This window comes from Grampus griseus (assembly GCF_964374135.1).
Source record: "Grampus griseus genome assembly, chromosome: 15".
In the NCBI taxonomy this organism is placed as follows: Eukaryota; Metazoa; Chordata; class Mammalia; order Artiodactyla; family Delphinidae; genus Grampus; species Grampus griseus.
Window position 1 is genome coordinate 87,567,845 of NC_139009.1, and position 72,089 is coordinate 87,639,933.

At 42.1% G+C, this 72,089-nt stretch overlaps 1 protein-coding gene across 1 annotated transcript; it reads left to right on the plus strand.

Annotated features, from left to right (window-relative positions):
• Positions 1-23,578: 23,578 nt before the first annotated feature.
• SLC5A7 (solute carrier family 5 member 7) lies at positions 23,579-39,582 on the plus strand (the record flags this gene model as incomplete). The annotated part of the gene is made up of 8 exons (XM_082672675.1): positions 23,579-23,747; positions 27,963-28,076; positions 28,828-28,983; positions 32,781-32,929; positions 33,760-33,903; positions 37,024-37,177; positions 37,706-37,923; positions 38,953-39,582. Exons 1-8 carry the CDS (start codon positions 23,741-23,743, stop codon positions 39,580-39,582), a joined length of 1,572 nt encoding a protein of 523 aa, XP_082528801.1. The 5' UTR covers positions 23,579-23,740.
• Between the last annotated feature and the right edge of the window lie 32,507 nt (positions 39,583-72,089).

The following is a 72,089-nucleotide window of genomic DNA, read 5'->3' on the forward strand; positions in this document are numbered from 1 at the left end:
TGGGTCCGTGAGCCATGGTCGCTGAGCCTGCGCGTCCGGAGCCTGTGCTCCGCAACGGGAGAGGCCACAGCGGTGAGAGGCCCGCGTACCGCAAACAACACAAAAACAGAAACAAACAAACAAAAACCACAATGAGACGTCACCTCATACCTGTTAGAATGTCTTTTATCAAAGAGGTAAGGGATAAATGCTGTTGAGAATGTGGAGAAAGAGAACCCTTGTGCACTATTGGTGGGAATGTAAACTGCACAGTCTGTATGGAAAGCAGTATGCTGGTTCCTCAAGAAATTAAAAATAGAGCTACCGTATGATCCAGCAACCCCACTGCTGGGTTTATATGCAAAGGAAATGAAATCATTATCTCAAAGAGATATCTGTATTACCATGTTCATTTCAGCATTACTCACAATATCCAAGGTATGTAATCAACCTAAGTGTCCACTGACCGATGAATGGATAAGGAAAATGTGATATACACATACAGTGGAACACTATTCAGCCTTAAAAAGGAAAAAAAAAAAATCCTGTCAACCTTTGTGATAAGGGGGATGCAACTGGAGGACATTATGCTAAGTGAAATAAGCCAGACAGAAAAGTTTTGATACTGTCCAGTATCACCACCATGTGGAATCTTAAAAAAAAAGTTGAACTCGTAGAAACAGAGAGTAAAATGGTGGTTGCCAGGGGCTTGGGGGTGAGGGAAATAGGAAGAGGCTAGTGAAAGGGCACAAACTTTCAGTTATAAGTTGAATAAGGTCTGAGGATCTAACGTATAACACGGTGACTATAGTTGATAACACCACATTGTATAACTGAACCTTGCTGAGAGTAGAACCTAAATGTTCTCACCAATAAATTAAAAAGGTGAGTATATGAGGTGATGGCTATATGGTAATAACTTGCTGGCGGAAATCCATGCAGTGTATAAGTATATTAAATAATCACGTTGTATACTTTAAACACATTTTAATATTGTCTATTATACGTCAATAAATCTGGAAAACAACCCGGCTATCAACCTCACTGTATTTAAGAGCTGCGTTCTCCCACCCAGTTCTGTGTTCTACCCTTCAGACCCAAAGTGCAAGCCCTCGTGTGTCTGAGTCCCGATCCTGTAATGCTTTAACAGGACTGGGTGGGGAGGGTGGAGAGCCCCAAAATATGTCATTTTATCCTTCCAAAATCTTGACTCGTTTTTATTTCTTATGTGGCCTCACCAGCAGAGGGCGCCCTGATACCATTTTTCTTCTCCCCCTGCAAACAAAACAATTTGAACAAGTGGCCAGAAAAATCAGAATCCACTTGATTACATAATATAGATCATTTATCATCCTTAAAAGCAATCAGAGGTGCTTGTAAGGTCACAGAACATATGCGTGTATCCTTCTAGATACGGAGACAGGCTGTGTGTCATGCAGGACACGCTAACGGGTGGAAGGTAGTTTGTAGCTATTCCAAGGAACCCCTAGCCTGACTTGACAAACGTTATTTAATATGAAATTCTTGCAAATGATGTTTCAGGACTAACATCAAAAAGCTTGCTTTTGGGGGCTTCCCTGGTGGCGCAGTGGTTGAGAGTCCGCCTGCCGATGCAGGGGACGCGGGTTCGTGTCCCGGTCCGGAAGGATCCCACATGCCGTGGAGCGGCTGGGCCCGTGAGCCATGGCCACTGGGCCTGCGCGTCCGGAGCCTGTGCTCCGCGACGGGAGAGGCCACAGCAGTGAGAGGCCTGCGTACCGCAGAAGAAAAAACAAAAACAACAACAACAACAACAAAAAAAAAAGCTTGCTTTTGTAAAGGGTCTGATTTCTTCGCAGGCAAAGTTAGCTGAGAATTTAGTCTTCAATCAAGTTGGAGAACCCAGGGCTATTACTTTGCTTGATTTCTCATCTAGGTTAATCAGTTAAATCATGTTATTTGCCTCCAGCCTACTTTTAATTAGTCAGTTTGAACTTTATAACTGCACAGTGTTTTCACCATGTCTCTTTGGGGGGTAAACTATTCTAAATCCATAAACTACCTTATTTCCTAAACTGGTTTTTGTTTCTCAAGGCATTTAATGAGGAATAAAGACTTTACTTACCTAACCCATTTTCCCTAGGAAAACCCTGTGGTCTGTAAACGTTAATTTACTTAAAATTAAGTTTTGTGTTCTGTCTGATACTGTGTAGAAGGACACATGACAAAACCCACAGAACCGTACAACGGAAAGAGTGAGCCCCCGCGTGAATTATGGACTTCAGTTAATGATAGCACATAAATGTTGGTTGATTGGTTCTAACAAATATACCACGATAAAGGAAGATAGTAATAGGGGAAACTGAGTGATGGGAAGAGGAGTAGTTTTTCTACAGAGCTAATCTGCTCTAAAAAATAAAATCTATGGACAGTCTTAAAGAAGAGAGAGAGGAGGGAGTAGAATAAGGCTCTAATCTTCCTTCCCGCTCCAGGGGGAGGAGAAACTCTTTGGTAAAGCCTGGCCCTGCTCCATCCTGGGCAGAGCCTCGGGGAGTGGAAGTCCCGGAGAATTTGCAGTCTGCTGACTCTTTTAGTCAGAGTTTCTGACTTCGGAGGTTACTCGGGGGGAGGGGGGTGCACCTAGAATTTGCGTTTCTAACAAGTTCTAAGGTGATGTTTCAAACGTGTCCAGGAAGAAAGACCACCTCACAGAGACTCCTGTCACATCGAAATAAGGAAGCTACAGGTATCCCGACCTTCAAGTCAGGCATTTACCGTGATTGGAAGGGCCAGGCCTGTCAGCACCAAAACCCAAAGACTGAAAACCAAACCCCAGAGTGGCCCAAGAGCATGTCAGAATCCGTGTGGGGACCAGGGATGCGAGGACCTGACCTCTCCCGCTTCTCCTCACCCCTGGTACTTCACAAATTCCCTAACCAGACACAGTCCTGAGGAAGGGGGCCGGCCTCCGCTGATAAGATTAGTGTCACTGCAGCTTAAAGTAGAAATAAAGCTCAGTTACAGAAAAAATTCCATTTGTTACACATACACACAAGATATTGAAGTTTTGGTAAACTCTTTGTTTACCAAAATTAAGATAAAAGGAAAAAAAATCCTGAAAGATCAAGAGAGAAATTCATTCTTCATCATTTGTGGTAAAACATGTATTAAAGTAAATACTTTCAATGATTTCATACCTCCCAGGTTTAAAGAAACATTCCTGTTCAAGCATAGGACTGGTACAAGTTGCTAATTATTTATAAATTTCAGTATGTTTATCAATCTGGAACAATATCATAAAATTCAGGATATAAACCAAAAGACCTTGGAAATTTTTTGATGTTCTCCCCATTTATGAATTTGTTGATGGTCTCGCCATTTATAAGAATAACCATTGATTACATCTTTACAATTAATTGTAAACAATCGTTTGTTATTCCTCAAGCAAGAATTCTAGTCTCTTCCATTCTGATACTGATGGATAACATAATTTATTAGCCACGATTGTTCGATTTTATCACTACAGCAGAGCAGGGAAAATGGCTACAATAGGAAGCAATACTGAAAGAGCAATTTTATTCAAAATTGCTGAGGAAGTTTCTGGCACCTTTCACCAGCCAAACTCATAATCCTGGCAAAACTGTGAAGGTGGGATACAGGAGAGAACTAGAGCTTGAAGGTTTATGTGAACATTTGCAGATGGATTTTACACAGTTACTTCATTTGAATGGACGTTCTCCGTTCAGTATGTTCTTACTACTGTCTATATTCTGAACGGCTAGATGCTTTTCTCTGTCAAAAGTCAACTGTCTTGTCTAGACTTTGTATTTCTCACATGGGGATTATTCTCCTGTTTGTATAGTGGCAAATTCGACAGAGGAAGTAATGAGAGAGCTTTGAAAGACCCTGCCTGTCACCCGGGAGCTCCACTGCTCTCATCCTCGGTCGTCAGAGGAAATTGGATGAACAAATGGCATCACAAGTAAGCTGCAAAGCTGTCCTGAGACTTGCCGTACACTGTTTTCTGCAGGACACCCACGTGTATAACCAGCAGGTACAGGCAGCTTCTCCCGTAGATAAATGACAGGAACCTTTGCATGAGCTTCAGCTCCGAGACCTGGGACCACCACCAGTGCAGACTGCTCTTGAACTCATGGAAAGAGATCCGACCAGGTACTGTTCAAGGGGGAAACAAACCTGCAGAGAAACGCCAAGGAATCAGCCTTTGAGTTCATATTTCTCAGTTAAAAAGACCTGACACGGCCATTTCCCGGACTCCATGCCTGTGGGGCATGTAAACTGTGGCTCTCTTGGGGTTCTCCAGGAGCTTGTTTCAACAAGGAGAAAAACCTTTCCCAAGACTACCCCAGACTGTTAAATGGGAAAGTCTTCTGCTGAAATGAACCTGCTAGGTGGTGTTTCGGGGGCTCCGAGGAGCTCCGGTTCTTTATGTCTCAGCGCAGAAAGAATCCAATGAGAGGCGGTGATAGATAAGAAGTGATTTATTAGAATAGGATGCTTGTGAGGCTTACAAGGGGCAGGTGAGAAGGTGTCGTACCCCAAGAACTTAGCCGGCTACAGTTTCATGATCAACGGAAAAGCAGGGAAGGGGTGAAGATGACTTTCTTCCTCATTCTTGAGTAGGCATCACGCTTCCATCACCAGCTCCTCCTTCAGGTTGGGTAGGGGAGTTTTCTTGTCCCTCCGTGGTCAAGCCGGGAATGTCATGGCGCAATGGAAATGAGCAAAAAGGTGGTAACATATACTAAAAATGGTAAGTCATCTCAGGTTCAGTATAATGTCACCCTTGCCTTATACTTCTGTTTTTAATGTGCCCAGAGGAGCATGTCCTAAGGGTCACTAACTTACTGAGCTCACTGGGCAGGGTGTGGGTCTCATGCCACAGTTGTTTTATCGTTTGGGGGCATGTTTCATGCTTCTGTTGCATGGTTTTGTTGCCAAGTCAGCCTGCTTGGTTTCGTGGTTAAGCAAACCTGCTTTCTTGAGTGATCATTAACTTACAGGGGTTTCCCATGCATTTTTCTTGACTTACAATCCCCTAGTGAGATTAACTATTTAATCACCTCCTTTGTCCCTTTACTCTGTCCCTATCAAAAACACTTGGGTCAGGACCTGTGGGTACCAGGAGCCCGTGACTCCATGCCCTGCTTTTTCTCGCTCCCCTCCTTCTTTTCCCCCTCTGTCAGTTCAATATTCTAGATTGTTAATTATCAAGAGTGGAAACTCTAACATCCCTTCCTCTGATTCTAACGCTGTGGTCTCCAGGGCTAACCCCTGCTGTTCTAACAACATCTGACTGATGGGCAGGAAGTACGGAAGCTCGGAGACCTGGAAACCGAGCTGCTTTCTGGGTGGATCCAGAGCTCAGATGGACGAGGGGTTTACTTTCCCAGTCGGGACTAGAGGAGACAGTTGAGGGTTAGGGGGAGTGTTCCATGGGGCCTGAATTCCATAATTTCTCAGCACCACACTCCCATTCTTCTCCATGTTTACTGAGTCTGGAAAATTGAAAACCAAAACACTATATCAATTTCCTCTGAAAACATTTCCAGACTTCATTGAAATCAGACCTCTTCTCAGAAAAGATGATTTCTGCCTTGTGCTCAGGTTAATTTTGAAAAACAAAATCCAATAATCATTACCTGTTTATGCTTCGATTGTGTTATCAACCTTCCAGCTGTTTACTCAGTGGAGCTTTTAGGAGATGTAAATTTTGTTGACTTCCAACTGTAAGCTTTTCTTCCCAAAAAATGGGTTGCAAGAAAACAGCTTTAAAGAGATAGAGAGAGGTCTCTGAAGCTCTGTGGTTTCTATAATAATAAACTTTATTTACTGAGCTCCCATTATGTACCAAGCTCTATACTAAGGGCTATACGTTTATTACCTCATTGAACCCTCAAAACATTATTTGATGCAAGGTGAAGGAAATGGGGTTCAAGGGAGTCACATAATTTATCAAGGAATTAGTAGCATGGACCAGTGAATGAGCTCTTATGTATGTAACGACCTACGTATGAGGTTCTATGTATGAATAGGGTCTTTGCATGAGATATTAAATATCATTGTTGCTGAAAAACATACTTAAGATCTTTGTACTAAAACGATGCTCGTCTGCGATCCAGGCAGTATCTTGTCTATTACACTATTAGACTGTGAATACGGAAATGTTTTGCTGCAGCTCAGGAGACAACAAAGCCTCAGCAGCAGGTGCAAACACACAGCTTTCGTGAAGTTTCCCACTTAATGCAAAACTGGGCAGACCACAGACCACAAGATATTGCTGTGGTCTGACAGGTACCCTAGCTGCTCTCCCTGGGCAGTCTTTGAGGGCCACTGCTAATTATGCCTGTTGGGGGAACAGTTACACTCCTGCTATGCTATAGATGAATCTGCTTCCTTAAGGGAACATCCTCTGTGACCTCTCCCCTTCTCTCTAGCCTATGTGTCCCTCTCCAGTTACGCTAGGGGCTGGCAAACGTTTAAAGTAAAGGGCCCGATAGCAAACATCTGAGGCCTCGTGGGCGATGCGACCTCTCTTGCAGGTTCTCACTATTCGCATCGGCCTATGAAAGCAGCTATAGATGGTACATAAATCAGTGAGCACGAGTGTTTGTGATAAAGCTGTGTTTACCAACACGGATAATCATCTGGATGTGGCTTGCAGGTTGTTAATTTGCCAACCCTAATTCTAATCATAATTAAAGGACCTTAAATGAATTAAAGCATATAAAACTCTTAGAACAAGGCCTGGCATACACTAAGTTCTATATGAATTAATAAAATAAAATCAAAACTTGAGTACGTGCAATTTCCTAAATACGTCATGCCCTGCGTGCCCCATGCGTTTGCTCCTGCATCTTCTTCCTGAAACTTTCTGTCCCCTTCTGGAGCCGGAGTCCTGAAGTGACCTTCAGGACTCGATTCTCCACCTCCAGGACACTGTCTTTGCTTCCCATCCCCAGTAGGAATAGACGTGCCTGCCCCTTTACCTTGTGCCTCGCGCCTGCCCTAATCACGGCGACACACAGCAGCCCAGCCCGGCACCGAGCCCCCGCAGACTGCAAGCTCACCACACAGGGACCCTGTCCTCCACCTGAGCGCCTCAGTTTCGAACGGGGGAGGCTTGCAAAAGTTTTAATCACTGAACAATGAAAATCTTCAAACGAATAAGCTAAAAGTTGTCCATAGGGCCCCAGTAACCAAATTCACAATCTAAACAAATAATTATAGATCTCTTCTCCCAATTTTTTCCCATTCATCACAGACATGAGGAAAAGAAGGAGGAGATGCGTCCGCTAGGGAAGGACTCTGCTCCGCCTTTAACCTCCAGTAAGCTCTACAGAAGGAAATGTTTTGAGAACAGACAGTAAAGTACCCAGGAACAACAAAGTATGAATATAATAAAGGTAAAGATTTTAAAAAGAAGAAGGAAATACCCTAGAAGGGAGTAATATGAATGTACATAAGGTGAGGAACTCAGTTAACACTTACTATGTACATTGTCTAAGACATTCTGTCTTTTAGTTTTTGTCTTAAAATAAGAAGTCTTATCTATGTATGTTTATATTTATTGAACAAATATAAGTGTGTGTGTGTATGTGTGTGCGTATGTGTGTGTGTGTGTGTGTGTCTGTGTGTGTGTGTGTGAGATTTGTGGTGGGTATGAAGAGGATCCAAACATTAATAAAATGCTGAAGGTAAGACTTCCCAATACATCTATAATAAGAGGTCAAAAGTAATCGAGTACAAAAGTGTAGTGACTATCTTCTGTTTTCTACCATCCAGCATTCCTTCCCCTTTATTTTGTTAACCAGACACCCTGTTTTCCTCATTCCCCTAGCTTTGGTGGGACTCCTAGTCATGCTGGGCCACCCACCACGAGACCTGCCCTTGACACCCAAGGGGAGGGGTTTGCTCTCAGCCAGTTCAATCACACACTCTCTCCAGAGGTTTTAAATTTTAATGAATGAACACAAGTTCAGAAAACGATTGGCCTTGAGTATCTCCAAGGAGCACCCTGCAGATGCCCACATTTTATTCTTATTCCCTAGCTACCCAGTGCGACTCTTCCTTTCCATTGATTCTATGACCTACCTTAAATCTTTCTATTTTGACCTAAGTTAGAAGCAGAGTCTGTTGCCCATAACCAAAGCATCCTAACTGACACAATCAGAGAAGTGAGATAAAAAGTTTAAGAGATAAAATGATAAAATGTTTAAGAACATGGAAGAGAGTTATTTCTGGTTAAAAGGATTAGAAAAGATTCCATGGATAAGTTGGCATTTTAGTTAATCCCTGAAAAATAGCTAGGATTTGGATATAAGAAGAAAACAGAAGGAAGAGGGTGTCTAAGTAGGATAATTGTGTGGACAAAGATATACAGGCAGGAAATTTTAGAAGATTGCAAAGGATATTTCAAATAGTTTATAAGACAGAAACTATGAAAAGGATGAAATAAGACTGAAAGATAGAGTACCACAATTGGTTAAAAGTCAACTTCTGGGCCAAAAAGGGCCTCTATTTTACAATCGGGTAAGTGATACAAATGGACAATTAGTTGGTCAAGTGTGTCTTGTGACCAGTGCCCACGCTTATTCTAATCTTGTTATAGTAGATGCCTGGAAAGAGAACAGAGCCCTTTGTAGGGGCCACTGCATTATTTAAAATATTGTTGTCCTTTTAAGACACCTTTGGAATGATATGGAGAAGACTTTGCAATCTTACTGAAGCATGGCTACTTTAGATTCAAATATTCCTGTTAAAAGAAAGGTTTTTATATGTCAGCAATGCCATAATACCAAATTAGAAGATAAAATAAAACTCTAGTCATAATAAGCGAAAATCAGAAAAACTGGGGAGAACCCTGCAAGAACCCACAAGAAGAAAGGTATTTTTAAAAAATGATAAAAAATAGTGAAAAAGAGAGAATAGAAATTATAGATATTTCAATATTTCTCTAGTTAATCTGTTCAGCAAAACCTTACCCAAATCCACAATTTTTGTCTTAAGTTGATCTTTAATGTTTCAAGATTTATCTGAAAGAGTAAGTAAAATAGTCAAGAATTTTTTTTTTTTTTTTTTTTTTTTTTCCGGTACGCGGGCCTCTCACTGCTGTGGCCTCTCCCGTTGCGGAGCACAGGCTCCGGACGCGCAGGCTCAGCGGCCACGGCTCACGGGCCCAGCCGCTCCGCGGCATGCGGGATCTTCCCGGACCGGGGCACGAACCCGTGTCCCCTGCATTGGCAGGCGGACTCTCAACCACTGCAATACCAGGGAAGCCCTGAAATAACCCTTTGGGATGCTGGATGCTTTGCACGTATCTTCATCATTTTGTGGTCAGCCCATGCTGAGAATAACACTATATTACATTCCTACCACCCCTAAGATAGGGGTGCAGGGGAAAATAGAGTCTCTTTGATTTCAACTTCCAAATGGATAATTCACCAATTTAGTGTCCACACATTAAAATATTCTTCTCCTGCATTTCTGATATGAAACTCCCATTAGATAATAACTGAATAAATTATTAACACAGTCATTTCCAAGATACTTACTTGGGGACTGATGATTGGAAGTTATCTGTATCAGGAAAATGTATGTGACTAAAAACTTTCAAAGAAAAAGTGGCTTCATGACTCTACATCATCTAGAAATGCGTCACATTTCTAAAGCATTGCAATACATAAATTTAGTTACCAACGTCATGATACAATTAATGCTATAGCATCTTTTTAAGTGGTAAAAGCTAAACATTTAGTTTAGAAATTCTATCATTTGCAATATTTCAGCTACGGTGAAGACTTTTTTCATGGAGCGCCTATTTTTGTTGGTTAGTTCATATTTTGTATTAGAATGAAATGAAATCAAGAATGCAGTTGATTCTGCAGTGTCTAAATTTGATGGAATATTTTTTTAAAGTATAGAGAATTATTTAAAAGTTTTATCCCATAAAGATAGCTTTATTGAATGGAAGGGGAAAAGTTAAATATCTAGGCTTGAAATATTTACAAATTTTAACATAAAAGAAAGCATTGAGAATATCCTTTTATTCAACAGAATTTTCTCTGTGCTTACTAGATCATTCAAACTGTAAAGAAGACATTTTCTCCATTAAAAATATTATGCTCTAAGGACTTCCCTGGTGGTGCAGTGGTTAAGAATCCGCCTGCCAATGCAGGGGACACGGGTTCGAGGCCTGGTCTGGGAAGATCCCACATGCCGCAAAGCATTTAAGCCCGTGCACCACAACTACCGAGCCTGAGCTCTAGAGCTCATGAGCCACAACTACTGAGCCCACGTGCCACAGCTACTGAAGCCCGCACACCTAGAACCCGTCCTCCACAACAAAAGCCACCACAATGAGAAGCCCACGCACCGCAATGAAGAGTAGCCCCTGCTCACCACAACTAGAGAAAGCCCGCGGGCAGCAACAAAGACCCAATGCAGCCAAAACTAACTAAATAAATAAATTTTAAAAATATATTATGTTCTATAGAGAAGAGTAAGTTGCAAATGTCAACATTTTCACAATTAGTGATCATAAAATTCAGTTTTGAAGAAGATTGTAGGCAATCTTTTTTTTATTTTAAAAATAATAAGACTATATAAAAATACATTCTTCAGATAAATACCAATGATTTGGTCTTAGAGACAGAGCTATGAAATTGGTTAAAGTATATGAATAAATAAGTATATGAGTGAATAATTATTCTGCTTATGTTTTTAATGCATCATTGAACATGGATATGATTTTATCTTTTATAATAAAACAAGTTTTACAGTCAATAAATACATACTATAAAATTACATAATTTTAATTACTTAAAATTTTCTATCTCACTTTCAATAGTGTCTGTTAATCTTTTAAAATAATTTAATTTCCTAAAAATTAGTTTCAGGGATCAGAAATAAAAGCAAGATGAATCACTCCACTAGCTCAAAAAACTATTTCAATGAACAGATCTATTTTCCCTTTCCGATTTACTTTAGTTGCGTATTCTAAATCTCAACACTCAAAAACAGACTTAAGAATTAACCTAGTTATAGATTCCCACTCTACATTTGAGGAAACTAACAGTTGGATGTATTTTCCAGGTTATCCCAGCAAGTTGGTTACACAGTCCAGTGTAGCGCACTTCCTTTTGACCTGTATTACTAATTTGGTGACTGTTTTGCTAATGGTCCTTAAAAATCAATCATAGAATTTTTCTTATCTCTTGATAAGAAACCAACATGGTCTAATACTTAGTGGATAGCAGTTGTTGGTAACCAAATTTAGAATAGCTCTATTAACAGCATTTTGTAATTTGCAAAAACAAAGAAAATGTCTCTTTTCTAAACAATATCCAGCATCTGAAAACATGTTGATAAAAACTTCAAGCCAGTGAATATAGTTTTTTGGTAAAAAGTAAAGATGAAGAGCTTGAATCTGGGTCTGTTACTGACAGTCTTCAATGTTGAACAAGTCTCTTCTGTAGACTGTTCTTATCAGTAGAAAAATGTTCCCAGCCACTGTCAGAGCGCTGTATTGGGAAGATGGTGAGATGCTACTGACAAGGCTTTGTGGTTTCCTCAATTGCTTAATTTCAATGCCATCATGCCCCAGACGATTCTTATTCAACAAGCAAGAATATTTTATCACCTGTCATGTTAGCCTGGATCATAGTTAGTCCAGATAACACAAAGCAGTCATTAGAGGGACGATGTCAACCTCTGAAGGGGAGACTTGCCTTCATTTGGTGCCTTTCCAATAAAATGAAGACTCCTGCAAGTAGTAAAAAGGCAGGTCATTAAGCAAGACTTCAGTCGATGGCCTGCCAGGTTCTTTCTTCTAAAAAATGTGAGCAAGTTTCAGAGCAAGGTCACAAATTGCACAGGAATCAAGTGAGAGATGGTAGGGAGAGGCTGTAATTTTCAGTTACTATGTTACGGTGTCTCAAAGGAAAAGATGGACAGAAGTCGATGGTTTCCCTTTTGTTAGTATAAACCAATGTTTCCCAAAGAGTCCTTGGGGAATGCCAGTTTCTTAAAATGTTCTCAAAAAAAATTAAAACATAACATTACAGGTTTAGGAAATGCCTTCTCACCATTAGCATATCAAGGGCTCTTAGATATCCTCTTAGACATCATTGGACAAGCAATTCCCAAACATACACGGCCACATATCAATTTGAGGAAAACTGGCATAAGCCTTCACTTCTCATTGTCAAATTTCAACCAATGGGCATCTACTGAACTCTATTTCTTTTTACTGTACTTATATTTATTATTATTATTACTAATTAAATATTGGTCTGTACGAGTCCTCCTCGATGTGATTACATTCTACACTCTACCTCATATTGCTTTGGGAAGGTTAAAAGAATTCATGAATATAAAGCAACTGATACGTAGTAAGTTCTCTTCTTCTCATTCCTTTTCACCTTTTGTCCTAGGCCTGTAGGAGGAGGAGTGGTCAGAACGTTGAATACATGGGCTACTTCACATCGTTTGGGAATCAGGCCATCATCTCATCCAGTGGCAATGATTTCAAAATCATACACATGGATATTCAAGAAGATATTGAGCCTTAAATGGGTTCTGTAATGTTACTCAAGAAAGAATAAATTTATTAAGGAGTGTTGTCCTTGAGCATTGCTTAAGCAGGCAGTCTTTTCTATAATATTTTATTCAGGTGGTACTTTTAGCTTATTACCCAGACGTCTAATAATAACTTAATTAATGTTACTATGAAATGAAAATAATTTATAGATGAAACTGAGTATAAATGAGAATTACTTGCAAAGATCATTGGCTTGAAGAGTAGTACAAAGAAACCAATTCCCAGCGTGGTTAGAAGCAGACTGGCCAAAAGATTTTACACAGTAAATTAGAAAATCTTGACAAATTTTTAATATTTCCAATTTCAGACATGAGAAACGATATTTCAGTGGTGTTATTTTAGGAATTATTAATGTGATCTGCATTCTAAAGAGGAAAGTGCTGTCGGTGGTAAAATGCATTCAAATACAGAGCCCAGTTCCTTCCAGAGGCACAAAGGACATCAGATTAAATGTTTGCTTTTCTCACACGATCCTAAATTATTACAACAGTTTTGCTTTAGTCATTTTTGAACAGGAACGGTTTTTTTGGTTTTATGTTTTTTATTTTTTATTGAAGTATAGTTGATTTACAATGTTGTGTTAGTTTCAGGTGTACAGCACAGTGATTCATTTATACATACATATACATCTACCTTTTTTCCAGATTCTTTTCCCGTACAGCTTATTACAAAATATCGAGTATAGTTCCCTGTGCTATACAGTAGGTCCCTGTTGGTTATCTATTTTATGTATAGCAGGTGTATGTATTCATCGCAAACTCCTAATCACTAATGAACTTATATACAAAACAGAAATAGACCCACAGACATAGGAAACAAATTTAATGGTTACCAAAGGAGAAGGGGGAGGGATAAATTACAAACAGGAATAGTTTTAAGAGAAGAAAGGAAACAAGAATACAGCTGCGTTGTAGGGAAAGCAACTTTCTGATGGTTTCCCTGGGAATTTGTCGAACTTCCACCATCGTTACCTAGCGACTAGTCTCAGAACCAAGCTGTGGGGTTTCTCTTGATCCCCACTGTGTTTCATCTTGAGCATCTCTAGCCTCACCTTCAACCCCCTCAACCTCAGTGTCGAGATGATCACGCTCTCGACAGAGCAATCACTTAGGGCTTTAACTGTAAGAGCATCGGCGGAATCCACTGCCACTGAGTCTTACGAACTGATTTCTCTCCTGTGAGCTCTTCCAGGTGGAAGGATTAAGAAATAGAAACCCATCATTCTGTGAATCCCCAGGGTGTATAATGAAAGTGTTGAAAGTTAGTGATGGTAAAGCCTGCCTGGAATTATAGATGTTTACAGTTTTTTCACTTTCTTTCCCAAACAATATGATAAATCCGTTCATGGATTTGACTGATGGTCAAGTAATGACAGATGAATTGATCAATTTTTTCTCTGATGGAGTTTTTCCTTTTCTCTGGGTATTATCTTATAATTCTTGCCAGGAATTACTTTTTACTCAATAGAAATAATCTTAACCTCCTCAATAAATCAGTTATCGGGGTTTTTTTACATACACTATCAGTAAGTTTTGGAAAATTTGTTTGCAGACTTAAATGAAGAGTACCTTTGAATAAGTGAGTTTAGATTTTGACCACCCTCTAAAGATTAGTATGTATTTGGACTAACAATTAATGACACGGGGAATTCAGCTAGTTCAGGGGGTTATCATGCAACACACAACAAAAAGAGGTACCTTTTAAAGGATGAAAAATGAATGAGGAAACAATTATCAAGGATTTCCACTGTAGTTGCCTGAACCACGAACTCCTTTATAAAAATATCACGTCTCATTCATTTCTGTGTCCTCAGGTCCTAATGGAGTGCGTGAGCTCTCATTAATTCAATGCCCACTGCACTGAATCTAGCTAATGAAACCCACAGCACACATACATACCCAAGTGCATGTTTATTCAAAATAATGTTCAGGTACAGTGGAGGTCACCACTGAAATGTGCAGATAGTACAATTAGTGAGAGGGCAAGAGCGAAACAATTGACCCTCTCTGTCTATCTTTTATTTTCCTACTTTTGGTAGATATTAATTCAATAAACAGTGCATTTTTCTCCAAACCCTCACTCTTACTCTAAAATGCAAAGTAAACATGTAGAATTAAATGCAAAGTGACGCTTGCCCTCCGTCTCGGGAAAGCAAGAGCAGTCAGCGAGGCCCGTGGCTCCACACTAAAAGGGAGCGGCGACCATTCGACCCGGCCCATCACGTCATTCCCTGGGGAAACCCACAAAGCCAGGCCAGCTTGTCAGCTCTCAGGAGAAATCCGAATCTGGGGGGAAATCTGGTTTTAAGGCGTTCAGATATGTCGGAATTCTGTGACTAAAACACAGCAGACCTGCAGACTGAACCCGGCTCATGCAACATCTCCCTGCTCCTGGGAGAGCCAGACAGCTGAGTAAGTAGGAGCTGAAAGCTCAGTGAAAACACGTCACCCATCCCAGTAACGATGGTAACAATAAACCGTTATCTCTCTACTAGTAATACAGGTTTAGGTGCACATGACTAGTATAAATTATTGGGATGCAAAGAGAAAAAGATCCTATCCACCTGCCCAAGATTTTATTCCCCAGATATAATGACCTACTTTGGTGAGGTGGAGAAAAGAAAAGAACAGACAAATGGGTCGAAATTCAAGCTCTCACCTCCTTAGCCACAGCCCAACAGCATTTAGTAAGCAAAAGAATCAAGTTACTGAATTGTTTACTTTTTTAAATAAAATACTATCCTTTCTATAATAATGCCACATTTATTTTTATTTGAAATACTTAAGTAGAAAAATTAAAAGAAGAGTGCAATTACAAGTATTAGGCCAAGGATTAGGAAAGCACGGTTAACAGGACTTTCTGCAGTCTATGTGGTACCGTACCTAAAAGAGTACGTAGGGAGCTCTGGGTCAGCAAGGAAGGAGAGAGATGAACAATAATACATCCCTTGACTTGCTTACTCACAATACCAGCACAGCGCTAACCAGTGCTTATTCCGAGAGGATCACAAGTGCATAATTACATGTGTCTTTAAATAAAATTTGACTTTTATGACTCAACTTTCATGGCATGCAAAAAAAAAAAAAGGATTAAAAAGCTATTATGGGGACTTCCCTGGTGGCACAGTGGTTAAGACTCCGTGCTCCCAATGCAGGGGGCCCATGTTCGATCCCTGGTCAAGGAACTAGATCCCACATGCATGCTGCAACTAAGAGTTCACAAGCCACAGCTAATGAGCCAGCGAGCCGCAACTAAGGTCCAGCACAACCAAATGAATAAATAATATTTAAAAAATATAAAAATAAAATATTATTTTAAAAAGTTACTCTTAAAAAAAAAGTTATGTACATAAGCCTGGCATACAGTTGGTGATCAATATATATTTGTTGAAAGAATGGATTGTTTTCTTACCATGTTCAGCACAAGAGCATATATGGGTCTTAGACATTTATAACTAAAATTAACAGGAACATACCACTGGGTCTGCTTATGTAACAATCTAAAAGCCATTAACTATAGACTTATTGCAGCTAATAAAATTCAGTTTGAATATAAACATAAAAATGTATACAATAAAGAAATACATAGAAATTATAGGTTAAATTGCTTTACTATTATTTGGACCAAAGGTGAAATATTTGCATACAGAATAAATCTTCTTTTAATTATCCAGGGTATCTCTAAAATTATTTTACATTAAGAGTATAGGTAAAATGTTTATCCTTGGGCTTCCCTGGTGGCGCAGTGGTTGGGAGTCCGCCTGCCGATGCAGGGGACACGGGTTCGTGCCCCGGTCCGGGAGGATCCCACATGTCGCGGAGCGGCTGGGCCCGTGAGCCATGGCCGCTGAGGCTGTGCGTCCGGAGCCTGTGCTCCGCAATGGGAGAGGCCACAGCAGTGAGAGGCCCGCGTACGGCAAAAAAAAAAAAAAGTTTATCCTTAATAAAATTTGGAAATCTATTTATTTATTTTAAGGAGTTAATCAGTAATATAAATAATTACAGTGTTAATTTCTGTTCATTTTTATATCAAATATCTTCTGAACATCCACATCTATTGTTGAATCATGGGTTGGATAGTGGTAAAGATAACGTTCATTTTTGTTTTCTTCCTTACTGAGCAGTAATGTCAGAAGCACTTACTTACAGAATGTGTTTACATTCAACACGAACAGAGTAAACGATCAAAATAATCAGTTACAAAGTGCAGAACATGACACCCAATGCAGACGATTCTCACTGTGACTAAGGAAAGATTAATGTCGCAGTGCTATGAATCAGAGAAGATTCACCAAATGGCCCGTCACACTCACATTCACAGACTCACTGTAAAATTGTATTAAATGCTCACAGTTCTTCATCTCTAAAATAGCAAGACAATTATTAGAAAAAAGCTAGCAAAGAGATCTATCTGTAGTTTCTAGTTTTTATGATATTTATCCCTTAAAAATCTAGGATTCCACAGTTTTAAACATAATAGTCCCCAAAAGATAGCATATGTATCTTAGATGACATCAGGCCTGCTTGGTGAACCTGGGAATAAAAGAAATTGTCTTATACAACATTGTAAATCAACAGTATTTCAATAAATTTTTTTTAAAAAAAGAAACTGTCTTCCGTGGTTAAGGAGTAGGTCTTCATGTCTGCTGGATCAAATTTCTCCTAACAGGACAGCATGATTTCTCTCTGGCAACAAGAGTGATGGATGAAGAATTGACTTATCTATTTTCCTCTTCGCTTCTAAGTAATACTAATAATACTAATAATATTAGTACTGATACTAATAATAATTCATGTGAATAGCAGGTGGAAAACTAAAGTCCATTCCCAATTATTCATCTTAACTGGGTTTCAATTTCCTTAAATGCATAAAATACTTCTTGTGAGTACTTAGTACAGAATCCTTTATGTTAAGAAAGAAAAATATACAGTGTTCAAGAATCTCCTGGGCTAACACAATTTTGTTTTGTCATTAAAATATGGTGCTGAAATTCTGAAACCTCTATACACGTGTACTGGAAGTGAACAACTAAGCAAGTGATGGAAGATGGTGGAAATCAGGTATCTCACTGTTGGAGTTGGAGGCTGCAGAAAAGTGAGGGGAAGAGGCTCAAATGACCCCTCGGGAGCTGGACTAGATTGGGGGGCGTCAGTATGAACTGGTGTTTCAAAACACATACAGATGGATGTACCGTTACAGACGGACCTATGTAGACCATTTATAGATATGTTCATAAACAGCGGTTAGTATTCATACATATTTCCAAACTCTTTTATCTGAAAGGAGCTAGAAGAAATGATATTCCAGAAACAATGAGCTCACCCACGACCATTGTCCCTAAAACAAACTAGGGTTCTTTGGCAAAAGGGCTCATTCTACAGCAGGGGAGGGAGATACACAAAATGAGTTGGGAACATCTTGTAGTTGTAGAAGGTAAAGAAATGCTAACAGACACACACACACACACACAATGCGGGACATCAAAGGGGCACAGTAGACAACTGTAAAGCTAATTCTAAAGCTGGAACAATTTAAGCAACAAGATAAATAATTCAGTTGAGCCATACTAATATAAATATGGTAAAATAGACAAATCTTCCATGCAGAAGAATTCCAAGTAATGTATGTAGCTATTGCCCCCCAAAAGAGGTAGAGTATAACTCCTCACCCCTTAAACGTAGGTTCCTATAGCAATTTTTCCAAAGAATACAGTGTGGAAAGGGGGAGAGGAGGGGAGGGGAGAGAAACTTCTCAGTGGAGATAACGTGACAACACGACCTCAACCGAGTAATTAAGGTCCACACCAGCAGTGGGTTGACAGCATGCGTTCTTGATACGATACGAGAAGAACGGTATTTTACCTCCGTGATCTTCCTCCCCCAAACCTGCAATCACAATCTGATCATGAGAAAAACATCAAACAAACGCAACTGAAGCACATTGTATAAGTTACCTGATCAGTGCCCTTTCAGATGGTTGAGGTCACCAAAAACAGGAAGAAGTCTGACACACTGTCACAGCCTAGAGGAATCTAAGGAAACATGGGGATTCGACGTCATACGGTCTCCTGGACAGAAGGGGCAGAGACTAAGGGTATCTGAATAAAGCATGGGTTTGAGTTAGCAAGAATGTATTTTAGTTCAGAGCGACAACCTTACCACTAATGTAAAATATCGACAATAGGGGAAGCAATGTGGGATATGCGGGAACTCTTTTATCTATGCACAAGTTTCCTGTCATTTAAAAATATTCTAAAATAAAAATTCATGGAAAAAACATATGACGTTGATTTTTCCCGTATTGGAATGACGGTAACTGTAGATGTTGGGTTTGGTGTCCTCCTACGTGAGAGCTCGCTTCCTCTCCGTGTTGCTGACATTTACAACCTCTGACTGACGGCAGTGCTTAAACTGGCCCGTGCTGTCAGCCATCTCCGGAATTCTTACTGACGATGCCTAGGATACGGACAGTGCATCTCTATTACGCTTTTAGTTATATTTACAATAAGAAACGTGTTAGTTATCAACGTCAACATCCAGTACCGGCACATCTCAGAGATACTGCAGGTTTGGGTCCAGACCACCTCAATAAAGCAAATATTGCAGTGAAGGCAGTCACACAATTTTTTGGGTTTCCCAGGGCATAAAAGTTATGCTCACTCCATACTGTAATACATTAGGTGTGCAAAAAACCAACTAAGCATCTAAAAAACAATATAGACACCTTATTAAAAATACTTTATTGCTCGGGGCTTCCCTGGTGGCGCAGTCGTTGAGAGTCCGCCTGCCGATGCAGGGGACACGGGTTCGTGCCCCGGTCCGGGAGGATCCCACATGCCGCGGAGCGGCTGGGCCCGTGAGCCATGGCCGCTGAGCCTGCGCGTCCAGAGCCTGTGCTCCACAACGGGAGAGGCCACAGCAGTGAGGGGCCTGCGTACCGCAAAAAAAAAAAAAAAAGAAAAGAAAAGGTGATGCTGGTGACATTGCTTTGAGGACCACGCTTTGAGTAGCAAGGCCGCAGCCTGTAAGCCCGCTGAGGACAGGGCTCTTTTCCTTCAAGTCACTTGACTATATAGCTACCACCGAGCAGAATTCCTGGTGCATGGTGGGTGCTCACCGTGTGTTTGTGGAATGAATGCTCCCCTCCTCCAGGGAGAACACCCTGTTCTGTTTAAGGCCTTTTGTTTGTGTTTTCCCTTAAATCCGTGTGTATAGATGATACATCTTTCCCAGTATTTATAAGAAAATACTGGAGGACAGCTTTTGCTTGTTTCCTTCTTTCCTTTCACTAATGATAAATTGCATAAGAGCAGAGGCTATATAACAGTCTGCATGTTTCTCTGTACTCAGGACAGTGCTTGGAACATAAAAGACACTTAGGAAATGTATTAAGTAAATGAAGGATTTGGAAAGGCAATCCCTGCTTTCCTATCCACCAAAGCTGCAACTGATCTTCCACTGACACGAATTTCTCTAACTGCATGCGTGATCACGTATTCTCTGGAGCTTGGACAGAGAGATGATGCATATTGAAGACAAAAGAGGAATGGGTGTCAGGGAGAGCACGTCCTGGAGCAGAAATTCACAAGCAGCGTCATCCTGAGGTCGGACGGAGGAGCTCAAAGGACGCGGCAAATGAGCAAACGTCTCCCCAGAAGTAGACTCAGTACAGTACGTCAGCTGCTGTTGTTTTCAACTGGTGTTCTTTGTCATAAAGGACAGCTCCTCTGCCAGGTCACAATTGGTCTGGCCACCTTCAAGGTCATCGTACCTCCCAGATCTGGCACTGAATCTGGACTCTGGCAAGTCCAGCTTCTTAAAGTGGATTAGGTAGGCCCCACGGAGAGCCCACATCCTGGCTGCATCCCGACGCTTATGCCTTAAAGCCCTGGTGATATTTCTCTGAGGCCAGCCTCCTATTTCGTCCCTCCCTGGATCTGAGTCTGCCTCCTGGCCTTAGCAGTGGACACTACTTCACACACCGCCATTGCCCACGCCGGGCCTGCTATGGTCACACACTTCCTGCCATCATCACCTCAAGTATATTCTGGTAGGAAGGACGGAAGTTAACCTGTGGCCAATGTCCAGAAGCAGAAACTGAGTTATAACTGTCAAAAACAAAACGAATGAATGAGTGAATCTCTGCGAAAAGCACTTGAGTAATTATATGAAATTCCATCTGTCTTCCCTCAATCCGTTTCTCAAAATTGCTTAAATTAATGTAAATGTAAAACTGTAAAAATGGAGTTATATCGACAGGCTATGCAACTGTTTTCCAGAAAAGCCGTGAGCTAATCATACAAACCAGACCAGGTAACCACACACAGGCCCTTCTCCTCTATCTGAGCTGTTTGACCTCCGTAGGCTTTATCTCACCCAAGGTGGTTGGATGCTCTCATTGTATATACAGAGAACAAAGAAAACGAGATAAGTGTGAAAGTTCATTTCCAAATCCAGTGTAAGAAAACGGGGGATGGTCTGAAATCTTGCGCAGAGAGAGGTGGACAGTAGTTAAGGAACACTCTTACTAATTCGATCTTTTACTAGATTTTCATATATCACTGTTTAATTCACTGACACAGCTGGTGGAATGTGGGACCGAGTGAGAGAGCGGCCAGAGGGGCTGTAGCTCTATGGCATGCTCACGCTCGCTCTCTCTCTCTCTCTCTCTCCATCCCCTACACTCACACACTTACAGAAATACACACAGATATCTGTATCTATCTATATAGATACATAGCTAGATGTAAATATAGCTACAGATAAGCAACTATACCTGTGGATACATAAGGTAGGTGTTAGAGATAGGTATCTAGGTGTAGATAGATATTTAAAACGTATACAGCAAAATTTCACAGCTCTGGAATAGCATACGTCGGTGGGCAAGCAATGTCGGCTCAACCCTGTCTGGCTTACCTGCTACCTCCATTGCTGTTTTGGACGACTCCTACAGTCTTTCATTTTGATCCCATTTTTAAGAGGAAAGGGTATGAATTTAAAAATGACTCTCGAAACCTTCCCAAAATATCTCCTTCAGAGAACACCTTGCAGGGAAGCCAGAATCAGCCTCCAGCAGAGAACCGGGAGGGAGGCAGCCCCTGAGCACCAGTGAGAGGCCCCTCAAGAAACCGTTCCCGCAGGTCTGGGCAAACAAAACCCCTCGACCCCTCCTCTCTGCTGCACCTCCAGCGGCTGCACCTGAAAACAACTTCCTGAGACCCTCCCCGTCTCCCCATTCCCTGCTTCCAACCAGAGTCGTGGGAAGTAGGCATTGGACATGACCCTGGGGAATCACGCCCTGCTTCCAGGAGGAGGGGGGCGGGAGTGGCAGCGCCGCGCCCGTGTCGTCAACCCGGGACCCCGCCGGGCCGCTGGCCGGGAGCCCAGAGCCCAGCCTGGCCTGGTGGCTCCGGCGCGTCCCCTGCGCCCTGCGCCCCACGCCCGCCGGCTCGCGGGGCACTTTCCTCTGACGTCCGCCTCCCCGGCTCTGACGATCGCCCGCCTGCCGCCCTTATAAAGGGGTCTGTGGCCAATACCGGATCGATCGCCACTTCGCCGCGCCCACACCTGTCAGCTCCGCGCGCGCCGCGTTCCGGGAGACCCGGGGTGCGGAGTCTCCGGAGCCTGACCCTCCTGGCCCTGCCGCCCTGCGCCCCTGACCACCCCTCCCGTGTCCCGCGCAGCCTCGGCCTCCACGGTTCCCGAGAGGAGCCCGGACTCGCGGAGCGCTTCCCTGCGCGGCGACCTCTCCAGGTAGGAGCGCGTCGGGGCCAGCCCTCCGACGCGGCTCTGGGCCTCCCGCGGGCACGCCCGGCGGGGCGGGTCCCGCAGTCCGGGTCCTCTGGTGCGGGTGCGAGCGCGAGCGGCTGTGAAGTCGGGGCGTAGTAGGGGCGCCGGAGACGCGGGGACACCGGGGGCGCAGGAGGGACACTGGGGCGCGGGAGAGACACCAGGGGCGCGGGAGGGGCAGCGGGGCGCAGGAGGGACACCGAGGGCGCGGGAGGGGCAGCCGTCCCTCCCGGCTCTGGCTGCAAAGGCAAAACCCACCCCACCTCCCCACCCACCGCCGGGGCTCCCTTCGCCTCCCCAGAACCCCAGGGGGGCTGGTTCTTTCGCCCTAGGTCTGTCACTCACTTGCGTGCGCAGATATCTGAGTTTTCCCCCAGAAACTTGTTTGTGTAAATTGGGGAGCATGAACAGACGCGGTCACGCGGGGAAGATAAGAGAGAACAAGAGAATTCCAGAAAGTAAAGGCGTTAGAACTTGGCATGTCTCTTCCAAGCGTCTTGTTTTTAGTGCCTCTGGCGCTCCATTATGTTTTAGGCATTTCTGTATTTTAAATCGTTTTCTTGTATGTGCCATTAAGGGGGTGGAGGACGGATCGGAGGAACGGAGGACAGTGGGTGGGGACAGTTGACCGGGAGGGAGACCCTTTAAACAACGCAACCCTTCAGTGGCTGCAGCAACTTAAACCTCGGGCAGTTCACTTGTTGAAAATTGGAGGCCGTGTGGATCTGAAATGGATGTCCCTAAATTTGTTATTTTTTCCCCCAGATATTTGCATGTCACATTACTTCTGGAACAACTCCCTGAAGTTGTTTGAAAGGAGGGGTAGGATAATGAATGAACGAATATGGGTCAATTCTCAGAGTAATCTTTTATGATACACTTACACTACTGAGCAATTCTAGATTGAATAAGTACATAGTTCCAAAAAGCAAATACGGACACACTGTTCGTTAAGTGATTTCTCGACTGTTACTGAGTTAAAACACAAGACAAGGTGAATTTTACATTGCACGGATTTATTTAACACAAAATGATTATTCCTTAAACAGCATCTCCAATTTTTTCTGTTTCTTGAAAACCCAAAACAAGGTTCAGCTGTTGAATAGAAAGAGAGTGATGGAAAGGACACCTGTTGGCAACCACAGGTGAACGTGCGATTTCAATGTACTTCTTCTTTAAGTGGCGCAGGATGTCAGGAGCCAGCACTTTCCAGGTGGAAGGGCTGATAGCCATCGTGGTGTTCTACCTCCTCATATTGCTGGTTGGAATATGGGCCGCGTGGAGAACCAAGAACAGTGGCAGCTCGGGGGAGCGCAGCGAGGCCATCATTGTGGGCGGCCGCGACATCGGGCTGCTGGTGGGCGGATTCACCATGACAGGTGGGTGCCCACGCGCCTACCCCTGCAGCCATCCACCCTAGCTGCTCCAGACACAGAGCAAATCTTGTTCTTTGTCCTTGGGGAATTCTCCGTGTTCACTACTTATATATTTAAAAAATAATTTTTTACATTTATTTAGAACAAAATTAAAACGGTTTTCACTCAGTAGCGCTGGAACTAATGATTTTATAATCAATTACTGGACAGAATATCAGTGAAACAAATCTGGGCTATCTGGGCTGTTGAGCGGGTGGAGGCAGTAAAAACAAAGGGGTGGAGGCATGTGCAGAAGTGCCTTAGCCTTACAAGTTGTGTCTCTGTTCATTAATGTGATACAAGCAGCATCCCCTCCTGTTCATGGAGACAGGCATAAAACTGTGACTTTGACTTGTCTTAATGAATACTAACTAGCCAATGAACACTAACTAGTGATTTTAACTAACTAGTTAAAACTGAATAAATCAACATGGGGGCAGCCCAATTCCAAATTGATGGATGTCCTGTTTTGAAACCTTATTCTCCCATGTAATGAAATAATTTACTCACAGGAAGACGATCACATGTTGAATCCACGGCTCTGAGAAAAACATTCCCAGGAACATTGATATGAAACGAAAAAAGCCAGGGTGTGTCCTAGTAGGAATCCCTCAGTTACAGCTGCAGCTCTTGCCCATTCAAGCCTCTCTGTGCTAGGAGCAGTCTTTCCTCCTTTGCCCAGAGGTGGTTCTGATTAAGTGGTGGCTTGTTTTTCTTTTGTGTTCTTCTCGGTTGTTGAAAATAATATGGAAAAACAACAATTTAAAATTATATCTGTCCTATCACCTGATGTGTATTCACTAACAGCACACATTTCATTTTAGACTCAGTAAGTTCTTAAATGTTAGCGACATAATCCACACTAACAGGAACTCTCAGTGGATTAATGTGAGTGGAGTGCTCAGTGGAAAAGTACCCCACTGCAAATCATATCGAGATGACGTCAAATTTCATTCCTGAAGTGCTGGTTAAAATTGATTCACCCTGTTTATCACAGAGTTCTCCAAGCCAGTCTGGGAAGACTGCATCCCTGTTTGGCCACCTGAAACCTATAATGTTGTAGAATAACTGATGGACGATCGATTCTACCTTTCAGATATTCACATCTTGTTTGTTTAACTCTTCACCATGTACATGGTTCCGTTCAATCTTCATGACGTCACTACGGAAGGGCTCTGGTTACGTCAGGACCCAGCCTCCCGTGCTTAGTAAGGGCCAGAGCCAGGGCTACACCCAGGTCTGGCAGCCATGCCGGGGCCCCTGCAGTGACCACACCCAGCCCTCCACAGGTCTCTCCCCACTTCTTTGTCAAGGTACCCAGGGTAAAAACAGCTCTCTTGTACCCTCTGTTTCTAATTTTTCTACATACACACATATGCAGAAAAGAAATGTTTTGCAAAGTATTTTCTGTGATGCACAACATACAAAGTTAGAAAAATACAGAAACATGAAGAATAAAAATCACCCACTTCCCTACCCCCTGCAGATGTTTACTGACACGTCCATGTAGATTTTCTTGTTTTTTCTCTTCGTATCCAGCTGCTGATGAATACACACCTTCATACCTTCATTTTCAGTTTTCATCAGAGCACAAACATTTCTTCTTTCCTCTAAAGATCCATATATGATACCGTATGAACCGCAGTAAAGCACTGTAATTACATGTCGTTCAGATTTCTCCTCTAAGAAAATAAGAAGAAAAGCAAAATAGGAGGACAGAAGTTTCTGATTTCACTCAAACTGTTGAAAAGAATAAATGAGCTGTTGTATACCAAAGTATTTTGTTCATTGTAAATTATGATCATGTTCTATTACTCTAATTTAATAGTACATTTATTATGTCCGTAAAGATAATATTTCAGAATTTATCTTTTATCATTTAGAGTGATTTTTAATCTAATAGGCTATTAAAATGTATAGAAAAAATTTGAATTATGATATTTCTTATAAAGTGTCATGCTCGAGCTCAGCTTTTAAAGACTTTTTTTTTCTCTCTCAGAACTGAAAAGAGCCCTGATCAATATCATAATTCAATTAAAATCTGAACCATATTATCTAAACCTTGTCAGATTCATTGATTGTATTATTCGACAAAGAATAAAGATTGAAAATAAAAATGCATATAATTTAAAAGAATTCTTGTTCTCACTCATGAATCTGACGTGAAATATACAAACATGCAAAGGACCAGATGGATAAGAATGGAGGGGCTCTAGTCATAAGTGACCGAGTCTGCACTTCTATATTATAATATTTGCAATCATTCAGGCACCAGTTTTCTTTCTGGAAATGGAGAGGAGACCTACACAATGAAAAATGATCACTAGTAAGTGTTGTGCTTGTAAGACCATCAGATATTTACTTAATGCAGCAAAACATTGCTGGTGCGGAGTCAAGGGTCCCAGGTGCCAGGCGGAAGGTGAGGTCTCAGGGGCTGTGCCTGTGAGAATCCGCTGCTCCAGGCCCTGGTTACTCGTCCAGTGAGGGGTAGGGGGAGTCTTTAAAATTTCAGCAGGGCTTAGGATGAGAAAAGCACATCATAGCATTTGTTATATATCAACACCATGGAAAAGCTACTGGTGGAGATGGGGTGGTTGCATTTGTCCACTTGAGGATTTTGTATATAAACTCCCCACTTAAATGTACTTAAATTTCCTTGGCAGGAAGGTCTTTTCACGTTGACTTTTAAAAATAAGATTAACCCTTGAACGTTCTCTCTTCTTTGCTTTGGATTTGGATTAAACGCCAGATAAATTTTGGCGAGAAACACAATAGAAACACTTGTCTTTGGCAGTCTCATGTACATGTTATTTATTTTACTTACATTCTAACCGCGAAATTTCAGGGGACTTCTCAGAGTCAAATTTTATTCCCCACTGCATGGTACAGCGCAGAGTTCAGTCTCATATTTGATAAGCTTCATGCCAGCCTCTGTTCCTCATAATTTGACACAAATCCTACGTAGGGATTATTTTAAATGTTTTGACTATACGTTTAAAAGGATACAAACTGCAAAGATCTGAGTGTTCCAGTAACTTTGGCTTTTCAGCAAGAATCAACTAGTCTAGTGTCTTCTCAGAGAAAATGACAGCGTTTACAGAGCATTCTTGGCCCAAACTTGTTTAATCAAAACGTCTTTTCTTTGGTTCCATGGCCCTCTTCACCTACGACGCTACAGAAATGTTATTAAATAACATCTGAAGAAGACATATTTCTTATCATTCTTTATGAACTATCAAGCGTCTCACTGAAAGACCCGGAGCAGAACAAAGAACTGCAGATGGGCTTGCAGCCAAGGTTGTAAATTCTCCTGAAGGCTGATCTAGCCCTAAGTGTAGGTCGGGTTCTTGGGATGACAGAGAAGGAAAAGGTAATTTAAGCTCACGTTAGGGCACCTGGCACCCACCTCCCTCCCCACTCCCTTAACAGCGTAAGGGAGTGAGGACAACTTCGTTATAATTCAGAATAGATTTGCCAGAATCCTATGCACCCAGCATGCTTACAGAGTGACTCTACTGGTGAAAAGCACACGCACACACAACCACGCATGCACACGCACACACACACACCCCTCCCACTCCTCGAAGACAACAGTCACGATCAAGAGAAAGATCAATACAATTAAAACAAAAGGCCCTTGAAATGAAGACACTTGACCCCATGTTAATGGAGGCTGGGGGGAAAGTCATAGTATTATTGAGGAGTAGTCATATAGTGTTATATATTGTATATGGTCTCAGACTTTATGATATAATAATATCATTTTAAAATGTTGATGACAATGGATTTAGAAAATATCTGGGGCAACACTGTTCAATGGAAATATGATGTAAGCCACAAATATAATCTGAAATCTTCTACATATCACTTCAAAAAAACATTAAAAAATAGGTGAATTAATGTAAATAATAGAATTGCTGAACGCAGTACATGGAAAATGTTTTTCTTTTGCCCTGTAACCATTACAAAAACAAAAATGAGAAACCTTACATTTATTTTTCCATGCTAAGTCTTTGAAATCCAATGTGCCCTTTGCATTCTTCCAACACTTCAGACAAGCCATGTCTCCGGTGGCTGTGTCACCAGCCACTCGATGTCCAGGGCCGCCATGCGGGGCTGAGCGGGTCTCAGGGATGACAGGTATGACACGTCTTCCCCTCACTTCTCACTCTGTTTCAGCCACCTGGGTCGGAGGAGGTTACATCAATGGGACAGCCGAAGCCGTGTACGTTCCAGATTACGGTCTAGCGTGGGCTCAGGCACCAGTTGGATACTCCCTTAGTCTGATCTTAGGTAAGCAGAAGTTTACACCTGAGCGACTCAGTCAGTAAAGCATATAGATCAGGAGTATAAATAACAAGCGAAATAAGTCAAACGATGTGAACAACTGTTGTGGGAAATGCTACCAGAAATCCCTAAGTAGCTGTTATCAGAAAGTGGTAACACTAACGTTTAGGTGATTGGATCTCTTGATGATGGAATATGTTTAAAAAAATTCCCTTGATTGTTTTGCTATCAAAACAGTGAATTTCTTAACGTAATGATGCTTTTTCTTTCCAAAATAGTGTGGACATATCGTTAAAAATGAATCTACTTAAATTGTACCTGCATTTCATTTTGTAAATCAAACTAATAAAAGGTCAAGAATATTATATAACAGAGGGTTCCTCAATTCCTTTTGCACTTAGAATACTTTTGTTGGATCCTGTGCTTAATCAAATATCTGAATGCCCTGCTGGGTGACACAAATACATGAAGACATTTGACGAGTGCACTGCTGGTCCGTGTGTTTCAATCCACAGCCTCTTCCATGCCACGTGTGGCCCTGGATGCACACGACAATCGTATTAAGAAATTTCCACTTTGTTGCTAAATATTTCTTGGTCCTGTACTCACTGGATTTTGCAGACAGGTTCCTCAACATGTATGAGTGTTCTAAAAAATTCATTTCCCTTCAGAAATTATACATAGTAAAAGGTTGGCAAAGACTATTGTATTAGGGATTTTTCATTTTCTCATTAACGCTTGCTTTAATTTCCTTTAGGTGGTCTGTTCTTTGCCAAGCCCATGCGTTCCAAGGGATATGTGACCATGTTAGACCCCTTTCAGCAGATCTACGGAAAGCGCATGGGAGGGCTCCTGTTCATTCCCGCGCTGATGGGGGAAATGTTCTGGGCTGCGGCCATTTTCTCTGCCTTAGGTAAGGACCAAAGAACGTCGTTCTGTGCGCATCTCTGGTTGAATGAGCATCAGATACACAGCTTTACTTTCTTCAGCCACAGGTCAGGCCACCCCCAACCTCCAGCACCTGGATTAATGCCACCACCCCCCTGCTCTTCTCCCATAAGACCGAATCTGATCATGTCCCTTTCCTGCTTAAAACCAGGCCTTTGAACCAGGCTAGGAAGGCTTCTTACAACTTGGGCTTTTCCTTCTCCCTTCCTCCAGAATGGCAGTTCTGACACTTTGCAAGCACACTGCCCTCTGCTTAGGACTCACGCCCCTCTTTCCTTTCTAGCCAACCAGGTAGTTTCTTCAGATCTGCTAGACATGTCACTTCCTCAGGGCAGTCATCTTGAACCTGCTGGATGCCTTTCCTATGGGCTTCCGGAGGCACCAGGAATTCTGTTTCCATTGAATTTACCACTTCGTATGATTACGTGCCTATTTATCTACTTCCCAGTTTCCAACCTCACAAAAGGAACTATCCATTTCCTGAAGGCAGGACCTGTGTCTTGTTAACACTTACAGTCCTATCACAAATGAATGAATGAATGCATCACCTATAGCTACATGTTCTTCAAAAGAGAAAAAGGAAAACAACAGTCCTTCCTTTCTCAGTGTAACCCCCTTACATCTTAGACTGTTGGGTTGTAGACATATTCAGGGATTTGGGAAATGGACTTAGACTCCTTGGGGTCTAACTTACTATCGAGATCCATCAGTGCTGAGGACAGCCTGTCTTTGGTCCTCGGATTCTCAGCCCACTGATACGACCTAGAAAATGAGAGCTTTCAGTGGGAGATCTTCAGGTTCAGTACCCTCCCTGTTCATCAAGGAGAAATGTACACCATCCTACTGAGTGTTGAGTTCCTTCCTGAAGACCAGCAGAGCTGGACGTTCCTTGTCCTTCCTCAGTGAGCCGTGTGTATGTGTGATACCCAGAACACGCTGTGATTCTCCATCTCCTCCTACAAATGGAAACAATGGGCTTATGTCTACAGTCAAACTTTAAGTGGACAAAACAAAAGTCAGATATGATGAATTTCCTTCTCTGTTGCATATTAGACTACAAGCTAGTCTTCTGGTCTCAGTATTATCATGAGATCTGGTCTCTGTAATATCAGATATTAGTTTACACCACTTTTCATTCCTGTCTCTCTAGACTCTTGTATAATCGTACCTTATTTTCCTGGTCTCCAACTGTAAAATGAAGGAATGACTTGGTGTAGATAGAAAAGAAGAGAACTTGATAGTTTAAAAAAAGCTGTAATAACTCAGTGAAAATGTTGCACTTTGCTGGCACTAAGTAATCATACTCCACAGCCACCACTGCCACATCCTGATGAAATTTTACATAAAAGCACAGCTCCCTTCCCACCTTGCTCTCATTAGCTAGGAAGCAATCGTAGTTTATTTGTCACTGGTTTCAACACCAGAAAACGTTGGCTTTAAGAACAAACTCCTGCTGAGATATCAAAGATGGAGGGGGCTGAATATCTAACAGAATACAAAATGTTCACTCTCACGGAATAAAGATCAACTTATATAACAGAGCCCTGAAGGGAGAACAGAATGAATAATCTATTATTTCTAAAGTATTCTGGAAATTTAATAGCTAAACTCAACCTTGCTGCAATTAGTTATTTTTGTAAATACGTGTGTCTACATCTGTGTCTGCTGTCAACACATATGTAAAATATATTAATGTCTGTCTCCACACACACATGTCAAACAACATTTATGAAATATTACTGCTATTCTTGAAATATGTGCTCTGGTAAAGAGAATGTGTGTGAATTTTAAATTAACACCTCTATTTTCTTCGAAAATAATAGTTGGACGTAACTCAAAGTTAGTGTTTATTAGAAATAACTTGGGACAAGATCTTCCACCACCTTACTGTGAATATGTATGAATGAGCATAGTTCACCACCAAAGCTTAGGAGTATCTTAAACTATCTTCTTGGTATCAACAGACAACACCCTTACAGCTGCTTAAAGAAACGTATATTTACACTTTTCACGGCTCAATTCAGATAATTTTTATAACTTTATTTGCAGTATATTTAGTTTTACGGCTGCATGAGTTAATTAATATTTCACAACAGATCTGGAAGTATAACTTTGATTTTACTCACGACAAATGATGGGGTGATTTAGAAAATATTTAGAGAAAAAATTCATCCCAACCTTAATAGTGGGACGAAAGTAGGTGACGTCTTTAAAACCACTGAGTTACAGCCAAATGGCGGCATTTACTAGGACCCTAAATCTTTCGGCTCCCCGTCTAGTGATCTTTCTTCTATAACATACAGCCTCCCTACCTTTTGGATGTGTAGGATTAATAGAAGTTTCACAAAAGGGTGGGAAATTAAACAGTATTCAAAAGAGTTCAGGTAATGATTGGACTTTTCATAATTCATGGGGTATGACTCTAAAATGTTGTTCTTAAAGTAGAGAACTAGACCAAAGATGAATGACAAAGAATTGCGACTGATGTTTCAACATGTAGTAAATCATCTCAGGAGAAAAAACAATAACTTGTTAAATATCCATACAACAGTAATTCAGTCAGTTACCCAAAGTCACTTGTAAATAACTGGCCGCTTTCCCTTGTCCTCCTCCCCAATTCCTTACTAGGCATGCCCTCTCCTCAACCGGTTTTTATGCAAGAAAGTAATTCAATTTTGATACCAAAGCCAAAGCACTAAGAAAAAATTTCTTGAAAAATATTTTGCATTGTTATCTTAGATCAAAACATACTGCTCTTTAGATAATGGATTTTTCATCTCGGGTGGGCTGCCTCTGCTATTAGCGCGCCATTGAGAAGCGATAGTAGAATGCAAGGTTGCAAGTAATGATTCAAAGAAATCACAGATTTGTTGCATGTATGTTAACGTGGCAGGAATATCTTTGCTGCGTTTAATAATACGAAGTCTGAACTATACCACTTTTGAAAAGAACAGGGAAAGGGTGTGCAGGGCAGCAAGTGAATTCTGAACTGGCCGTCCAAGAACTGCAGCGGTCCAGCTGCCCACACCATAACGTTCTATTGGAAATACAGACACCAACAAACACAGTAAACAGAGTCAGAAAGTCAGAAAAGCATAGACTGACTTCTAAGGCAGGGTTACAATTTTGACGATGAAAATTACTTTAAAACATGATGCTAAAATCTACGACTCTTCAATGCACTGGCGTCCTCGGGGCAAAACTGGAATTCTCTGGCAAACAAATAAAATAAGTCGTCTTTCCCGAAGTTGAAAAAGTTGGAAGGAACAAGTTACCAATTTTATTATTTTCTCCTACAAGTTTGTTTCAAACCCTGGTACCTTTTACCATGTGTCATCTAGTAAAAGCTGGCTGAGGTCAGAGTTAACTCAAAAGAGCAAATGAATGCTGACTGTAAAATGTGGAGATGGGTGTTATGCTTACCATAAAGGCTTATTTTTCTCATGGATGTGAGTAAATATACTGCATATGTTCAACAAAGTCAGAGTTTCAGGTAGTTGGTGGCATTACTGTAAGATCTTATAGCAGTATTTAGTGTAGTGTATGTCATGGATCTGTAATCAAATCGTGAATTTCAGGTGTCCCCACACAAATAAGTGAGCAAAGCACTAATTTCAGAAAGAAGGAAGGTTTTTAAACATATGTATGTATATATATGTGTATGTATATAAATGCAGATAGGCACGTGCATATTCAGTTTACTGAGATGGAAGAATTTGAATGTGAGACTTCACCTGGGCTGTTCTCATCCAATCCTTCCAGGAGCCACTATCAGCGTGATCATTAGCGCCGATGTGCGCGTGTCCGTCATCGTCTCCGCCCTCATCGCCACGCTGTACACCCTGGTGGGCGGGCTCTACTCCGTGGCCTACACAGATGTCGTTCAGCTCTTCTGCATTTTCGTGGGACTGGTAAGTGGGGCCGTTCACAGACTTTCCTTCTTCCTTCCTTCCCTCCTTCCTTTCCTTCTCTCTCCCTTCTTTTCTTCCTTCTTTCCTTCCTTTCTCCTTTTGTGAAAGATAATGTGGTATTTTATACTAACTCAGCAAAAATTAACAGAAATGCTATTTTCCCATCATGAGTAATACACAGTAAGTCGTATACTATTGGCAATTTTTCATTTCTCTGTGGATCAATTGGATGAAAAACCTCTAGTCACGTTGTGAGATTTTGACAGAAAATTGCCCTCAGTTAAGTCTTAGTAGGGTCTAGGGCTTCCCCTCCTTCATGCCTCCACTTGATGGAAACACATGGGGGATCTTCCTTGAATAACTTCCCTCAGAGTTAAAATTTAAATCTTGACACTAATCTGTATTTGTCTCTTAACCCTTCCTTATATTAGTTTTGGTTAATCCATGAAACTGCTCATGGGACATAGAAATTCTTTTCAATCAAATCTTCTCGGTCACTTTAAGGAATGGATATCTTCTTCCAATTCTAAGAAAACACAAAATGTTTATGTATAAACATATGTCAAGTTCTCAGATTCAGCGCTTTCTTCCCAAAGGTCTCTGGTGGCTGCTCTGTGGCTAATGTGAAATGGCATCGTTAGCACAGAAGTTATGTGCTACTCTAACTCTCCTAAGTGTTGCACGGTGTCCCACAGAGAACGTGCTCCCAGGTTCTTCCCTGAACACGAGGAACACTGAGCTGTGTCCTCTACGAGAAAAAACTAATAAACTGAATCTTGCACGTCGCAGACAGTCCCACGGCCTAACGCTCTCCCGCGCTCTGGTTGCAGTGGGTCAGCGTCCCCTTCGCGCTGTCACATTCTGCGGTTGCTGACATCGGGTTCACAGCCGTGCACACCAAGTACCAGAAGCCCTGGCTGGGGACCATTGAGCCGTTTGAAGTCTACACGTGGCTCGATAGCTTTCTGTTGTTGGTAAGTGATGCTCTTACCCGAGGAATGCACTCTCACTTGTCCTAAAGTCAAACGCACTTCCAAGACTTTAGTGTTTCTATGTAACACTAAAATGCACACTCCTGTCCATTTCTGGGTTGACTGCTTCCTGCTGGAAGAAGGATGGGGGCACTGACAAGCGTCAAAGCGATCACTTCCCTGGGGTTATGTGTGGTGTGTCCACACTTGTGCTGAACACCACGCCCTACTGCCGGATACCTCCCCCAATCTGAGAGCCACACCATCTAAAAATTCTATTTTGTATCTTGGATTAAGGCATTAAAATCCAACTTCTTCTGAAATAAGTAACTCATTCAGTCTCTAATTAAATTCGTGGTGTCATAAGGCCTTAAGTGCATGAGATACGTAGGGAAGGGAGGTGTCACTCAGGACAGATGCCCAGAAAGAAGGCTGGGAGGTCAGGCAGCTGGGAATGTGCAGAACCTGTGGGTGAAGGTGGTGGCCTTGAGGGGTGGGCATGGAAGAAATCAAGGCGGATCACAGACTGAGGGGGAGGGAGTACCCGAGAACCTCTCCCTCAGAGATTCTGTGATTTTGTGATTTTGCTAGAGGGGTTATGTATTTTTTTAAAAAAACAATGTATTTGATTTCAAAGTAAGCAATAGATTAATTGTTATCAAATTAAGGGGAAATGGTTTATGTTTGTTCCCTTTTTAGAAGATTCACAATATTTTGTGATTCCATTTTGTGTCTGTGGCAACTTTGTTAAATTTTAACACTGAAAGTAGGTGTGTCTGCCCCCATGAAGAACTTACTGGTAAGAAGACAGGAAAACATGTAAACTAATGTTTCCAGTGGCGGGGGAGGAGGGCTTTTTCCCCAACGATTGTTAAGAAATGCATTTGGCTGAAATTTTTCGGGCATGGTTTACAATTATGAATTGAATGGAGAAGGCGATTAAATATTATATGTATGTGTAATTTTACCTTCATGGCTGGTGTATTTTATGGTTATATGGGAGAGATGATGAGACTTAGAAAAACTAGGCAATTTTTGATTATCAGTCACACCACTGTCTGAGTGACAGATTGAAACAGAGAACCAAGACCCCCAAGTCCTTTCTCCTACACCACACTTTAGTCCTCGGATTCACTCATCTTCAAGATAAGGCATTATATCCAATGATTGCTACAATTTCTCCCAACTCAAAAAAATTGTATGACTAAGTCATGTTCATCCTTCAAATTGTAAGATAAATTGCAATGAAATAATAGATGCGGAATGACTGACTGAATAAATAAACTGTAGATGCGAGCCTTGAAACGTTTCACCGACGGTCTCTGATCTTCCAGTTGCCATGGAAATGACTTGTCAAGTCCTGCTCATGGTAATCTAGAGGCAACTGCCCGTCCCACCCTAAACTTCCCCCGTCCCTATATTAGCACTAGATCAAGCTCCTGGATCACCTGGCCCTATTGTGACAGCCCCTCACTGGTCTCCCTGCTGGCAGCCCACCCACATCCCACCCCTCCAAGCCCATTTCTACCTTTCCATCAGAGCTCCTGTTTGTCAGTGGAGGCCAGATTTTACCTGACTTACAAACCTGGATGACCTAAATGTCCATAGACACAGGTATGTAAATGATGATATATCAGTTCACATAGTCATTGAAATTACTGACGAAATATTCATCAGCATGGAAGAAGTCAATGATATACTGATTTACAGGTTGCAAAACAAAAGGAAAAGTTTTGGAAGCATATAGATTTGAGGCACGGGATGATGAATTTTAGAATTTCTCCTTTTGCCTTTGTTTTGTTTTGTTTGTTTGTTCTGCATTTGAGCTTGTATGGCTTTTATAAGAAGGAAATTGTTCTGAAGCCAGTATGTGATTGGCACAGATGTGACAATAATAAACAAGACAGATATCCCAGAACTCGGAGCCAGTGAGAGAGACAGACAATCAAAGAAGCAACTTCAGTACATTGTGATGTGGGAAGTTCCCTCCTCAATTCACTCACTCACATGATAAATATTTACTGAACACTGACTCTACGCCAGTGAGAGGATGCTCCAGCCTCCTCTCTCACCACCCACACACACCCTGACTCTACCCATACCAAACACACGGTGGTCTAATGGTTGCCTCTCTGTTTTTTTCTTTTTCTTTTTCATATTGGGTTCTTTCCCAAGAACTCTCCTCCCTGTCCATCTCCACCTAGTGACACCCTCTTGATACTTAAGGGGACTCAAATGCTCTTTCTGTATGGTTACCATGGTTACCATGTCTCTGTCTTCCTCCCACCTTTCCCCTCTGTTACCCCCAGATGATTGTTTCTCATTACTGTTCCCATATGTACCTCTTTATAGCATCAACAAATTACATGCAAGTTCAATGTCTCCAAACTTTTTTATTGTATATCCTCAATAAGAATGTTAAGCACACCCCCAAGGTAGGGATAGGAATTATAAACTGCTTATATGTACTGTACTAGCACATTGTGGAAATCATTTAATAAAACAACAATATTTAGGTATGAGGTAGAAATGAATATAAAGAGAAATTCTAGTATCTTCTTGATGCTCTATATTGTCTTGAGCCTCTGCACACCCCCGTCTAGAAAACACCGTAACGCATCGACCCTCCCAGTGGACAGTGGTCTCAAGAGCAGGAATTTTTCACTCATCTCTGGGCTCTGACAGCCATTACATTGCCTGGCACGTGATTGGAATCCAGAAATATTCACTGGGTGTTTTGAATCAAATGAAACTTCATGGTTTCAGAATCTTAATCTTTTGAGATAATTTTGTGGCCGTTAAAACTTCCAGATAAGAACAAATTGAAGGTTTCTGGGTAGTTGTGTATAACGCAGCTTAAAGTAGGTAAATTAAGCAAAACAAAATATTGTGCATAAATAATTATGAGAGAAAAGAACTTGAGAAATTCTGCACGATTGAACCTATGACGATGACTTAGTGACAGCAGTGCAGACAAGAGGCATGTAGGACCATTTTCTCCCCTTCAGAGCCATACATGTGACCATTCTGAATGTGATTGTTAAAAAAAATTCTCATTTTAAAAATACCTAATAGATGCTATTTGCCTCCAATTCATTGTGAGTCCCCGTGGTTCCCACGCAGATGCTGGGTGGAATCCCGTGGCAAGCCTACTTCCAGAGGGTCCTGTCTTCATCCTCAGCCACCTACGCTCAAGTGCTGTCCTTCCTGGCAGCCTTTGGGTGCATGGTGATGGCTCTGCCAGCCATACTCATTGGAGCCATTGGCGCGTCAACAGGTAAATCTCCTGCAGCTTCACTAACTGACTCACTCAGGCTTCATCCAAGTCACCAGTTACCCCTCAGCTGCCCTCCCTCCCCCACTTTCCCTCTTACCCCCACACAGTCAGTGGTTTCTCATCTGTTCATATATCTACCTTTGTAATATGTCAACCAATTGTCTTATATTTCAGACACCATTGTAACACTGAAGATGAGAAATATATATTAAATATGTATTTAATTTTATATATATATATATTTCACACCACCATATTCTGTTCAGATCTTGTGCATAAGACTAACTGTAACCCATTAGAAGCTGGAATATATGAGGCAATTTCACTGGACCAGTACATGGACTTCCCACCTAATTAAACTAACATGCCCTGTTAGACTAATTAGATTTCCCACTGATTAGACTAGTTTATAGGTTCTGATTTTATTTTGAAAGCTACCTAGCAAATAGGATGACCCCAGGTGGATGGATGGATGGAGGGATGAATGGATGGCTCTTTGGTTGTTGTGTTTGTTGTTTCTATCCACAGACTGGAGCCAGACCGGATACGGGCCTCTCGACCCCAAGGACAACCAACAGTCAGACATGATCTTGCCGATCGTCCTGAAGTATCTCTGCCCTGTGTACATTTCTTACTTTGGTCTTGGAGCCGTTTCTGCTGCTGTCATGTCATCAGCAGATTCTTCCATCTTGTCAGCAAGTTCGATGTTTGCTCGCAACATCTACCAGCTTTCCTTCAGACAAAATGTAAGAACAGTTTTTGCTTTTATCTTTTTTTTTTTTTTTTTGCGGTAGTAAGAACAGTTTTTTCAACATAACGCGATCGCTCTTGTTCTCATCCTTGCAGTTACTATGTAGGTGTTTCTCTATACTTATTAATAGTCTGCATGAAAATCTGACCCTACTTTGATTCAGCGCTTTATTTATGCTGTATGTGAGGTTTTTAATGCATGTTGTCATTCACGCTAATACTGAAGGGCACTAATCAATATAACTATTTCCCAAGAGGTACAGTCATATTGCAATAATTTAAACGTCTTCTCTTTCTAATGAACGAGCAATGAAACCTAAAATAACTTAGAAAAACTCTGAGTTTAACTAAATACGATAAGAAATTCAGGAACCCTGGCAGAGCAGAAGATAATGCGTAATTATTTCATGGGTGCTGGTCTCACACCTGTCTGCTCTTCACTTGAACCCCAAGTCCTCCTTTGTCAGAAAACAGCGTCTCAGTTTGATTTTCCTTATTGAATGCCAGGGCGCAGAGCAGCACGATCGTGCTCACGGAGGGGCCCAGAGCCCCCCTCCACCTTCTTCCTTGACTCAGGCTTGCCTTTCTCTAGGTTTTCTAGGTCATAGTTAACAAAATGGTCCCACTTGTTTTTTAAGGCAGTTACCCTCCAGGAAGAGAGGAAGACAGATAGGCCACAACCTCTCACTGCCACATGAAAAACTATTCCTTAACGTGGAAAGTAAAGAAATCCTCCCTTGCGTTATCCTTCCCCTCCGAGGACCCAGCGCGCATCTCACGTCTCCCTCTGACATTCAGCCAGTGGGCTCTGCTTCCTGCGAAGCCTCTCGCGAGGTCGCCCGGGGAGGCTGCCTAGACTGCTCGCTTCACATGCTGTGGTTTCGGCTGGTTTCACCCATAGACTGACCCTTCTGAACCAGGCGGATTCTTTAGAGCAGCTTTAAAACACAGGAAGGCATCTCATTCTCCTCCTAGAGGAGCCAGCACGTCCTGAGAAAAACTGACTCGATGTCGATTTCTTGCAGGCTTCCGACAAGGAGCTCGTCTGGGTCATGCGCATCACGGTGTTCGTGTTCGGAGCTTCCGCAATGACCATGGCCTTGCTGACGAAGACGGTGTACGGGCTCTGGTACCTCAGCTCCGACCTCGTGTACATCATCATCTTCCCGCAGCTGCTCTGCGTGCTATTCATCAAGGGGACCAACACGTATGGGGCCGTGGCAGGTTACATCTCTGGCCTTTTCCTGAGAGTAACCGGCGGGGAGCCGTACCTGAACCTGCAGCCCTTGATCTTTTACCCTGGTTATTACATTGATAAAAGTGGCATATATAATCAGAGATTCCCGTTTAAGACCCTTGCCATGGTGACCTCATTCTTATCCAACATTTGCGTCTCTTATTTAGCCAAATACCTATTTGAAAGTGGAACCCTGCCACCAAAATTAGATGTATTTGATGCTGTCGTTGCAAGGCACAGCGAAGAAAACATGGATAGGACAATTCTGGTCAGAAACGAAAATATTAAGCTAGATGAACTTGCACCTGTGAAGCCGCGGCAGAGCCTAACCGTCAGCTCGACTTTCACCAATCAGGAGGCCCTCCTCAACATGGATTCCAGCCCAGAGGGCTCTGGGACTGAAGATAATTTACAATAAACACACCCTCACTGCCTTCCTAGACGGAGCTCTATAGCAGGCTAGTCCCGGAAGGGTGGTTTGCGGCATATAAAATATATTTTAAAGATATCGTTCAGGAGGACAAAACTCCATATAATAGTGTAATTGCACATCCAAGACAAGCCAGAAGGAAGCAACCCTGAAGCAGCATCTCTCTCTCCCTCGTGGACACATCTCATCCTCATTTGATTTCGACTCTCAGTAGTTTTGTTAAGTATTCAAACATGAATAAAACCCCACTCAAAGAATGGAGAGCCAAAGAGTGTTCACCTTTCTTATGGAAAAAGGAAGTAGATGTGAGAAAGCCAAGGAGACGGGGGAGCCTTGATCGCGACCTTGTCTGTGAATGCCCTGTGAGTCTAGTTTAACTCTCACACTGAAGTTGTGAGAATAAATCCCCATCACTCCAGTGAATGGAGCAGCGAATTAATCAGATGATTCCCTAATGTGATGAGTAATTCCTTCTTTCATGGTCTTAATTATAACATTCGCTGAATATGCAGTTTGTTTTTCTTTTAGTAGTGGTATGTATTATTCTGAGTGCAGGCAAAGCAGACACACAAAAAAATATTGTGTAGTGGCATTTCTTGACATGCAAGATGATAGGAAAGTAGATTCCGTCCCGATAGAGGATCCTGGTTCCTTCGGGTGTGTCTAAAACTACCATACAACTACCATATGCATTGGGGAAAGTACCTACAGAGAGAAAGGCGTGATTATTAGGCAACCTTACAGCAATAAATCAAGAAGGCCACTAAGTAGAAAGTGACAGGAACAACAGTGAACTTTTACCTTCATCTGAAGTTTAGAAAATTTTGCTTCATGAGAAAAGAAGTAACCTGTTGAGTTGCTATGTATCAGTATTGGAAGTGAAATTGAGCCGTTTGTAAGGTGAGATAGCTACACACCTTAAATTGCTTAGTGAGAGGCAAACCACACCTCCTGATAGTAGCAAGATTAGAAAAACGAAACCACTCGATTTTGAACGTTAGTTAATGAGGATGGTTTAGTGTCAAGAGAGCTACTCTGTGGCCCTTTTTTGCAAAAACCAGTCTTAGGTACTGGACAGATCACCGCTACAAATCGTATATCGTGAATCTTAAAATGCGGAAGAAAGGAGAAAGCAAAATTAGGTCCTAAAGGGAAGAAGGACTTAATTGTAACATTTGGCGTCTACGTAACTTTCATGAGGTTGGTCATTAAATGTTATTTTACTCCTTTTCTGGAGTTAAAAAAATATGTGTATATTTATATGTAATGGTTTGTATCCATTTTCGAATTTTAAATGATTTCCTATCAGTCACATTATAGAAATAACTGGAGCTGCGTCTACAAGAGCAGAGTGAGCTGATCAGCGGAAAAATTATCTAAGCATTTGATCCAGTTAAAGAAAGGCAGCCTGAATTATTCAAACTAAAGCACTTTTTCCAAAAAATATTTCTTTTTTTGGGATTCATAGACAAAGTGAAAATTCAGTGTGCGACATTAAGTATAAAAGTTGTGTTTGGGAAGCTAGAATTCCCTTTTTTATTGCAATTGTCCCAAAGCATCCAGTAATCTCTCCTTTGTTATTAAACATGAATTAAATTTACAGGGTAATTTTTAAAATGTGGAATAATTTTATATGTTGTCAGTCCCATATTTTTAATGCTTTATCCAAGCTTGATGGTAAATGTGACATTGCATTCAGAATCTTTGTAAAACATCGTCTGCAAGCTAAATGAAAAGGGAATTTTTTCGTACCCATCTCTTTGCTCAGAATGGAGTGCTTGGAAAGGAGCACAGCTTTGGAACCAGTAAGTGTGGGAGTCCCAAGTTTCTCGGACATGGGTTGAGAGAAGAAACGGGGGCAGGAAACACACTTTTTAAAAACTACAAAGGTGGAAATTTTTGACAGGTGAAGGTAGTTAATTGATGGGGACTGCAGCTCCTGGCAAGTGTGATACTTCAGATGTGCCTCTTTCCAGCACGCTACCTGAATAATTATTTTCACCCGCTCCATCGTCATAAATTTTTGTTTCAACCCCTTTAGGCACATGCTTCCATAGAAGCACATCACCCATGTTACAGTAGAGTGACACAGGGAACTATGGTCTCTACCGATATTATAGTTTACAATTTTGTTGGGCAACAGTTGTCCAAATGACCCTATTTAAATCCACTGAAAAAGAATTAATACTAATAGTGAAAATTTCTTCCATTCCATTCATTTTGTAATAGTAGAAAGATAAAGGGGGAAAAGCATTTACCTTGTCCAAGATATTAAACACTAGAAAACTTAAATAATTTAAGCTAATAAATAATGTTCTGTGTTTATTTAACTTACTCTTTCTTTCCTACTCTCAAACTAGATATACAAAAAAAAAAACTAGGTTAGGGTAAAATACACCAGTAAATGGCTAAATATTAGCAAGATGATTCTTTTAAAAGGACAAAAAAAAGTTGAGGGTCAAAAGGAATGAAACAACAGTCGTAGGGTCTTTATTTAGGATCATTTACACACAAATCCCCCAGTTTCTAAGGAAGGAACAAAATTGTGAAACATGGTAGACGACGCTTTATGCTCATCATTTGCTCCGTCTCGACATCATGGGTAATGCGCACGGCTTTGGAGTCTTTTGTCTTTCCTCAGTGGGCCTAATTTTCAAAAACCCGTTCTCAATGAAACTAAAACAGCAACATCTCAGACACTGGGTGTATTAACCTTTGGAGGCAATACCTGTGGATAAAGCGTTAGAAGAAAACACATTTTTTTTTTTTTTTTTTTTTTTTTTTGCGGTACACAGGCCTCTCACTGCTGTGGCCTCTCCCACTGCGGAGCACAGGCTCCGGACACACAGGGTCAGCGGCCACAGCTCACGGGCCCAGCCGCTCTGCGGCATGTGGGATATTCCCGGACCGGGGCACGAACCCGCGTCCCCTGCAGCGGCAGGCGGACTCTCAACCACTGTGCCACCTGGGAAGCCCCTAAAACACATATTTTATTTTCATACTTTTACAATAAGTGTGACATGTTTCTTGTGTCATTTTAGTGTTTCTTTTCACACATGCTTTTCAAAATATCCAGCTTGTAGCCGGACTGAAGTGTTAGGAACAAACTTTCAAACACTCCATGTTAACATCCAACTTCACTGCTACTCTTATAAGTAGTGAATTTGATGTGACTATCAAATGACTGTAAGCTTGAAATAAGTGAATCTAATGTAATGGCTGTTAGCTTGTTTTATTTGGAGATAATGAAGTAGCACCTGTATTTTAAACATAAATGTGACTTTTTCTTTTTAGTCTTTAAGAAAGTTTACGCTGGTATAATGTATAATTTATTGTAAGTTTGCTACTGAACAGACAGATACATATAATAGTTCTAAACATATATTTTTGTCTGTCAAAGTATTATATAAATTGTGCTTAAGATAAGTAGATTTGCAACTGTCTGTGTAAATGTTTTCAATGTAATGGTACTGTATTAAATTGTGCTGGTGCAATTCAGGATATCATTGTCTAGGCTTGGCTTTTTGGGGCCCTCTCTTATAAGGAATATAAATGGTGCTGCAAGACAGTAATGCACCGGAACTGAAGTAAACCATCTCATTACCGGAACTTACGAAAAAGCTAAATGGAAATGCTGCACCTCCCGTAAATCTTGGGGCAATATACGATATCATAGCTCCAAAAAATGTGAATTATTTTGCTTGGAAAAGAAGTTCTATCACTGTACCCAGGTCTCTCTTTAAATCAAAGAAATCAACAGACATTATATCTATACCGTTAATATCAAGAAGATCTGCCTTTTAAAAAGGCAGTAACTGATAATTGTTGATTTAGGATATGCAGCCAACCGTTAGGCGATGAACTGGTTCTTTCTGTGCTCCAAGTATATACTTCATATCTCTTATCTAACTCCCTCAGGAGTCTACAAAAGTATAATTATATAAACTCTCAGAAGAACCTTTGCCCCTTACACCTTAGTCATAAGCATTTGTGCCTACAGATGCATACACAGGGAGTAGGGGCCTCGAGTCACCGAAAGAATGAATGAAGAAAAGAAAAAATAGTTTTGGTGGGAAACTGTTAACCAACTGAGATAACATCAGTTTGGTCTGCCGTATGGACACATTTCTGGACAGCATGTATATTTGCTTTATCACAAATCTATACTATAGGGGAAATTATTAAGAGCTAGAAAAGAGAATTTAGAATATGATACTGGAGGCTGTATCTGCCGTCTTCATTTTGACCATTGTATTAAGAGAGTTTAATTTGACCATCAGCATTCTCCTAAGACAGATATTGTGAGAGAAATCCAGGGAGCTACAGGGTGATGAAAAATGACTATTTCTACCTTTTTAATACAATCATCTAAAGAAAAACTCCAAAATAGTGAAAACAGTCATCTCACGTTACTCCTATTCCCTAAAGTCAAGGAGTGTATGGAAATTTTATGTTGATTTTTAGTTGGAAAACTATGGTTGCCTATTTAAAAGAAGTACTGCATTATGTATTTTGAAGCCAAAATACTCTGTTGGTTTAGTAATTTTTAATCTAGAAGTAGTTAAAAACTAGTTAGGACTAAAGGCCTAATGATAGAGTAGTGGGTTCTAATGAAAGGAGTAATTGGAAATACCCCCTAATAGTGCTGTGAATGCAGCTGAAGTGAGCCACAGCACAGGAACCAAACTCCTGGCTTCTGGCCTGAAATGGATGTAGCTGGGAGAATCACTGACATCTCTCAGGCTCTGTTTTGTCCTTTTAAGGCTTCTGATTCAGATCATCTTTAAGGTCTCTTAAATCTCTAAATTTTGATGACACCCTAATTTGGAAACCCGGGTAGGGACCACAGCATAACTTGGGGTCAGCAGACAGGAGGGAGACCACAGAGTAGGACACATGTGGCTTCGATAGCAGCTCTGCCTTAGACTGAGGGTCTCAACAGCTGTGCGATCAGGCCGAGCCTCTGAATCTCTGGGGCCTCAGTTTCCCAAATGAGGTTCACAGTTACCTGTCATTAGGCTGAAATTACAGGATACATAAGAGACTACACAGTAGAACACACCTTAAAAATGCAAAGATATAGAACTATGAACAGAGCTCTCCAACTGAGAAAATTGTGACAAAGCGTATCTAGCTACTTGGGGAACCATTCTGACTTTGAGTCTTGTCATATTCAACTAGTTTTAAGCATGGATTCTAAGTTAGGGATGAAGAAAGGAGAGTCATGCTTTAAAGTATATTGAGCTAGAGATCGTATTTGCTCGATTGGGCTTTTCAAGGACCTAATTTAACAGAATTTTAGCGCTGCTCTGAAAGCACTGAATTGTGGTCGCGTATGAATATGGCTGAACTAGGAGTGGCGAAGTCTATGGAAAGCTGACCTCTGTTCATACTGGGACTTTCAGGCGATACCACTTCCCAAGAGTACTTTGTACCGAGAATAAGGAGTAGAAAGTCTACGGGAGGTGTGCAGGTTTGGAAAAGTCATTTTAAAATTCTTTAATTTAGTTGCTCTCTATATTTCTGATCATTCCATTAAAAAGCATCGTGATTCAAACAATGCTTTACAAGGTAATAAAAATTATAGATTGAAAAAGCAAATTTTGTTCTTCAAATACCACCCAAAGCTGAACTTCAAAGGCCATAAATGTATATGCCTGGGTGTGAGTGGGAAAGATTGCCGATGGAAACCAATAAAAATTAACATGAAATTTAAAGACATCAAGGTCAAGAAAGTATTGCAAACCATATACTCTATATAGGTTAAAATGTCCCTGGCCTAGATGGCCAAGGGCATAAAATATAAGCTATGACTTAAGTGCAGGGAACAATCTGGGTTGAATCCATGCAAGGCAATCAGTCCCACCACCTTTGTTTGTGATCTCAGAGCTTGAAGAGATACAATGGACGCTGCAGCCTCTATTTTCTGCTAATCAACAGTAAGTTGAAATTTAGCCTTCGGGAAAAATCTGACCTACATAGGCTTTCATTTTACAACAACTTTGTTTGCGTATACTTTACTTTTTAGAGTAAAATTTCTATTAAATGATGCTACGTTTGGCAAGTATTTCCCACATTTCATTTTTCAGAAAGAACTAGAGATTTTAAAACACAGTATAAACTAAAAACATCTACGTGTGCGTCTGCTTCACGCACATTTGATTCACTCTTCTATTCCTTTTACACCCAGTATCTACAAAATAATTCTGAGATCACAGTTATTTAGAAAGATGGCTAAAAAAAACTTTAAAATTCACTTTAGTTTACTCTATCTCCTAATTTACGGAAAAAATTAGAGACTTTTAAACAATGATGTCTGAAGTAAAAGCAAGTTTCAACATTCGTTGAAAACGCATTAGGGCTTGTGCCTTCTAGCCTTTACCACCTCCTGAACCAAGGCTAGGAGACGCAGCCCTCCACTCCTGGTTCTGCTCCTGTTTGATCTTCAGTGAGCTAATTGACCTGTCTTGGCCCCAAGTCTCCTTCTTTAGGGCATCTCTCTGGCATGGAATTTAACAGCTACATGAGTCTACAGCTCCCCTCCACGTCAGTCCAGATGTACTTCATTACTCATCCTAGAACTACTCAAATTATTTGCTTTCCAATATCTCAGATTCAGTGTTTTCTGTGAACTGAAGAATTATGGAAATGGAAGAGTACCTTGTGGTGATGGATCTGTTCTGTATCTTGATTTGGGTGAAGGGAACTTAGAATGGCTGGCAGAGAAGGGGAACGATGAGCATTAGCTGTGACCCTGAAACCACATGCGGTGGTGGGGCTGTAGTTGCTACCATCTGCTTTCCTCTTCCAAGTTTCCCCCAGGAAAAGAGATCCACTGGAATCCTGAAGGACTCACGTAAAACGTCTGGACCTCTCAGTAATGCTTGCCTAACGCCTCCTTCCAAGTGGTCCTTCAGGGCACATTGAAAGATACCAGTGAAGGATCCTCACCAACTCCTGAGTCCGCCTACTCAAACATCAGAAATTCCCTACTGTTCAACAAACATTCATCTTGTTGGGCAAAATCTGCATTTCCCTTAAACCTGATCTCTGTAACAAACTGCAAAGTTAAGCTTCCTTTCCCACAGTTTTGATTGAAAACAAAACCCTCAATAGAAAAGATACATGCACCCCAACGTTCACAGCAGCACTATTTACAACAGCTAAGACATGGAAGCAACCTAAGTGTCCATGGACAGACGAATGGATAAAGAAGAGGTGGTACATTATGCAACGGAATATTACTCAGCCATAAAAAGAATGAAATAATGCCATTTGCAGCAACATGGATGGACCTAGAGATTATTATACTTAGTGAAATAAGTTAGACAGAGAAAGACGAATATCACATGATATCACTTATATGTGGAATCTAAAAAAAATGATACAAATGAACTTATTTACAAAACAGAAATAGACTAACAGACTTAGAAAACAAACTTAGGGTTACCAAAGGAAAAAGGCGGGGAAGTATAGTTAGGATTTTAGGATTAGCAGATACACACTACTAAATATAAAATAGATAAATAACAAGGACCCAATGTCTAGCACAGGGAACTATATTCAATACCTTGTAATAACCTATAATGGAAAATGATCTGAAAAATTAGATACAGATATAGGTAAAGATATATAACTGAATCACTTTGTTGTATACCTGAAACTAACACAACATTGTAAATCAACCATATTTCAATTCAAAAATAAATAAAAGCAAAAAATAAAATAATTATCATGAGAAAAAAAGATTACATGGTCAATTACCATTTGACAAATAGAAGTTGCAAGTTTCTTTTTAATTCCGTCAGCCACTTCGGTTGCGACTAGTCTTAATTTTTAGTCCTCTATCAATTTTCTACTATATTAAAATGCCACTCTTTTGTTAAATGTAATTTGCTATAAGAATCATACACAAAAGCCTTTACTACTGTAATCTCATCTAGAAACCATAGAAATATATAACTATAAATATATGAATACTTCAATATGTACAATTAAGCTGTTGTATTTTATTTTCTAAGTAATGCAAACAGATAAAGCTATAAGGATAAAGCTATCAAGATAAAACCTCTAGTTATTTGTAAGTCTTAGACTATCATCTTTTTGACAGTAAACGAAAACGTGGACGGCAACAGTATGTTTCCTTCCACAGGGTAATTTACTGAAAACCTGAAACAATCTAAAAGGAGAGAATATTCGGGATTTAGCTGCTTCTGTGGCCAGTTTTGCCGTTATGATGATACTGGATGTATTTTTTTTTTTTTTTTTTTTTGCGGTACCCGGGCCTCCCACGGTTGTGGCCTCTCCCATTGCGGAGCACAGGCTCTGGACGCGCAGGCTCAGCGGCCATGGCCCACGGGCCCAGCCGCTCCGCGGCATGTGGGATCCTCCTGGACCGGGGCACGAACCCATGTGCCCTGCATCGGCAGGTGGACTCTCAACCACTGCGCCACCAGGGAAGCCCTGGATGTATTTTTTGACACTTGACTCATTTCAAAAAATGTGATGCAATATTTCTGCTGAAACTCATATGCTTATGGCTTCGTGAGGTTCTCACAACAATATACCCACTGTGACTGCTAGAAATCTACCACAGCGCTAAGCAGTGACACTGGAGGAGACGGGATATTAACCAAAAATCCCCAAAGAGCCCCAAACTCTAACTCGAGTTGGTAAGGTTACTGTCTCTACTTCTAAGCATTTCACCGAACTGCGTTGCTTTACAATTTCTTGAATTTGCTTTTCTTCTGCTCACCCTGACGTCAGCCAGTCGCAGGAAGAAGGACCTGCCTGAATAGATGCCGGAGCAGCAGGCTCCGTCCCTAAGACTTCACCCAGCAGACCTGCTGTGTAGGCAGAAACAGAGGACACACTGAGCACAGCCAGCAGCTTGGCTGATAGGGGCTGCCTGACTGTTACATTCTGAGCACAGAAGCCAGAGACAGAGAGCTGTCCCTGGGGGGCCTTCGAAAGAGCCAACCCTTAACAAGTTCATCCCCTGCCTGGGGACAGACACTTAAATGGCAGCGCCATCACATGGACTTATCTGTCCTCCTCTGTAACTTCCCAGGATGGAGGCCAAAGCCCCTGGGTGAGCGCTGCCCACAGGAGGGCAGTGGAGCAGGACGGAGAGAAACTAGGGCTGCATGAGCCCAGAGCAGCATCTTAGCTCCAGGGAGCCCAGAGCAGAGAAGCCAAGCTGCTCGGGGAAGGAGCCCCCTGCTTCACTGGGATACATTTTGAACTCTGCTCTTCCAGAGCAGCAAAAAAAGGACTCTCTTCAAAAGGGGGTTTCTTCTGCAGGGTGTGTTTTTTAAAGACAGTCTACAGACACACACTCTCCAGAGGAAAGCTTTCGGTGAGCATGAACACCTATGCTGTGCAAACGGCTTCAAGTCGCTTTCAAAATTTGCAGGTGCAGACGATCACCTTTCAGCCTATATTAATTATCTTTGATACCTGCTGATCCCAAATGTAATAGGCAGACTGAGAGGACAGGTATTTGGTTAGGTTGCTGCTGTTGTTTTCATTTTCTACTCTACAGATTATGAAACTAGTATAAAAAACAGGAAGCGGTACTATGACACCTAAGTGTTAGCATCAGGCTGTAGGGATGGGTTTCTCTGGGAGCTACCTGTAAAACTAAGCCTATTTTGCTTATGAGAGAAGATTATGTACATCTCCAGATATAAGACGGAAGTTCATTTTGGAGATGTGACTTTAGTTCATTTAAGTTTGCACAGTGTTTGCAGCCTCCAAGAAGAAGAATGGCTCCCAGACAGGTGGCAGAAAAGGCTGGCGTTTGGGAAAACAACTGGGCTGCACACTGTTTCAATGTAAACGCCAAGGCTAAAAAGTCGTGCCAAGGTTCTGCGCTGTTAAACATGCGCAACGCGGCTCTGGAAGCGGGAGGCCTGAGTAGAGCATCAGAGGAAGGCTGGGAGTCCCTGCGCTAAGTCCTCAGGGAGTGAGGGAGCTGCAGAAAGTCCTGTCCGTTACTGATTACCCAACAAGAAGAGGGATGATGAGGGGAAGGTTTTGGCTTCAAAGAAAAAGTCTGGAAGAGGGAGAACAAGGTTTTCAAAGAAGCCGGGCTCTGCGGGTTCATAGCGAAGTTCCAATCTAGAAAACCACAAAGAAAGTCTTAAAGGAGAACCAGGGACCAAAAGTTAAACAGAGGAAGCATTTTCGGAAGGTGCAAAGGTTTCAGTGGATTACGATGGAAAATAAAAGGACTTTAAGATGCCTAGAAACTGATAGAAGGATCCTGGCTGAGGAAGCATGAAGTCCTAGGGGAAGGAGAAGTTCCCTTAAGGGGGAATTCTCATAATTTCCCCTCTGTTACTCCTCTGGTGAAAAGGTTTTCATAGGTTATACTGTCTCTGCTAAAGGGATCAGGAACTTCTGCATCCACTCCTGGCGCAAGTGTTGAAGGTACAAGCGATATCCCTCAATCTGCTCCTGCCGGGGGCCAAGTGGTGCTGGCGGTGAGCTCAGGGGACAAGAAAAGTGGGCTTCACTTAACTGTCCCTTCCTCCAGGGAGTCTCTTTCCACTGGCCAGCTCGGAGGTTTAGGGTTTTACTTCATGCAGCAAGGTAATAATCCACCGACCACAATAGCCAATAGTAGCTAGTATTTATTCCTTGTAAAAAATAACAAAAACACCAATTAAAAAATAACTACTATTTATTAAGCCATCACTCCAAGCCGGATTCGGGGCTACAGCCTTCACACATCTTTAACCTATTAAACTCCCCTGACATCCCTGTTAGAGATGGGAATCTGAGGGCCACAGAGGTTAAAGGAAAGCCCCAGGACCGCACCCCCAAACCTAAGGATGATGTTGCAGAAAGAGCAACGTGATGCTGTCCCACAGGGTGGACGGGGCAGGGGGGAGGGGGGGACGGACGGGGACGGGGGGAGGGGCGAGGTTGCTGAGTACCTGCTCAGCTGGGGGTCAGGGGGAGGGGAGTCCAGCTCTCTCCTCGCCTCCGCCTCCGCTCTGAAGCCCCAAAGGTTCGCACAGCCCTGGCTCTGTTTCTCTAACTCTCTGCCCTGGATGTTAGAATCTCATTTTTGCCCCAACACGCCATGCGAACGCCTCTCGCTGGGGTCACCAGCAGCCTCCTTTCAACCAAATCTGATCATACTGAAATTCAGGCTTTGCCTTCCTGGGGACTTCGCCTCCTCAGGGGCTGCACTTTGCCACCCACCCGCGCCCGCCCCAGTTCCCGCAGCCCCTCCCCCTTCGCGCCCCCCCGACAGCACCATTTCCTGGCTCTCTTGCTAGTTTTGTGTCCATCCTACGCCCCGCGCTGTGGGGCCTCCTTTGAAAGCCCCTTCCCCGCCCAGAGCTTCCTGAATACCGGATTCTGCCTTTGCCCTTTTTCCTTGTAACTATCCTCACTAGGTCACTGCATCCACTACAATATTCCTCGAATCCTGATTTTTAATCCAGATTTCTCAGTTCTATTCCTACTGAAAACTTCCACAGACATCTCAGATACTTCCTGTTCAAAGCAGAGCTCGTGGAGTTACCTCTCCCTGGATAGTCTTTCCTAATGTATGGCAGCCACGCCCACCCAAGCCCCCAGTCAGAGCCTTGGGTCACCACTCACCGTGCAGTCACCAAGACCCTTCGGTCTTTCTGCCCTGGGTTCCTCCCCTGTCCCTGCTTCTCCATCCCCGCCACTGACTTACTTCCACCTCACATCCACGCACCTGGGACATTCTCTCCAGCCTCAACTTTCTCAGATCTATACCCTGGGCTCTTAGCAGAGACAGCGTTCAGAAATTCGGATCTGATTATGTCACTCACTCATCAGATCAAACTGTCCAAAAGCTCCAAGTCTTGAGAATAAGTCCCCTTCAGGACCTGTGAGTGATAACATTTAGTCCTCAACGTTCCCTAACGATTTTTGCTGAATTGTGTTGTGCATTCATTATAAGAACACCAAGGGCTGGTCCAGAAACAAAACTGGCCCTGATGAGGAAAATGCCTGTAGAGGCTCGCTTGGAGAGTGACTGCCCTGGTGAGCACACCAGGGCATTGCTAGCCAACAGCATCCCTATCAACAGACTAGGACAAACACAAATGTCAACTCAGAGCCCTATGAAAATATTCATCATGAATGCACACGAAATAAAGGTATTCTCAATAAAATAAAACTAAAAGGAACTGTTGTCAGTCCCATGCACCGAAACTAATGGTAAAAGAAGCTCTTTAGGCAAAGTGGAAATGGTATCAGAGGAATCTAATACTTTAGGAACAAAGGAAGAGCAAAAGAAATGGCATATATCCGGGTAAATATAACAAAAGGAGATGATTTTTCACCTAAGTTCCGTAAAATATGTATGTCAGTTGAAAGCAGAAGTTATACGACTGTCGGGTAGAATCTTCGATGTGTGTGGATACAATAAATGTGTAAATTATAAGGGAGGAGGAATGGACGTATATGGGTGCAAGTTAAGTTGCAGGCTTCCCTGGTGGCGCAGTGGTTGAGAGTCCGCCTGCCGCTGCAGGGGACGCGGGTTCGTGCCCCGGTCCGGGAAGATCCCACATGCCGCGGAGCGGCTGGGCCCGTGAGCCATGGCCGCTGAGCCTGCGCGTCCAGAGCCTGTGCTCCGCAATGGGAGAGGCCATAACAGTGAGAGGCCCGCGTACCGCAAAAAAAAAAAAAAGTTAAGTTGCATATTGTAATCCCTCGTTTCACCACTAAACATATTGCTCAAAAAGATACAAATGGCCAATAGATAAATTCAAATGGAATACTAAGTAATATTCAAATAATAGAAACGATACCATGACAAAGAAGATAGTAGAAAAACAAAGGGATCAAACAAGATAAATAATGAAATTGTAGAACTATATCCAACCATGCTCATAATTACATTAAGTGTAAATGTTCTAAAAATATCAATCATACTGAATTTAAAAAACCAAGGAAACATGCAACCATATGCCAGAAACACGATCAGAAATCCACTTGGAATGTCATTGATACAGATATGTTGAAATAAAAGAAAAACTAAAAAAAAAAAAATGCAATGAAAATACTAATTAAAAAAAAACTAGAATAACAATATTAAAGCGAAAAAACATAGACTTCAGAGCTAGGAAGAGTGCTAGGGAAAACAAGAGACACTCCACAATGTTAAAAGGGTCAATTCACTAAGAAAATAAATCTATGTTACCTGCCATATTAACAGACTGAAAAGAAAAAGCATATGATCATCTCAATAGATGCAGAAAAAATTTTTTGAGAAAATTAAATATTCTTTCACAATAAAAATTCCCCAGCAGACCAGGAATAGAAGGAAACTGCTTTAATCTGATAAAGAACATCTACAAAAATCCTACAGCTTAAAACATACTTAATGCTTTTCCCCTAAGTTCAGGAAAGAGGCAACACTGTGCACTTTTGTCACTTCTATTCAACATAGTTATTTCTGGCGAAGGAAGGAAGGAAAGGAGGGAGGGAGGGTGGGAGGGAGAGAGAAAAAAGAAAGAGGAAAGAAAGAAAGAGAGAAAGAAAGAAAGAGAGAAAGAAAGAAAGGAAGGAAGGAAGGAAGAAAAAGGAAAGAAAAGAAGAAAGGACATACAGAATGAAAGAAGAAGAAATACAACTGTTCATATTCATAGAAACATAACTGTTTATGTAGAAATTCTCAAGGAATCTACAGAAATCTCCAAGAATAAATGAATTCAGCATGGCTGCAGGATACAAAGCCAACATACAATTCTTAACCATACTTCTATACACGTGGACAATTATAAATTGAGCAACAGTAAACTAAAATTAGTAAAACAGCTCCATGTACATAACGCCAAAAGGAAATACTTAGGAATAAATAAAACAATATACGTACAAAATTTACATGCTAAAAACTATGCAATACTGATAACAGAAGTCAAAGAAGACCTAAATAATTGGGGAGATATGCTGTGTTCATGGGTTAGAAAAATTATGATAATAGACATGATATATCGATCCTCCCCAAAGTTATACATAGGTTAGCTCAGATGCGATCAAAATCCACGCAGCGTTTTTTTAAAGATACATAAGCTGACTCTAAACTGATATGGAAAAGAAAAGGAAATAATAGAACAGCGAAAAAAATCTTTTCCAAGAAGAATAAAGTTGGAGGACGTACACCACCAGCAATCAACACGTGATATGGTGGAGCCACATCTGGGAGTGGGATGCGCCTGGACTGGAAGAGTCCCCCAAGCGGGCAGCTGTAGCTCTGTACTCACTAGCTCGCTCGCTCATATTCAGTTGCGCTCTCTCCCAGTTTCTTCCACCCGTGCTCCCGCACTCCCACCTGGCTCACATGCTTTGCGCAGGCCCCCTCTTCCAGGCAGGCCTCTGAGGTCCACACCTCCTGCTTCTGTCACACGCCCCGCCCAATTCCCTCACAACCCTCCCCCTCCCCCCACCCCTTTCCCATTCTAGTACCAGAGTGTGGTATTAGCAAAAACATAGACACAGAATAGAGTCCAAAGTTAGATTCGTGGTAAGATGATCAATTGTTTTCTGACAAACTTGAAAAGGCAATTTCATGGAGAAAGATAATTTTTTTAAGAAATGAACAATGGTGGACAGATTGACGATGAAGAAATATAAGAGAATTTAGGGAAATGATGGAAATTTTCTTATCCTTATTGCGGTGCAAGTCACATGGTTCTATGCATGTATTAAACCTCACGTAACTGTACACCAAGAGGAAGTAAAGTTTCCTGTATATAAGTTTTTAAAAAGCATGTGCACTGTCGTCTGTGAAACAGTAATTGCATAATGGAAAGGATCCAGAGGGAGAATACTCAACCCCAGCTCTGCTTCTTCAAGCCTGTGAGTGTGAATATTCTGATAGTTCTACCCCCATTTTTTAAATCTAAGAAGCAGTAACATTAATACCTTTCTCAAAATGTTGGTGTGAGTGTTACACATGAGGTAATGTGAATATTTTGTGTAGTAAAAAAGCATTACATAAGTACTGAATATAATTATGATGAAACATGCATCAGAAAAAATTTTTAAAGAATCTTCAATTATTCATTTAAAGGGTATATTAATTAAAATCCAAGCAGGAAAGATGCAACACACTCAAACTGGGTAATTTTAGGAGAGCATAGGTAAGCGAATATCTAAAGGTTGTGGGTAGGGTGCAGGGAAACCCTGAGGTACAGCAAAGTCCCTGGGGTAGCTAGCAACGCTGACAGGGGTTTCTCGAGGTAATGTTGATTCTGTCATACTTACATTTGAAATCTATAAGTCACTACTAGTAGCAGGGGGACGGGGGGGGAATAAAGTGAATTAACAGGAAACAAGGCTCTGGGAGCCCCAATCCTATAGCTGCTCATGAAGCATAAGTTGGTGCAGAGCTCCACATTCTCACACCCAATCCTTCCTCCCTGTCTTTTCCTGCACTGTAGCTGTGTGGGACTGTTTGCCCAGCAGGATACATCAAACCTTTATGCTTTTGGTATTTGAATCCTTGCAAGTCTGATTTTTGGGTAGGCCGCAGGTTTTCACAGACCAGCACTTTTCGACGAGACAGTAATAAGAGACTCCCCAGTAAAGCGCTGACCCAGGCATGGTCCTTCTCATGTAAACTGTATAACAGAAACATAACTTTCCTTCAGTAACTGAGATCGACCCCACAGTCATCACAGCCACACCCTCTTCTCTCTCTGTTCGTTCAGTAGCCAAAGAAGCCAAAACGGCCAGGAGATGCTCTCAGCTTCCAGCTCAAGGAAAGGACGGTCATATTCCTGGGTGGACGGATTCCTCCCTAGGGATCAGATCCTACACACACACACACACACACACACACACACACACACACACACACACACAAGTCCAAGGTGTGGGAAGGAATCGAACATTCTTCCAGTGGGCTAACAGCTAGGACAGTGAGAGGGGCCATTCCCACCTCTGGGTCCATGGTGGATAACACCATGTGTTTTCCACTCATACAGAGCATTTACCACACGGGTAAGTGTGCAAACTCACCCCCAACTCTCCCATAACTGAACCCGTTGCAGGCCATGCAGGATTCTACCAGGCCAGGTGCTTCTGGGGTGTGGGACCCCACAGTCAGCTAGGGCTGCCATAACAAATGCTGTAGGACAGACCTGGAGGCTGGAAGTTCAAGACCCAGGTGCTAGTAGACTGGGCTTCAGGGGACGGCTCTCTCCCCGGCTTGCACACTGCCCACTTCTCTCTGTGTCCTCGCATGGCAGAGACCAGAGAGGCAGAAAACCAGCTCTCTCCTCCTTGCAAGGGCGCTGATCCCATCAGGAGAGCTCCTCCCTCGTGACCTACTCACCTCTCGAAGGCCACATCTCCCAGCACCACCACACTGGCCATTATAGTCTCAACATATGAGTCTGGGGACCTTGGTAAGAACCAGAGAACCACGGCTGAGACCCACTGTCACACGTCCTTTGCTGCCCACTGCGTCCCCTGTAGTATGGCGATGAATAGAGATGCTTACAGGTCAGGGAGTCAAATCCACAACTGAAATGTGCGTCCATCGACAAAGGGCAGTGGATGGGGGTCTAATACGTCCAGGAACCCTGAGCCCGGGGGCTCACCCCATCCCTCTTCTCCTGCACGTCCTCCTGAGCTCCAGCATCAGACTACTTTTTTTCACTTTTTACATCTTTTTTTGATAAACACAACCAGGAATCATTATTATTTTCATAATATGATGGATGAGAATAAAAGGTTATCTTTGATTTATGACATTTGATTTTATCTTTATTTTTTAAATTTAATTTTATCTTGAACTTGAATACTGAGATATTCTCTTTTGATGGCCATATACTTGACGTGTATTTCTACCTGTCACATCCCGCCCGTCAGCCTCTCACTGTGATGACCCTTGGGAAGATGTGAAGTTATGAGTCGCCAGTTCTGTGAAGTTTAGTGATGGCTGAAAACCTAAACCCCCATAAAAATCAACACAGGAACATCAGCCGGTAAATAAAAGGCAGTTTCTCATTACCTGTGTCTAGTCCTCTCAGTTTATTCTCGAGAACAAAGCTGCCCGCGAAATCACAGGGAGCTGGAATTCGACTGGCATTCCATTACACAGGGCCTCCCCCCGGAAACCAGGCCGCAGGCACAACAATAAAACAGCCAACTGCACAGGAAGGAGAGAGCAGGGAGTATGAGGCCATCACCGCTGCTGCCTGCTTGTACTTCCTGTTTTATTTGTATGGAAACTATTCACACCATAGAAGACATTCATGAGGAAGCAACTTCCCTTCTGTTGCTTCAACAGAAGACAAGATAAAATTCACACTCACAAATTAGGTCATTACCTTCCTGATGAAGCTTCATCACTGAGGAAATGAATATCAAGGTTTTTAACGATTTGTAAGAAATGCCAAAAAAAAAAAAAAAGTAGACATCAGTGTTTTGATTGCAATAAACCTGTGATTAACCTTTCGAGACAGGGAACCAACAGCTTGTGCTAAAAAAAGGGGCTCCAGATAGAAACCGTGCTTCTCACCCAGCAGGATGCTTTCCATTAAAATAAAATGTTCAGTATTCCTGCACACATTAGCTTTACTCATTGAGGCGAATCTAACGGAGAAACAGACATTCGCGGGCTTTTACCTGCTGATTAGCAGCGTGTGTCTGTAAACAGGTGGCACAGTGGTCGGCCCACCTGGAGACACACATCAGGCCTTGATGAACAGCGTTTGCTCTCATTTGCGTTAATGGCCTCTGACAGCAGTGCTTCACGCTCCACTGCCGGCCTTCTCAGTGGGTATGGACGCCAGCTGCCCTCAGGGTGGCTTGCCATTTGCATTAAGTATTCATCACAGAGATAAATAGTCAGGGCCTGGCACAACAACACACTGTGGATTTGGAGAAATCCCAGCAAGTCCCTGGGGGCAGAGTGGAAAGGAATGTAAGGATTTGCTTTCAGGAGATTCAGCCCGTCTTTGCAAAGCCCCCGGGGTCCTCATTTCAGTTGGCGCAAGTGCAGACATCTGTTTACATCAAGTTGTGAAACGTACCCTGTCCACCTACACAGACGTTCGGTGTCTATTCATTTATTCCACAAATACTCTTCAGTTTCTACACGTGTCAGGCACAGCTCAAGAAAGTGCGCCCGCGTAGTTCCTAATGCCAGTGGGAAGAACCGAGGATAAACAAATGGCTCCATCTCGACAGAACGTCAGGGAGGACATCCCTGTCCCTTCACGGGAAGTGGGTGTCTTAAACAGGCTCAAACCAAAGTACAGTGGAGACTCCCCCTCACGGCCGAGCTCCGTGTGGGGTTACAGAAGAGGGGGGCAAACAGGGAATTCCAGACCAGACCTGAAAGTAAAAAGAAAGGGAAACAGAATAGAAAAAAGGAGAAAGAGCAATTAAAATGAAAGGAAAAGAGGGAACATGAACATGAGAAGCAAAGAGGGAAAAATAAGTGAAAGGAGGGGAAGTGACCCCTGTAAATGGGGCAGGAACACAGTACCCATGACGGGGGCCCAAGATGACTCTGTTCACCAAGACCTTCGTGAGATGGACGACCTGCACACACATGCACACACACACACACGCAATGCGCACACACACGCACGCACACACGCAATGCGCACACACACGCACGCACACACGCACGCACACACACGCAATGATGAATATGAAGTGGACCTTTCATGTCACACAATGAATTTGCTTTTTCCTGCCTTCAGGTACTGTTGTGCAAACACCCCTTGTACGGAAAAGTGTGTGCGTGTGACATCGGATTTGATGCCTGCTAGCAGCCTGGGGACTGTATCAACGGATCTGCTATGCATACAGGGCAGAGAGACTCCCATCGCGTTCAGAATCCTCAGAATCGTTTAGAATCTCTCCAGAGATGCTGATCTGCAGCTCTGTAATTTTCTTGTGTTTAACATGAATGAGTAACCTTACTTGTGCTGTGAATGGAAGGCGTCAAGTCAGGGTGAAGGAAATTAGGCAAAACTCAAGTAATCGATCTGTGGTCAGAGGTCTCTGTCGGCCTTCAGGAGGAAGAGGACATTCATTCACTCAAAATTGCAACAAATATTAACTCTGGGCCGCCCTTATGTCAGCATCAGGGTTCAGTTCTTGGGACAGGAGAGCTGAACAAGACTGGCCAGGCCTCTGCCCCACGAGCCCCGACCCTCCGTGCTGTCACCCTCCCCGACCTCTTAGCAAGAATCCAGCCACAGGAAGAGGAGGCGTGGCCTGCGAGGGTCAGTTTTGAATCGGGCTTAACCTTGAAAACGTAAGTGGTGAGGCCTCTGCTTCTCCTTCTCTTTCTCCCCCTTATACTTTTTATTCCAGCAGGATGGATGTGGGGGCTGAAGCTCCTCCCTGGGGGCCACTCCAAGCACTGGTGGGAAAAGGTCCGTCCCGCTCTCGGCCGCTCTCCCTTCCTTTTCTCTGATGCGGACTCTTGTCCATGGTAGGTGTTACAGCTGGCATGGTCATCAGGGAGGCGTGGTGATGGCATCTCGATGGGGAGACCCAGGGATGCCTGGATCTTGCTGTGACCTGACTGCCCCTCCCTCCCTGCCCTGCACGCACCTGTGCGGGTGCAGAGAAGAAGCCAGGCCGTGCACATCTCAGCTTCCAATCCCAGGCACTCAGGGGCCCTTCGTAATCTCCACATTTTTCACAGACTCACACGCGATCGCAGCAGTGGCATTTTCATGGTGAAAATTTTGAGGTGTGCTCAGTCGTTCCTCTGAGAGTGTTTAATTATTAATGATTAAAGTGTTTAATTATTAAGCGTGACAGTCTCTGCACACTTAGAAATCGCTCCGCATGTGGGAAGAAAAGCTGTGTGTTCGGTCTCCAGGTTGCGCAAGGCGTACGCTTCGGGGGCAGACGCCCGGCTTCACGTCGTCCACGGCCCCAGGGTTTCCACTCCCAGGTCTCCAGCTCTCCAGGTCTATGTGGTTAGCCTGGACTAATTTCCCACTGGTACAGGAGACTTCTGCTTTATCCCCAGATGCTCGGCGTCATGAAGGCACCTCAGTGCTCTCCCCTCCTCTGCAAACAAAGGAAGACCGTGGCTTTGCAAGAGGCCCCTGGGGCCAGTTGAGGGTCCACGTCCCTGGCGAGGACATCCCGGAGAGGACAGGACAGCCACTTCCACCCTCAGAGTGGAGCCCAGAGACACTGTGCTCTGGGCGGGGCCCACGGGTGCTTCTTTAATGTTGATTTGGTCAGAATTGCTATGGAATAACTGACCCCCCACCAAGGGGAGAAAAACAAGTTGATCATCTTTCAAGAGAACTGTGTTTTCTTTCCTTTGATTACCCAAACAATGACCTGTTCTGTTAAGTGTGTGTGGGAGGGAGCCTTTCTTCTCCCCAAGGAAGTGCAAAACCTCCATTCATAAAATAGAAACTGTATTTTCACATTTCCCCTTTATCCTGAAGGGAAAGAGAGAAGGAAGGGAAAAATCTTAGCTATTCTTTTGGTGAGGCATTTCCTTATCCCTTGGGGGAAATTGTTGCACACATCAATTTACACTCTGAGCAACTCTGCGAGTCAAAAGAATCATGATTTGTCAAAGACAAATCTTCTAACGCAATACATTTTAAAAATAGGAAAAGCTTCCAAAGACATATACATCCACCTCTAAGAAAGGGATACAGATTAAACCTTCAATCTTTCTTCTGAAACTCGTGAATAAAACCCACTTGATGAGTAAGTTCTATGAATATGACTTGCCCAGAGTCTAAATATACCGCTGTTTATTCATTCTGCTTTCTTGCCAAGGAAGCATTCTTCTCAACAGAGCAATAAATCTAGTTAATGGCAGGAATGATCCTATGCCAAGTTCAGGTAATGATGGCACTGAACAATATGCACCTTAATTCTCTCCTGACTTGAAAGAAATACATCCACTTGATATCTACTGAGCATCAGCTGTGCACCAGGTTTCAACAGCCGTGGAAATAGGAAGGTAAATAAAACATAATCCCTGTAGGTTTAGGAAAAGCACAGCCTGCCAGGGAAGCACACAGGAGAGGGACCAGGCCAGTCTTGGGGAACTGAGGAAGGCTTCTGGGGCAGGGACATCTCAACTGAGACCTAAAGGAAGAGAAGAAGTTGTGGAGAAGCTAAGCCAGTGCCCCTCAAAACAAGGACCACCCCCCGCATGCCAATCGCTGTAGTTATCATGGTGAGAAAAGTACACAACAGAGAGTAGGCATTAAGAAGCTTTTCTAGCAATTTGAACCCTGACATCCAAGCATGAGATCAGTAGGCTTATATTTTATGGCTTTCTGTTTGTTCTTTTCTAATAGTTCTTTTCATTGTATTTTACAAAAAGTATTAGCCTGCAATGCCTTGGAAATTTGGTCCTTCCAGCTTCCCGTTGAGCACTGTTTCTCCCTCAAACAATTTCGTTGGCTCAACACGACTTAGAAAGATGTCCACGACCCTGCAGTTGTTTCCCTTCCCTGCACACGAACAAAGCTTTCAACCTGTTTCCCGTGGCGACCTGTGCGAAAGATGACCGCGGCTTGCGCTACCCAAAAGCACGCTCATCATTTTGATTTCTGACCCCTTCGCCCCCAATAACGCTGCTAGGATAATTCTCAGTCCCCAGATTTTGGAAAACTTTCATGAGGATTCTTTTCTTTCCCCTTTCTGCTCATTTCAAACTAAATCAGGGAAGATGAGGACTGCAGTAAAGCTCGGCCATGGTGACTGGAGCTCCCTGAAAGCCGGCTGCCTCTGGGAGTTCACGCCGCAGCTGGTTTCCTTCGTACTCCATCCCCCACCTGGAGCTCCAGGTGCCAGGGAGGTTACCAGCTGACGCAGCAAACACACAGCGTGTACTCTGATTGTAAAACTTTCTAAAATGCAAACATCTCCTGCAAGTGCCCAGACAGGAAGGTTTTTTTGTTTTCTTTTTTCAAATCTATTCCAGTCATCTGAGAAGCAAACTCCCCATGAGTTTGCCTGTGGTGATAAAAGGGTTTGAGTCTGTTGCATGAGGGGAGACCATATGCACAGCTTCTCTGAAGGAGGCAATGAATAGAGTTACATTTCAGGGAATTTCAAAGAACGTTCCTGCGGGAAAAGGTATTAGGGATCGTCTAAGATAACCTGAGTTATTTTATAAAACTAATTTGAAAATAAATCTTCCCTTCTGCTCCCTTCCTAAACATACTATGAAATCAGCATACTCAGCCTGGAATCCATAGTTTTATCGCCAATTCTTTACTGTCGGGATTACAATGCCAGTATGAGAGGGCTGCCAGGAGAAAACTCAGCACTGGGAGATGGAAACATTCTGACCTGCTGCCGAAGCAGATGCGTGCCACCAACTCCATTTAATCAGATGACTTTCTTCCAGGTCAGTTTTGACCTTACCTTGCTTTGTCTCACCCTTGATGTCATACATCACACTCACTGCTTCAGCCAGTTTATGGGATTTCTTTCTGCTTCTGAGTATCTCATTTAAAAGATATTTAAATCTAGGACTACCGCCTTCATATCTGAGATAAAAAGTTAGCTAATTCAAATAAATTGGCATTAATTTTGCCTCATTTTCCAGATTTGCTTTTAATATTTTCCTTTTTTCTTTGGCTTCAAAAATCTGTTATACTTGGGTTCCTTAGTTGTATTGACTAAAAAACTAAATGCACAACCTAAAAGTTAAGAGTTATGCTTTATTCAGCGGGAATGCTTAGGACTTCAAGCCCGGGAAGCAACATCTCAAGTAACCCTTAGAGAAGGAAGAGACGGGGGGGGGACCCAGGTTATATAGAAGTTTTGCAACAAAGGGCAGGTAGTCAGAACGTCAAAAGATTATTGTTAATTAAAGGAAACCAGGTATCTCAAGTTAAGGAATGTGGCGCATTTCTATGTATGGGAAGATGCAAGAGTCTGGGCTCGCTGAAATCATTCCTTTGATGTGCACCTCAGCCACCTGCGGCCGTGTCCTGTGCTTTCACATCCTGAGTTCCCTCAGGGTTTTCCCATCTTGAGTTTCCCCAAGGCTCACCTTGGGGAGTGGCTGCAGTGTGACGGCTGCTAGGTGGCAGGTATTCTTTCCCTTCCTGAGTTCCCTCAGGGCTCACCAGCTCACCATCAGAGGTGGCTGCGATCTCCAATGACTGTGACCTCCTTTGTTTACTGATATGGCAGGAAATATTCCATTTCTCAGTTGATTTGATCATTAGCTGATTGGAATAATTATCTTTCATGTCTGGAATATAACAAATTGTTAATGGTAAAAGACGCATTTTTCAGGTCATTCATTGGCAATATCTTCATCCTAAGTTGGAGCTGGAAGGTTTAGAGGACGCAGCCAAAGCTGACTGACCCGGCTTCCCCGGGACCACGATCTCCCTCCTCCTTGTTTCCCCCCTCCAAGATTCAAACATGCTGCTCCCCAAGCACTGCGTTCCTTTCCTAAAAAACAATAGTTAATGTCGACTGAAAAACAATGCACAAGATGAGAGTTGTGAGTTGAGTTTTATTTGGGGCAAAATGAGGACTGTAGCCGGGAGACAGATAGCTCTGAGGAACTGCTCCAAAGAGGCAGGGGGAAGGTCAGGGTATGTGTGATTTTGTGAAGGGGGGATTCTGCTGTCTCTTGAAAGTTGCTGCTAGTCACAAGGAACAGACGTCACCACGAAGGATCTTAGTGTTTTCTAGATAGGAGGAGATGCAAGAATTGGGCTCATAAAATTGTCTCCTGAAAATATTTAACTATCTGAGGACCTGTTCTGCCAGTTTTTCCCGGAGCACAGAGGACCTCATTCCTGCTCTCCACCCTGAACTCCTTGCAGGGCATGTTGAAGGTCAGCTGCTGCAGCGGCTCATGATTTAATCCTCGTAGAGGTAGATGGCGAGTGCCAATTCGTAGGTGACGTTAATAACAGGATTGAGACAAATCAGTGAATGTCGTGGAAAAATGAACTTACTTTCATTAATATTTTGTGATTTATTAAATTAATAATTATTGTGGAGTGTCCTGTAGTTCACAACGTCCATTCATGCCTGTTATTTCAGTTATCTTCAGAATAACTGTATGAACCTGTTTTATAATCCATGTGTATGCTCCAGTTCTGTCCAGAAACCAAACACAGAATTTCCCCTTCATGAGGCAGATTCTGAGCATGTGTCTTCCACGTGACCTGCTTCCGCGGAGGTTTAAAGCCAGAGTGGCTGCACCTTTGCTCTCTGTCACCTGTGACACAGCAGGTCAGTTCTGGGGTTACCTGGGGCTCCAGTTATGTATCTGGTGGTCTGGACACAAGTACAGAAGCATTCTGATCATGATTTGCCAGCCCATTTTCAAATTGCTAAACATCATTTCCTTCTGAAAATTTCACCCGCTTACGGTGTTAAATACTACTATTCGTTCTGAAGCAGCAGAGGGAGAGGGCAGTGGATCTCCACCAGACACACGGCAGAACCACTTGGATGGGAGGCGTTCTGTTAAAACGACAGTGTCCAGGCCCCACTCCAAGCCAAATACATCAAAATTGCTGCGGGTGGAGCCTGGCGCTGGTCACCTTTCTAGAGGCTCCTCCCACCCTGGTATTTCCAACGTGCAGCCAGGCTGAGAACCGCTGTGCAGAGGAAAGCTCTCTCACTTCGCATTCAAAACACCTGGGCTTGAAATCTGTGTCTGCTCTAAACTGTGCTGTGATTTGGGGTAATTTAATCATTTCTCCAAACCTCAATTTTCTTGTCCCTAAAACCCGGAAGCGTAGTTTGTGAAGGAGCCCAGCACAATCATGGGCAGATAGCAAGTTTTCAATAAATAATAGATTCCCTCTCCTGTCCTGTCAGAGTCACAATATTGGAAACACGATTCCTTATGTCACGTAATAAAAAAAAAAATATCGGGCTTCCCTGGTGGCGCAATGGTTCAGAGTCCACCTGCCGATGCAGGGGACACGGGTTCGTGCCCCGGTCCAGGAGGATCCCACATGCCGCAAAGCGGCTGGGCCCGTGAGCCATGGCCGCTGAGCCTGCGCGTCCGGAGCCTGTGCTACGTAACGGGAGAGGCCACAACAGTGAGAGGCCTGCGTACCGCAGAAGAAAAAACAAAAAAACCATACATATCTGCTTATGTTTTCCAAATAACAAGCTGTGGAGTTTCCTAGAAGAGAAGATGGGTACTTTCTGCACATGTTACATTCATATATGATGGGCCACTAGAAACGTGCCCTCCAACAACCAAGTTAGAGTATGATTTGCCCAATGAACGGCAGCTGACCTAGCGCTTAAGCACTAATGCTTAAGAGCGTTTGAAGCTGCCTTTATCAACGGCATACTTCAATTCAAGGCTAAGTAGCATTCTGGACAAGTTCCAAAAATGTACAGGAAGTCCTCACTTGGTGAGAACGCATCACAAAGCACGTACGCCTTAGTAACAGACTGAAACTAAAAAGAGCTCCTAGGCCAAAGTCAAATTTTGAATTATACTCTGACCAACTACCAAGAAGCCCTTATGTGTCTAACTGGAGAGACCACAGAATGTTTTGTCATCCACTATCTCATTCTTATTTTGTTATTTGATATTTATAACCTACAGCATGAGGGCAAGTTAAATGTCCCAAAAGAGAGAATACACTCAGAAAGTAGAAATACAGGATAGTGATGAAATATACTTATTCTCAGTTCATGGTTAGGAAGTAGGTGATGGTTGTATCCAGGAATGACTACAGTGACTAAACAGATCGATAACATAGTTGAGATGCATGAAAAACATCTCACCTGCTTGATAAGACAGGGTGACTCCAAGGCCATGGAATACACAGCGACCTGCCTCACTCCAGCTGGTGTTTCCTGATGGACATAACGCTGGTTATTGCATGTTAAACTGCATTCCTTAAAGTTTCTAGAACTTGGACTTTACACTGACACAGGCTGGCTGTTTTCCCCACCTCGTCCAAGTGCATGAGCCTTTGATGCTGTGATAATTCAGGTCACTCAGCTAGTGCCGTGGACTGAATGTTTCTGCCCCCAGAATCCATATGCTGAAGCCCTCGTCCACGACGTGATGGTCTTTGGGTCAGGGTGATTAGGCCATGATGATGAGGCCCTCACGATGGGATTAGTGCCTTTATAGGAAAAGACTCCCAAGAGCTTGCTCGCTCTCTGTCTCTGCCGTGTGGGCACCCAGGGAGAGGGTGTCCACTTACACGCCAAGGAGAGTGGCCACAGAATGAAACCCACCTCGCCACACCGAGATCCTGGACCTCCCGCCTCCAGAACTGTGACAACTTTCTGTTATTTAAGCCACCCAGTCTATGGTACTTTGTTGTGGTCGCCAGAGCAGACCGGTACAGAAGGGCAAATAGTGACAGGGAAGCAAACAGACTGGAGGGGACCCGGGGGGCTATATGTGACCAGTTCCCCTACCCTAGCTGATGCCACTCAGTGGAATTAATAGAGGTAATTACTTGTGCTTGGATGCACTGCTGCCCGTCCTAAATTACAAACATAACTTTAATTAACATTGGTCATATATTACTTGTGATTACTCCTATCTAAAAGAGACTGTCATAAATGCAGGCAGCCAGGAGGACTATTTGCTAATAGTACTGTGTGTTTCAGAGAGTTAACAATTAATCATCCACCCCTGTTGTTTACGAAAGGGCCAGCCATCTATCTAAGGTGGGACAACAATTACATACCTTAATAATCAGAACTTAATAATAAAATGCATAACTTTACAACACAGGAAGTCCAAGAAGCTACCTCTTTCTTTCTTTCTTCCTTCCTCCCTTCCTTTCTTTCTTTCTATATTGAAGTATAGTTGATTTATAATATTATGTTAGTTTCAGGTGGGTAACACAGTGATTCAATATTTTTATATTTATACTCCACTTAAAGTCATTATAAAATAACGGCTGTATTTCCCTGTGCCGTACAATATATCCTTGCTGCTTATATATTTCATACATAGTAGTTTGTACCTCTTAATCCTCCACCCCTACCTTGTGTCTCCCCCCCTTCTCTCTCCCCGCCTGGTAACCACTAGTCTGTTCTCTATGTCTGTGAGTCTGTTTCAGTTCTGTTTTATTCATTTGTTTGTTTTATTTTTTAGACTCCACATATAAGTGGTAACGCAGTATTGTCTTTCTCTGGCTTATTTCACTAAGCAGAATGCCCTCCAGATCATCCATGTTATTGCAAATGCAATTTTTCATTCTCTTTTATGACTAATATTCCATTGTATGTATGTATACATACAATATATATTGTTCTCTCTCTATATATATATATATACACACAATATATATATTGTTCCCTCTCTCTCTCTCTCTCTCTCTCTCATATATATATATATATATATATATATATATAAATAATTTCTTCTGTGTTCGGTCATCTGTTGACAGACACTTACGTTGCTGCCGTATCTTGGATATTGTAAATAATGCTGCTATAAACACCGGGGTGTGCGTATCTTTTCAAATTAGTGTTTTCATATTTTCTGCATACATACTCAGGAGTGGAATTGCTGGATCATATGGTAGTTCTATTTTTAGTTTTCTGAGGAATATCCACACTGTTTTACACAGTGACTTCACCAACTTATACTCCCACCAACCGTGTACTAGGGTTCACTCTTCTCTACATCCTCACCAACATTTGGTATTTGTGGTCTTTTTGACAATAACCATTCTGACAGGTGTGAGGTGTTGGTCATCTGTATTTCTTCTTTGGAAAAAAATGTCTATTCAGGTCTTCTGCCCATTTTCAATCAGATTTTTTCAATATTGTTGTCTGAGATGTATTTTGGACATTAAGCCCTTATCAGTTGTATCGTTTGCAAATATGCTTCCTATGTGAAGCCATCCAGTCCTGGACTTTTGTTTGCTGAGAATTTTTTGATTACTAATTCAGTTTCACTACTAATGAGTAATCTGTTTAGATTACCTATTTCTTCCAGGTTCAGTCTTGGAAGATTGTTAGTTTCTAGAAATTTATCCATTTGTTCCAGGTTGTTTAATTTGTTGACATATAACTGTTCACGGTATTCTCTTATGACGTTTTATATCTCTGTGATATCAGCTGTAATTTCTCCTCTTTAATTTCTTATTTGATTCATTTGAGTCTTCTCTCTTTTTTTTCTTAATGAGCTTGACTAAAGCCTTATCGATTTTACCTTTTAAAAAAAAAAACAGCTCAGGTTCATTGACCTTTTCTAATTTTTTTTTTTTGGTCTCTATTTTCTCTGTAATCTTTATTATTTCCTTCCTTCTGCTGACTTTGGGCTTTGTTTGTTCTTCTGTTTATAATTCCTTTAGAAGGTATGTAAGGTTGTTTATTTGAGATTTTCCTTGTTTCTAGAGGAAGGCCTGTATCACTATAAACTTTCATCTCAGAACCGCTTTTGCTGCATTCCATAGGTTTTGGGAAGTTGTATTTCCATTTTCATTTGTCTCGAGGTATTTTCTGATTTCCTCTTTGATTTCTTCATTGACCCATTGGTTTTTTAAAAGCATGCTGTTTAGTCTCCACATGTTTGTATTTTCCCACTTTTCTTCCTGTAATTGATTTCTAGTTTCATACAATTGTGGTCAGGAAAAAAAAATGCTGGATATAATTTCTAGCCTCTTAAATTTGTTGAGACTTGTTTTGTGGCCTGGCATGTGATCTATCCTGGAGAACACTCCATGTGGTCTTGAAAAGAATGTGTATTCTGCTGTTTTGGGGTGCAGTGTCCTGTAGATATCTATTAATTCCAATTGATCTAATGCACCATTTAAGGCCAGTTTCTTTATTGATTTTCTGTCTGGATGATCTATCCATTGATGGAAGTGGGGTGTTAAAGTCCCCTACTATTATGGTATTATTGTTCATTTCTCCCTATATAACTGCTTTATGTATTTAGGTGTTCCTATATTAGGTACATATATGTTAATTACTGTTATATCCTCTTCTCATATTGATCCCTTTATCATTATACCATGTCCCCTTTGTCTTTTGTTATAGACTTTGTTTTAAAGTCTTTGTCTGTTTTGAATAATGCTACCCCAATTTTTTTTCACTTCAGTTTGCATAAGATGTCTTTTTCCATCCCCTCATTTTCAGTCTGTGTGTGTCTTTAGCTCTGAAGTAAGTCTCTTGTAGGCATCATGTAGATGGGTCTTGTTTTGGTTTGGTTTTTTAATCTAATCAACCACCTTATGTCTTTTGATTGAAGCATTTAGTCCATTGATATTTAAAGTGATTACTGGTAGGTATGTACTTATTGTCGTTGTATTATGTGTTTTCCAGTTGTTTTTGTCATTATTCCCTGTTCCTTTTTCTTCTTTTAGTTTCTTCCCCTGCGATTTGATTTTTTGTTTGTTTGTTGTTTCTTTTTGGTGGTGTTTCTGTTTGCGGTACACAGGCCTCTCACTGCCGTGGCCTCTCCAGTTGCGGAGCACAGGCTCCAGACGCGCAGGCTCAGCGGCCATGGCTCACGGGCCCAGCTGCTCCGTGGCATGTGGGATCTTCCCGGACCGGGGCACGAACCTGTGTCCCCTGCATCGGCAGGTGGACTCCCAACCACTGCGCCACCAGGGAAGCCCCTGATGATGTTTTTAGTGGTATGTTTGTGTTCCTTTCTTTCTTATTTTTGTGTTTCTATTGTAGGTTTTTGATTTATGTTAACGTGAGGTTCATATATGTTGACCTGTAACTATATCTATTTGTTTCAAGTAGCTAGTCCTTTAAGGTCAAACACATTCTAGAAGATCTACATTTTTTTACTCGCTTCCCCTACACTTTGTGTTTTTGATGTCATATCATACATCTTCATGTATATCCCTTACTGCAGTTATACTTGATTTTACAATTTTTCATCTTTAAATCTTTGTACCACCTTATTTAAGTTGATCCTCAGCCTTCACTATATATTTGCCTTTACTAGGGGAATTTTTCCTTTCCTATAGATACTTATTTCTTGCTATAGCCTTTTCTTTTCCACTTAGAGAAGACCCTTTAAAACTTCTTGTGGGGTTGGTGTAATACTGATGAATTCTTTTAGTTTTTGCTTGTCTGAGGAGTTCTTTACCTCTCCTTCAATTCTGAATGATAAACTTGCTGGTAGTGTATCCTAGGTTGCAGGTTTTTTCCTTTCAGCACTTTAAATATATCCTGCCACTCCCTTTGGCCTGAAGAGTTTCTGCAGAAAATCCGCTGACAACCTTATGGGGCTTCCCTGGTATGCAGCTCTTGTTTTCTCTTCTGTCTTTAAAATTCTCTCTTTACCTTTAATTTTTGCCATTTTAATTATGAAATATCTTGGTGTGAGTCTCTTTGGGCTCACCTTGTTTGGGAGTCTCTTTGCTTCATGCACCTGGAAATCTGTTTCTTTCTTCAGCTTCAGGAAGTTTCCATTTATAATTTCATCAAATGTATTTTCAATCCTGTACTCTCTCTTTTCTCCTTCTAGGATTCCTATGATGCAAATATTGGTATACTTGATGTTGTCTAAGAGATCCCTTATTCTCATTTTTTAGAATTTGTCTTTCTTTTTGCTGTTTTGATTCATGATTTCCATTATTCTATCTTCCAGATTGCTTAAGCATTCTTCTATATCACCCAGTCTCATGTTAATTCCTTCTAGTGTGTTTTTCATTTCAGTTGTAGTTTTCAGCTCTGACTGGGTTTTTGTTTTTTATTCCCTTGTGAAAATTCTGAGTTTATCTATTCTTTTCCCAAGTTAAATTAGCATTTTTATTACTAATAATTTAAACTTTTTATCTGGTGATTTATTTATCTCCATTTCATTAGTTGTTTTTTCAGGTTTTTTTCCTTGTTCTTTCATTTGAAACATATTCCTCTGTTCTCATTTTGTTTAATTTTCTCTGTCTCTATGAAATTAGGTGAAACATTTATCCATCCGTGTCTTGAAGGGGTGCCCATGTGTGGGAACATCTCTATAGAGTCGGCATGTGCCCGGGGGCTTTGGTGGCAGAGCTAGATTTGACGTGAACTCCTCAAGGCCTGTCCTATTCAGACTTGATTTGCTCTCCTCCTCAGCCTGCCTCTAATGCTGGCATTTCAAAGCATCTTGTGCCCAAGCCTATATTTGTCCAAATATATCTCCCTTGCAAGTCATGTCTGGCCATCTGAGATTTTCACATTGCTAACTACCTTGTTTGGAGATACTGAATCTCCCTGTTAACCTAAAAATGTTATCAAGGAATATAACCTATTAAGCCATTTTCAGCCTATAAAAGTTTTTGCCTGTCTGTGTTTTTGTTTTGTTTAATTTTGTCAAGACTAAATAGAGGCACCATTCTTTATCTGAAATACCATCCACTCATTTCTCCCATTCCTGAATCAACAGGTATTTCTAGAACTTCTAGAACAAACCATTTAAAATTAGCTCCAAATAAAATTAAAACCAGCATTATTAGAAACTCAATTTCAAAAAATTGTATTTCTCTCTCTAAGAATATAATTATTAAATTATATGTCTTCCTCTCATGACTTATGTGTATTCCTATTTTTTTCTGTATCCAACTTAATTACCTCTCAATCTCTGTAAATTCACTGAGCAATTTCTCTGCCATTGTGGGTCATTGTGTGTGGGAAAGGCAGCCACTAAAATCTTAACTCAAGTGAAATTATTGTGTAACAGGCCAGGTAGTACCTAGAGAGAATGGAACTTTAGACAATATTTTCTCTGGAAGCAGTCCCAGAACTAGAATTTGAAAATTCAGGGTGACACAAAGTCTAAAAGGAGGCTGGGGAGAATCTTCAGATGAGCCATCCCCCAGGGCCACTAAGAAATCAGAAGTTCCAAGAGTCATATGTATGATTTTAAAAGTCATAAGAGGAAATACAGGGCTCAGCATCAGATAAACCTTGTAGCATGACTGTGGGCAGTTTGATTTCTTTGAGCCTTGGTTTCCTTATCTGTAAAAGTGTGTATCATAATATCAATTGTTCAGGGTGTATGTCCAGAACAAAGGAAAGGAAATATAAGAAAATGTTGAACTGTGCCTGGAAGAATAAAAGAAAAAGAAAACTGTTTCTTTCAACCAGCACCTCTGCTGCCCGTCACCTTTCCACCTTCTGCAGGCTGTACCTGCGGGCACCTAAGGCCTTGTGATAGAATGGGTTCATTAGACAGTGAATCAGGAAAGTAAGGAAAGGACAAAGAGCCCGGCCACTGAGATTTTGCACAAGCAAATCGGCACCTTGAAAATAACTTGCAAGTCATTTTAGGAATCACAGAGCCTCCCATGGAACAGGACCTAAGGAGTCATCTCGCTAGAATGAGAAACTCCAGTGAGATCTCCCTCCCCACATTCTCTGGCTCTGACTAGCAGTGTCAAAGAAGGGCCACACCAGGACTGCTCATGGCTTTCCTGCTGAAATAGATGCTTCAGCAGAGGTAACTCCAAAATAATGCAAGTAAGGAGGAAACGCACACTGCAGTGCCTGCGATGGGTTCAATCTATATTCATAACCTCTCCCTTCTACGCCTTAGCTTTATGACTTGGCAGTGG